Here is a 58,086-nt window from a genome sequence, read left to right as displayed (position 1 = left end):
CGCCATCTTGCGACGGGACAGGGCGGGGCGGGACCGCGCTAAAAGCCGGCCCGTCACGGGTCTGTGGGTGGGTCGTGTTTTTATTAACTTCTTATTGTTGTTTTCCTTCCGGGTGGTTCTGCGTTCTGGCCGGGTTGTTCGCCTCCTCGCCCCGTGGGGCGAGGGGAAGGTGTTGTGGCGGGCCCGTACACGTCCCCCTGCAGTCATCTGCTCCTGCCTCCCTAGGTACAAACCTCCTGACACATCTGCGCTTACGACAGCGTTATGATGAAACGCCTGTGTAATTATTGTTTTTCTACAGTACTTTAGGAATCACGTTGCAGAAGGGAGCGGGAACACAGACGGCCCAGGCACAGCCAGGGAGGGGCCGCTCCAGGCCGGGCGGGAGCGGAGCGCAGAGGAAACTGCCCGCGGCCTCCGGGCGTCGGCGGCGCCTTTTAATCGTCGGAACCGTCACACCAACATCTTCTAACACTTTTTGTTTGTTGGGTTTTTTTTTTTTAGAACAGCATCCCTAAACACGGTGTTTTATAATTATTATGTGCAGGGGCTTTCCAAAGGAAGAGAAAACCAGTGGAGGTGGGGGAAAGGATAAAGATTTGACAGCCTGCGCGTAGTTCTTCATCCCTTTGGCTTGTGTAGTTACCCTAATACGTAGGCAACAGCCCTGACAGACAATACTCTCCCCAGTCAAACATTTGGGAAAGTGTTGAGCTGTGAATGGGCATCTTTTACTGAGGAAGGAGCTCCTATCTGCTTCCTTTACCAACAAAATGGAGAACAACATTGAGGTGCTGGAGCGGATCCAAAGAAGAGCAACGAAGCTGGTGAAGGGCCTAGAGAACAAGTCTCCTGAGGAGTGGCTGAGAGACCTGGGGCAGTTTAGTCTGAAGAAGAGGAGGCTGAGGGGAGATCTTATCTGCAGCTGCCTGAAAGGACATTGTAGAGACGTAGGTGCGGGTCTCTTCTCACAAGTAACTAGTGGTAAAACAAGAAGGAATGGCCTTAAACTGCACCAGGGAAGATTTAGACTGGAGATTAGGAAGAACGTTTTCACTGAAAGGGTTGTCAGGCATTGGAACAGGCTGCCTAGGGAGGGGGTTCAGTCACCGTCCCTGGGTGTGTTTAAAAGCCATGTAGATGTGGTGCTTGGGGGTATGGCTTAGAGGTGGCCTTGGCAGAGGAGAGTTAATGGTTGGACTCAATGATCTTGAAGGTCTTTTCCAACCAAAGTGATTCTATGAAAACCCGGAGATACAAACTGACTAGCAAGTAGATGTTACCAGTTGTCATTGTGGTGGGGATTTGGTCAAGATGATAGACAATCCAAATTAATGGGATTTTATATACTTTTGTCACTCCCCACCTGGTGCTGGGGAACCTTCAAATGTTATCTTACAGAGTCATAAGATGGCACAAAAGTTGTAAGCAAAAAGCGAGTTTTGAGCTTTGCTATCTGTTGAGAAATGCGACAAAACCTGAAAAGCAAGACTATAATGGCTCAAAACACAAAGCAGATTGGCCCAGGAGATATTTTTCAAAATCTTGTAATTTCAAAACCAATAATTTACTGGGAGGTGAATTGTACATAATCTGTTGAGAGAATAGTCGTGGATTGGTTGTTTCTGTATATTGATCCATAGTGTAAACCTGTTGTAATGTGTTTTTAACAGATAAAAAATCTTTTTGGGTCAGTCGCGCTTTCAGCTCTGGTGTTCTACACCCTAGGCCAGAAGATGGCACTGCAGGAATAGTATTCCGTAGGTGGGCCTGCCTGGAAGGAGCCTTGCCTCTGGAAGAGTTTATGTGTTTCCAGTGTGACATACAGTGCAGAGGGCTGTTAGTCTGTACTTACAGACAGAAGTGCCTTCGTTACAGAATCGGTTGCAGCCTGAAAACTTGTACTGTGTTTTCGTTTGGGAGTATGATCTCGTATTTTACCAGAGTAGGCAGGAGAGAACCATGCAGGGGCACTTGAGAGGGAAGAAGTAGAACAGAATTGGGTGGGAATTACTGCATCTGAGTGCTCAGAGGTAAGATTTGGGCATGCCTATGAGGTAACATCAGGTAGAGCCTCCTAGGGAGTGCCTTCCTTGGACTCTTGTGGGCTCCAGGGTGAGCCCGGCAGCTTGTCCTCTGGTCTGTTAGCAGGCAGGAGCCTGACTGGGAGATTGGCATTCCCGGGGATGCCCTGATCACCCCACATACAGCCTTGGCAGCTTTGTTGCAGCAAGAAGACTTGGCACAATGTGTCCCATCACCCACGCACAGGGTAAAGTGATAAGGGAGCTGAGAGATGACAGATCCTGCCCTAAGCCACAGAAAAGCAAACTTTGTCCAGGTTTCAAGTATCAGTTCCTGGGACCAGGAAATGCCTTAAATAGACAGCAGCAAGCAGGTTGATGTGTTTCATACCAGCTTTTTTTTGGGGGGAAGAAGTGTGGCTGCAAAAAATTGGACGTAAAGAGCAATGATGATTTTTTTTTTGCATGTGCTTGCAGAAAACGGACTTGAAATAGATACAGCAGTAGGGCAGAGAGTGCAGATGTTCTTTCCAGTTTGGGATTGTGTTTTTCTTAGAGCAGCCTGTTGGGACTCTGCAGAGACAGAGCATAGCCAGGATTAAGTGACAGTGGTGTACCCCTCCTACCTGTACAGTGTGTGACTCCTCTGACTTGAGGAGTCTGTGACATTTGAGCTTTCTTACAAATTGGTTTGGTTGAACGGTTTCTTGAGTCACTTGGGTTCTTTTTTTTATGATTTCCAGCATTAATAGGTCATTGCTACAGCTGGAAAGGAGCAGTGTTCTGTTCATGACCTGCTCTTTTTTTGGAAATGTCTGATCTGTTTACTACAGTGAATATAATTTGAAGCATTATCTTGCTGAAAAACAACGCATGTGATCTTGCAAGATACTAAGTTAGCAGATAAGGGACTTGTAGATTACGTGGAGAAAGTGTTCAAGCAAAGTCCTGTGGGCAAGACATGTTGAAATGAAATTTGAGTTGGTTTTAGTCAAACTTAATGTTCCTGTTGTTCATCTGAGGAGCGCTTGTTCTCCAGACGTGAAGACTGTACACGTATATTGAGGTCAGAACAGCCACATGAAAGGAATTAGCTTTTTTTGGAAGAGGTATTCTTTGCTGTCTTTCATTCCCACTGCAAGTAAAAGACATTTAAAGGAAATGAGCAAACAAATCTGATTGAATGCATTTTTTTCTGTCAGGTAAATCATGTACAACTTTCCATGCATATTCCTGAGCTGGGACATCCTTAGCTCTATATACATCTGCATCAGGATCTGTTGCTGTCAGAGTGTTCTTCTCCAGGGCTGGGTGTGTTAGATTTGATTTTGATGGCAGACAACTTAATGCAGAAAACTACCAGTTAATCCAGCCCTTGGATGCAAATGTAATTTTTCTCAGAGCTTTTCCTGTGCCATTGGTATGTATTTGGTTTTTAAATAATTTTTGATATCCAAGGTACAAATCTGAAGTGGAAGAACTGCCTATAGGCATATTCTTCTTGGCTGATCAGTAATTCAAAAGAGATCCTCTGGTGGCTGGTAAACACCATGTACAAGCCCTGAAGGTGATTTCTGCCAGATGGTTGTCTATGTATTTGGGTGACAGAAACTCTGTGAGAAGAGCTATGGTTACTTGTGTTCCTCTCTCTTGCTACATGTGACAGTGGTACAGATTTTGCTGTAAAGCCAAGCAGCAGGATTTGACCAGAAGTTTTGAAAACACAGCAAAGGACAGCACTGACCCTTCTCACAAAACACTTTATCCCTTTTTTAGACTTTCAGTCTGTGTTGCAAAGAGCGTGTCCAGCAATTCCTATCTGATATGAATAGCCTAGAGGTTTGGTTTCTTAGTAGGTTATTTAAAGCCTGTGTGCTGTCTTCTTTCAAGAAGAACCCAGGTGCCAGTTTAGCACGTCTGCCCATCAGGCGACCTGCATGTTCTTCATCCAAATTTTCTATGTTGGCATTATAGCACAGGGTAAGCTGGAATAAGATGCAGAGCTCTCAGCTTACTTCTGCCTTGATATGTGACTCTCCTTAGTGTACCTTTGCACGGGGTCACACGGTGTTAGTCCTGTGGGTGCAAGATGGTGTGACAGAGAGAGATGGGCTGCAGCTGATGTGCATGCCTTCAAGTGGGCCTCCTTGGGGCACGGGCCCCTGGGAACCAGCTCACATTCCCCCATCCTGGCAGAGCACCACAGTCGTGCTCTCGCTCTCTGCCCACGCGTGGCATATAGGCACACCACTGCCAGGAGAGCCAGCTCCTTCAGTGTGTGCCTTGGAGCACCAGGGGGATGCCACAGCCCTCCAAGGCCTGTGTGTGAGGTCCAGCAATAGCTGAGCATCAGCATGGAGAGGGACATGGGAGTCAAGTGTGAGTCTCATGAGCAGAGAACGTGACTTGGCAGGCCTAAAAGTGATGGTGACAGGTCATCTCTCACCACAGGGCAAGATTTTGGTTTCTCCAGGTCTTTGAACTTCAAACTGTCCTGTTAATAAAGGGTTGCCAATCTACGGTGCTGGCCTGAAGTCAGCGCTGGCTCATCTTTGTTAGCTGGCTAGCCCTCAGCAATTTTCAGCATGCAGCAGCACTGATTTGGAGGGAGAATGTACAAATGGCTTATAAAATTATTTCAAAATCACTTCTACCAAAGCTCAAGAAGAGCAGCTGTTTCTGTGGACACTCCCAGTGAAGATGGAAGTTACAGGCTGAAGTCCTGGTTTCCTCTGCAGGGAGAATTTGTTAATGCATTCACTTTAGCATGTGTCGCAGGATGAAAGTTCTCAAAGATGGCTATGAAGAATTCATAATTTCAGCAAAGTTTGTCTCCTGATCAGAGCTGTTGTCCTATGAAAATCCACTGCAGACCATTAAAAGTGCACTCAGTTCTCTAGTAACACAGATCAGAGCAGCAGGACATGAATATAAAAGGCATGTAAAGGCATTTGCTAAACACAACAGACATTAATATACTTAACATGTTGCTGAAGGTTGAAAGTATCTTGTGTAACCAGTCTTGTAGTTGTATAAGGATGAAAATATACTTCTGCACTTTTTTATTATATCAGAACCAGAATGAGTGGCATCCTATTTACTGGCAATGAGCACAGCACATCCAGTAGTATTTTAAAGTGTTTCTGTTCAGGCAGTGCTGATGCTTAGAGTTTCAGACGTCATGTTTGCTATTTTTTTGGTATTTGGGAGAAGGCAACTCCATTTGGCTGGTTTAATAGAGCTCAAATGGTAAAGATAACACTGAGACCAGCCTTCATGATCTACTTTTTCTTTATAAGTGCCAAGTAACTTTCAAGCTGGGTTTTCTGATCCTAAATTCTGTAGCTTTTCTACTCTTGTCATAGGGTTGGTTGGTTGTTTTATGTGCACAATATGTATGTATCATTTAAATTAACAGTCATTAACAGGATTTGGAGGTAGTAACTCTAATGAGCTACTCAGTATTTCCTCCACTGGTCTTCAGCTGAAGTCCAGCCTAACTCATCCATTAACCAAAAACATTCTCAGCTATTCAGAGTTGTTGTGAAAAGAGCTTGAGAGGTCTGGGTTTCATCTGGTGGTATGAACTCATTCCTGTGCTTTGGGGTAATTTCATTCGACACAGAGACCAGGAGCTGCTGATCAGCCATGGCAGTAGCTATTAGTCTGGGAAAGTCTTCTTGTCACCATTTTAGCAAGGGGCTGGGAGAGAATTGGGGTGTGTGGAAGAGACCAGCACAAAACCCAGCAGAAATGGTGTCATGGAAGCTACTACTGAAATAGGCAAATTAAAGTAATGGCTTTAGTCTGTGCTGAGGAAAAAGGGATTACTTTAACAGATGCTCTGCTGTCTTTGAGAACCTGCATTAGCTGAGCACTACCCTTGCATAGGTGTGAGCGTTGCTGGGATCGTTGTGTTACCACTGTGGTGATTAGCAAGGCTGCCTTATGATTGTAAGGCTGTAGTTGGAGCTTGTGTAGATCCTGGCCTGTCCCTCCTGCGTGGCTTATTTCACAACCTTGGCAAACTTGTCGAGAAGGTAGATAAGTCCTGCCCGTCTGAAAATGTGTTCTTGCTTTGTGTGGTGTGGCCCTTGCAGAGTTCACCTAATTGCTGTTTTTCATTCTATCAGGGATGTGCAAGAGCTCCAGTAATGACATCAACCCTTGCTCAGAAGATCAGATATGTTCCTGGATGACTAAGGAGCACACCAGAGGAGACATCATAAGTTAAACCAAGGCAGAGGTGTTTTATTTGTTATGTTCTAAAAACAAACTTAGCTTTTCTGATATACAGAAATGTTACAGATGAGAAACTCTGAATTGAAACCACTTTTTAAAGTAATGAGGCAGCTAATAAACACTGTCATTTGTATGGAGAACAACTTGGAAAATGGCAGTGTTCAGTATAGCATGGAGGAAAAAATGGATCCATTTTTGTTTCACAAAGAGCCAAAGATGATGCCCTCCTGAGCAAACAGTCTGGAGAGCTGGTACTTGGAAAGTTAAAAGAGAAAACTTATTTTGTTTTAGTGTCTCTGGACTGGTAGAGCTAAGGAGTGCAATAGCCTAAGGAGTAAGCATTAAATGCTCCCCCCCAGTTTCCCCCAGGGTACCAGGTATAGGTACACAGTGTTTGTGCTGTTTCCAGTCGAAGATATGAATGTATGATGCCCAGTTTAAGATGTGTGTGTGTTCTGTCACACGAGTGTAGGAAGCAGTTAATCCCTTTTACCTGGAAGGAGGTGTAGCTTGCTTTTTTTTTTTTTTTTCTGGGGGCTTTTGGGAATCAGGAGAGAATGGAGAAGAATTTAGTTAATGGGGGCTGAGAACTTGAAAAAGGAGCTTCACCTGAGGGAAAAGAGGCCTTTTATGAGTCCTGACTACCAGGAACTCTAGAAAGCAGTCTAGAAATTTTGTTTGCTTACTTTGGAAAGCGGATCAGTACACTATTCTGTACTCTAATGATGAAATGGGTGGACATTTCTTTTTTAGTAACTATTTTAAGGCCTTTTTCTGCCATAATTTCTTGTAAGGCTTTAAAACTGACCCACAGATGCTCCGTAGCCTCTCTCCAGGCACTCAATACTGCGTGGTGTCACCAGGCTGGCTAAGCTTACTGCAGGGTGGGTGAGGGTTGTGTTGTCATGACTAGCTAATGAGTTAGGTTGTAGGAAACTGAATATCACCATCCTCACTGGAGCTGTGGGCAGAGACCATCACTGCCATGCTTCTTTGAAGTGTTTGCAGAGGATGTGAGATGGAGGAGACATCTTATAGGCGCTTTTGTGATCATGGAGTTTAACTTTTGAGGTCGTGAGCTCTGTGGTATACTGACCTTCTTACAAACTGTACCTGACTGTGGAGTTTCTTCTGTGTTTTCTTTCTTTACATCCTGCTGTGAAAAGTTAAGCATAGCTGTGCTGTAGAGATTTTTCTACTACTGCAACTGTGCTTGTTGCAGAAGGGGCTCTGAATTAAGTAATACTTTTATTCTGAAAATAACCTTTCTGGTTTTTAATTTGTTTTATCATGAAGTTCCTTCCCTGCATTGTAAGCATGCTGTGCCTCACAATGTCAAATCTACATGAAATGTGAATAATTTTTCAAGTCCAAAAGCACCCAAATGCAATTGGCTTAAAGACACAAGACTTGTTTTTTCCCAGATGTAACAAATTATAGGTGCTTTGTTCACCTTTTCACTTCTAAGCCTGCTTCATGAGTTTCATGGCAACTATGAGAGAGAGATTTACTCTTCTCATTCCATGCAGTGCCCAGGGTTAACTCATGATCTCCTGGACCTTGCAGCACAGCCCTGGAAAAATAATCTCAAGTGTGGCTAGACTTGGTGTAGTAGAAGCAGTACTTTGCATTCCTCCTCACTTCTGATTCTCTTGAGGATCTGCCTTTATGGACAATGGATGTGACCTGTACTACATAGCACTGTCCTGCTAGGTATGCTCGGAAGAGGTTGGAGATGGTTCAAGCCCACATGCTCTGGTGCAGACCAGAGGCACAGCAGTCCCTCCCTTTTGCTGCCTGGCGTACAACAGGGAGGTGAGGAAGGGTCAGCACAGAGAACAGTGCACCAAGGAGAATGCTCCAGAGGGCTGTAAAGAACGTAACTGAGGAGCCACTGTGAGGTGCTACTTTTGTCATTGGCTTTCTCAAGACTTTGTGCTGTCCACTTGTTCTGGTCCCTCTCTTAATGTGCCCCTCATTGCCCGGTGTTGCTCATGAGACCGTGAAGAGGCCGCATGAGCTTCAGCGGATCTTTGTGAGGATGGGCAGGAGCTGAATTCCCTTGGAGACACGCCACTGGTTGCAGTTTGCCCTGTGACATTTCTCCATGCCTAGATGCCTTCCAGCCAGCAGAAGACTGTACTACCCTAAGGAAATAAACAATGTATGTAAACTGTGGAAAGGCAGTAAAAATCAGTAAAAATTAGTCAGTTTAAAAGTACAATAATTTATAACAAGTATAAATTAATAATAATGATCGTTGCCGTTTCTTTTAGGTGTTGTGAACAATCCTGAAATACTTTTCATGCTGCTGAGGAAATATGCACATGCATTTTTATTGCTTTAGCAATAAAATGCTTTTTTTTTTTGCGTTCATTTCTTAGTGCGAGGCCTTTCCAAAGGATTGGCAATGGCCTTTCTTCTGCAACAGTTTGATTTAGGAGTGCTGCTACCCATCATTGCTACATTGGTGGAGAAATGAAATGTTTATGCACTAATCTATACCATCCTCCCAAACCATAGATTTTGGTAATGGAAAATTCAGTTTAATGCTCTAATAAACTGTGGCTTGATACGTACTGTGCCAATTAATCTAGAAGGTAGATGTAAGAGTGAAATTTTATATTTTCAGCAACATTTCAAATTTCATTCTGAAGTAAATGTAAGTGCCTGGATAAATGAGAAAGTATTGCATTTTTCATTATAAAATAAATGAGAAATAGGTTACTAAGGAAGCATCTTTTCTCCATTACACATTTGAGCACTTCCCAGTATCCCTATAAAAGTCAGCCTCCTCAGCATGAGGCTGTAGATTTAAAGCTGCAGTAGGACTGCATGGACAGTAAGAGAGTACTTAGAAGAAGACTGTTTGAATGTGTTGTGTTTAAAGCCCGAGATTTGTTTGCAGACCTGCTGAGGTAGAACAATTGTTCTTGCAGTAGTGGTATGAAATGCCGTAAGAGGGGAGCTATGTGAAAAAGGGAAGTATTCCTATGTGGAAGGGAGTTTACATCACTGGGAGAGTTACATTTGTGGAATTTGTTCAGACAGGAGTGTTTTACATCCCGTGGCTCATTGATACCTCAGTAGTAACGTAGGGAAGATGGATGTGGAGGCTGAGAGGGCTCAGTGACATGAATAGCAGATTTTAACTGCCAGAAAGAGATTATCTTTGCCAAATGTTCTCTTGAGTTTGTCATCGTGGCATGAGGGTTGGGGCTAGCAGATCTGTGTGAAGGAAGGATTGTGAAGATGATGTTATATAAAGGTGTCAGGCACCTCAGTAATAGAAAATAATCAGATACATTGTTCTAGTATAGAAGTGTTGGAGGTGTCTCCAAACAGGTGACAAATCTTCAGAGCCTTGGGCTGATGCTGTGAGGTGATGGCGAGTACATACTATGGGCTCCAGCAGTGGTAGAAACAGACCTGTCTTTGCTCATATGCGTGGTGGTAGCAGCTCACTCAAAGGACACAGCCTGTGTCAAGAGCAGGATTATATTCCTGGGCTCCATAACCCCCTCTCCTCAATCGTTCTGGTCTTTCCAGTGTGGTTTTGTAAGGTGCCTGCTCCACGGGGCTGGCCACTGTGGCTAGTGTTGCAGGCCAAGGGCCAGTGTTGTGCGGTTTGACCTTCCTCTGGGGGTGTAGCCCCGCTCCCAGGGACTTAAGCTGTATTGCATTGAGTAATGGAAAGTATCTTCATTAACAATGTTCTATTTAAAATACAAAGCAAATACAAAGATGGCAAGAGGTGTCAGATGACAGGGCCTGCGAATTCCTTTTTCCATTTGGAGCCTGAGCAGATGCAGGGTGGCTTTCCCCAGCTGCTGGGGTCTTCAGGATTTCTGCGGATAAAAGAGGAGCTTGGTCATGGGGTGTCATGTGCTGCACAAAGAGTGTGGTGGTACCTCTTGTGGAGAGAATTGTCCTTAGCTGAACAAAAAAAAAAATAAGAGGAAGCGGCCTTTTTGGGGGAAGATTCCCCAGAATCAGAACTTTGAGCAATACTTACGTTACTAGTGTGAAGACAGTAGGCTGAAACAAGTTCAAGCTTTAATTGGTTTTGAGGCAAAGTAGAAGGTTTCCTTGACTGATGGAATTAAATCTGAGGGAGAGATCTGGGGTTGGTGTGTTTCTCAGTTAAAGTCATGTAATTAGAATTCCAAAACTACTTCTTTCCATATTTTCAAAATAAGTTTTTAAAAAAATTATATAGTTTATGTTGTAGCTATCACTAGCTAGCAAAGTCTAGTATTTAAGGAGCTTGCTATTTTTTATAGATTACTGAATTAAGTTCACCTCAAGTTGTTTTTGTCTTAAAGAGCGTGGATGTTTTTTCAGATATTTGTCTCTGTCAAAATTTGTGGTGGTGAATTTTTTTTTTTAAATTACTAAAATCTTTGGACAGAATAAAAATCCATTCCCTGTCCAGCTCTGTGAAATACTTTGAGACTCAGTCCTAATTTAACAGGAAAGGAGCGTTCTCTATTTTCATCTGGCTTGGTTGAAAAATTTCTGCTTTAATTTTTGAGGCGTGAAAGCAGTGTAGGTAACATTGCCTTAATTCCTTGCAATTAGAGTTCAGAGAAATACTGTCAGGCTGATTATGTCTCAGTCTGGCATTTTGTTCTAAAGAAAATAGGAATGTCAGCTTTCAAAAACGGTTGGCTTAAAAATCTGTTTACTCATGCACTGATGAGAAGTCATCTAATTTTGTTAGTCAGCTGGGCTTGGGCCCCAGATATTTTAGAAATTAATAAAAGTTGCAATTTCAGGAAAACATGATGGAAATTTCAGCCTTTCCTTTAAGGTTGTGTCCAATCTTGGGCTAGTCTGTGTCTGTGACTACATGACCATGCAGTGTGACAGGGCAGTGTAAAAAGGAGGCTGAGCACATAGATGGTGAAACGTTGGCTTGGTTTTTGTTCGTTTGCTTGCCCAGCAACTAGGATGCAGTTTCCTGGAAAGTGGAAAAACAACGTGGAGCGTGTATGTGCAGGCACTGTGTTGAGGAACAGTAGGGTGTCTGTCAGTCCCTTGAGAAGAACCCTCCAGGCTGAGTCCCTGCAACTAACTTGATTTAATGTATCTCATACTTTTTTTTTTTTTTTTATTGCTTCTTTAGGAAGCAATGAAAACATTAAGTAACAGCTTTTTTTTTTTCCTGCCTTCCTTCTATCATGTGTTTTTCCCATTGTGCATGTAGCAACTACAACCCCTGTAAGCTACCTGCTGGCATAAGTCTCTAGGCAGGGTATAACTCAGAGAGTCATTTGGCCCTGTCTACCAGCATAGTGAGAATATAAATGGGATTTTCTTTCTTTCTTTTTTTTTTTTTTGGAAGCCTCAGAAGAGGCAGCTGCTCATTCAAGGGCTGTGGTTTATTCTGGTGCCAGCTGCCCCTGCTGTGCCCTGCTGCACCTGTTGGCACTTGAATTATGGGCATTTCATGCATAGTAACTTAATAAGGTGAAGTCAGATTTTGGTAGAACAAGCTGATGCTCCAGTGGGGATTAAGGCAGTTCTGTGACCGTTAAGGAAAGGAGAGGGGCAGTGTTTAAGGGCAGGGCTGTGCAGGTGACAGTACATCCCCACGAGCTGGCTGTCCCCACTGCCACTGCAGAAGTGGCAATCGGACTCTGCTTGCCATGGCCCAGGGGGGGACGGTCCCAGGGCTGGTTCCCCACACAGCCTCTCACACTGGCTGATATTTCTGGCTGCTTTTCCTGGTTGTCCCTAAAGCTATAAATATAGGCATAGCTACAATCCCTTCCTAATAGTGCTGTGGACCTGCTACTGCAGCATTACAGAGGAGATTTGACTGGGAAGAGTGGCTCTGCATGACCCCTTACAGCAGGGCCCCCCTGGCTGGTTTTGAGTCTTGCCTGGTGTCTCAGGGCAGGTGCCACCTTGGGTGCTATTCAGACACCAGCTACCAGGTCTCCTTCTCCTGAAAACGTTCTAAGTGCTGATGTAGGTGGTAGTTCCCTTATTACTTCTTCTCCCAGTCCCCAAAGAAAACCCTTTTCATTCAGATTAAGTAGAGTGACCTCCTGGAGATGTCTATACTTTTTTTTTTTTTTTTTTTTCCCCATGAAACTTTATTTTGTGAAATACAATATACAGAGAAAATAAATTATATGCTGAGTCCTTTTAGTGGTTTGGAACAGCTTTAGGCAAAAAAAAAAAAAAAAGACTTTATAGCCACAAAGTGACCACAAGGATTTATTGATGCTTATTTTTCCAAGAGATTACATTGTTTCAATGCAAACAACATGGAAAGAGATGCTTGGGATGGATGGATCCTGGGTGGTAGCAGTTTGTTCCATCTAGCTTGCCTTGCTGAATGTTCAGGGATTTTTTTAAGAGAAAGTGTAGTGACCAAGAGGTGATGCCTATGGATCCACTGGTACAAAGTGATGGTGTTTAAGGCACATCATCCACTTCTATGCAGTTTCCATGTTGATGGTGACAGACTGAGCAAGAATTTCAGGCAAATCTTGAGTGCCATCTGTTGTTTCTGAATTTGACTTGTTCTGGGAAAGAATGGGAGAGTTGGATGTAAAGTCAACACTGGCTGAAAAAGTCACTTTCAAAATGACAAACTGAGACCTTGATTTCTTTTTTGCGTTGTTTCACACAAGAGCTGGGAGAGTGTCCTTCCTGGGATAGAATCACTAATAGCTCAAATAAGCCCACAGACCAATGACATCTTATGTTTGCATTTTAAAGACAGATGCTGGGTTTTTCTTTAGACAAACTAGCAGTATATCAAGGTTGTGGGGGTTTTTGTTGTTGGTTTTTTTTTTCCCTACTTGTAGTACAACTGTGAAATGATTAGGTACTTTTGAAGCTCTCTTTTTGCTATTGATCACAACTGCTAGAATACTCTTTTTCAGAATATTATTTTGTTTGAAGAGTTGTTCTCAGTAATTTACAGAAGTATTCAGGCTACTCAGTCTTTACAGAAATCTACAAGTTATCAGAAGGTTGATTTGCTTTTTTTTTTTTTTAACAACCTCAACATGCTTATAGGATGAATGTCTCAGGCTGTCAGTTTGCATAGCTTATACTCTTAGTTTTGTATGACAACAGGTCTAGGATGACAGTTAAGCTTAAACATTTCCATGCTCATGAATAAACAGAGCATTTATTTTCACAGTTTGGTTATGTTTGGAAAATCCACTGAACAGTTTCCACCAGTTATAGAGCTGTGAACAAGACCCAGGAATCTGCACCCCTGTCTGCTTTGCTCTTGGACAACGGTCTCATTTTGTTCTATTTCTGTCACTGGGAAAATGGTGTCATGTTGGTTTTGTAAGCTATATCTGGCCATGGGCATGCAGAAGCCCTTAAGCACAGCCCACAGACAAGATGAAGTGTGGAAATGAGAAGAACGTACCGTTTAGTGTCTGGGGAAGTCCACTTAGACAGACAAGATGTGCTTTACAAACGCTGTGGAAAAATACACAGGTGCTGGTTAGAAGGAGCAGCAAATGTTACTTTGGGAAATACCTTTAGAAATGCCATCAGCTCCTGAACAGCTGTCATTAAAACCAGATCCTGATCAGAATTGACCCAACAAATGTGATGGAAAGTTCTAGGTGTCTAATGTACAAACAAAATTGTCTTCCTGCTTAAGTGTGATAAGACTAAATATATGACAAATAGAGCGCTTTGTCTAAGCATTAGCTATAGGATTGGTTCTGATCACTGCTACTTCCCTACGGGAAGCCAGAGAGTCTAGAGGTGACCCAAGCAGCCTTCTCTGCTGTGGCTCAGTTTAGTCTTTAGTGGTGTGACTGTAGGCTGAGCATATTGCAACAGTTGTTTTCCCGCATGAGCCTTTCAGCCTAACTCAGCGATGGCTTTGTCCACCTGATTTGCCTGAGAGTCTTAAGAGCCAACTGCAATGAAACTCTGCATGAGAAAGAAGAAATGTAGGTTGAGAAGTGTTGAATTCTTGCACCTACCCTCGTAATTGATGCAGCCATTGGAGTCTTCCTGACCTTTCATGAGTTCGTCTACTTCCTCTTCTGTCATCTTCTCACCTGAAGAGTGGAGAGATCTCCATTAGTTCTTCCACAGACACACAGCTGACATTGAACTCTACAGCTTTTCCAAAGACTGGCCGTATTTTCTGACTTAGTAACAAAGACCTGTACATGAACTGAGCTGTATTTTAACTTCAGAAGTTCTGCATGTGCACAGAGCCACAGGGATTCTAGTTATTCCTACAGAGTAAAGAAACTGCACAGCAAATCCTCTGCCTGTGTCTGTGTGTGTTATGTTGCTGAGGTGTACAGCCTTTTCTCTCCCTTCCTCAAATAACAGACACTCTTAGGACCTAGTCCAAATTTAGAGGTAATAAACTAAACCTTTTCCTTTAGGCCTTCTACTGAGTTTTGTTTGCTTTCCTTGTGGATTCCTAGTTAGGAGACCCAGACTCTTATCCAGCTTTCTAGCCACCTCCCTCTCCAAACTGCTTAGAATATCTTTCCTCCCTCTCTCATGCCTTCAAAGAGCGTTTTGAAGTGCTCCCAGAGGGGATGATCCCTTACCCAGCGTAGCCAGCACGTGGCGGAGCTCAGCCCCCATGACCGTCCCGTTGCCTTCCTTGTCAAAGACACGCAGACCTTCAACGAAGTCTTCGTAGGTGCCCTGTTCCTTGTTGTTAGCAGCTGCTTGCAACATGGGCAGGAACTCTTCAAAAGTAATTTTCTTGGCATTCATCTCTGGAAAGAAAGCACCAGTTGCTGTGTGCTAGACACACAGTTCGCTCCTTTGGGATATGTGCCCTGAAATGTGGGAAAGCCTCCCACCTGACTTGCACACCTCTTTCTATCCTGTACTGTAGTTATTGCCTTGGGGTTTGATAGTTCCTTTGCAGAATCTGGATTCTCTCTTATCGTGGGAGTCAGTTTTTACATCCATCTGAATTTTCACATCCTTACTCTAGCACTTTATTTCACTTAATTTTATATGCTTATATGTATGTTGTATTTTTCTTTCAGAAATTAAACTTGCTGTACAAGTTGATCTTTGAAAGGATTTTGGGAGTAGGGGAACTGCAGAATACAGTAAAACAGAAATCTTGAGCCCCAGCAATGGGAAAAGGTGTCCAGAGTGGGATTTTGCAACTTAGACAAGTCCCAGAGGTTGCTGATATGCTACTGACCTCTTCTGGATCTCGTGGATGTGATAACAGAGGCTATTAGCAAAAGAATAAACTAATATAAACTGGTTTTAATAGGAATGTGCAGTGGGAGTGGTGTCCATATTTACTATTGGTGTATTCAGTGCAGAGGTTTACACTCGGAAGCTTAGTGTGTCTAACCCCTATGTTCTCCTGAGCCAGAAGTTGTAGTCCTCATTGAGGCCTTCTCCAAATGCACAGAAATTCTCTTACAACCCAGCTATATCAAAATCACTGCCAGTTATTGCTGTGGTTGGTTAAAGCACTGTCATGGTCTCCCCTCTGTGCGAGTCCTCTGCTTAGTGCTTCCTGCTGGTGCTAATGCTTAACCTGGGTCTTCTGAATCATTCCTTAGAGCTGCCTTTACCACGCCTGAGGGTTTGGATGTAATTTAGCCCATCTTAACATGCTTCTGCATGACTGAAATTGGGAATCACCTGCACCTAGGGCCTTGTTAGAAGGAGGTGACTCCAGTATTTACCATTTCTTTTTATTTTAGAGGGGAGAAAAGGAAATAGATAATTGCCAGCATATGCCTCAGCACGCTCAGGAGCTTTGAGCAGACCACCCCAGTCAGCAGAAGTATATGGGTGAATTTCCAGTCTCAGGGCATGTCTTGGCTTACGCAGAAGACACTGGAAGGACCTGAAGAGCTGAGTATCAGCCATTAGAAAAGGACTAATAGCTTCTCAGCAAGGGCTGGGACACAAATGGAGTGTGAACAGCATGAGTGTATATCACAGCTACACCAACTTGACACCAAAATGGTCCCTGCGGAGATTTCATAGCCTAAGGAGGTGGTTTTCCTCTTTGAACACTGTGTTCCACATTGCCATCATCCTCTTCAAGAGGAATTGGAGAAATTCCATTGTAGCTGCAGAGTCCCTCATGTTCCCCATCAGAACAAAAGCTCCTCTCCTTCCTGCTGTGACTAATGTTACCTAATTACAGTTCCCCAGACTCAAGAATAACCCATGAGAGACTTACCCTCTTTGCTGGGGTTGCCCAGAATCTTGTTGATCTCAGCATTTGTTGGGTTCTGCCCCAGTGCCCGGATGATATCGCCAACCTGGCTCAGGGTGATCTTGGCATCACCAGTCCTGTCAAAGAGGAGGAAGGCCTCCTTGAAGTCTGCAAAGGAAGAGCAACAGTTAAATTGAGCCAGGCAGCTCCCTATTGACAAACACATGAACCTGTTGTCTCCTGGCACTGTTCCACCAACTCTGGGGAAGATAGCCAGGGGAATATTTGGCCTACAATCCCAGGATCTCCTCCCCTTTGACATTTTGCTTTCACTATTTTTAACCTTTTATATCTACCTTTCATAGCTTTCCTGGCTCTAATAACCATCGATAGCTTTGTGTTTGACCCTGTAGTTATTTCAAGAACAGAGGAAGATAAGCTTTCTACAAACGTTGCCATTCAAGAACAGATTTCTGTGCGTGACAGCAGCAGAAGGTAAAAATGTTATTGTCCACTCCACCTTATCACTCCAGAGGATTTGGAGTCTTCTGTCAAAGCACCTAGCAGTGCATAACATCTGCCTGCTTCGATGAGTCCTGCTTGCAATTCCCGCATCTCAACTACATGGTGCTAATGGGAAGCTTGAAGGTGCATTTCAAATGGTGCTACTTTTTTTTTTTTCCCCTTAAAGTTGCCTTACAATGACACTTCTACCCATATTTGTTCCCTCTCTTCTCTGCCCTTTGTGGTCTGTACCCGCTTCTTACAGATGCGTGAATACCCGGCTGTTCCAGTGGTAGTATTTGTGTGGTGCCTTAGTCCAGTGATTTCCAGTGTGTACACTTTAAGACTTTGCTTCTTCCAGTGCTGCCACGTGATCAGCATTCACTTATTCTCCTCTTGCTGCTGACCAAGGACTTGAGGTACAGACATTTCTTCTACAAAATTCAGCACAGATGGTTGCCTTCATTGCATTGCCAGTCTGCATCTTCTGCTGCAAAGTTCCATGTTAATCTTACTATATTTTTTCAGGTTTTCTAGAGTACTTGTTGCAATGAATAAAGAAATGCTTTTTTAAAAAACAGAGGGGGGAGCAAAAGTCAAAGGTTTAGCTAAAAGAACATCTTCAAACCTTGTATGTCAAGAGCATCTTGGACGGCGTTGTTGATCTTCTCTGCGCCGCAGTGTCTCTGCTACCACGTCTTAGCTCCAAGTAAGCCAAGTGGAATATCTTTATATCTTTCCCTTGGCCGTGATGTGCTTCCAGCAGCTACACGGGCTTTGTGTTTCACGGCTTGTGTAGGTGGAATGTTCTTTGTGCCTTGGGGCAGATTTAGGAGTAATAAACCGTATTTCAGGCCATGTCTTCCTTCATCTTGCACTGGGGACATGTGACACAGAGGTATTTCAGTTCTTGTTTAGCCATCCATATACTGCCTTAGAGGAGGAGTTGCTGGCACCCAGAAAAACTGCTGATACAGGTTGTCAGCCTGGTGGGCTGTAATCAAATACATCTGAAACTAATCCTCATACTGTCTGATGTGAAAGACCTATAACCCTTTACTGCTAACCCTCTCCCCTTACAGCTTTTATTGCTGTGTATGAAATCAAGGCCTTTTGGATCTGTGTAGATCTTCCCCTTAAAATATACCAACTCGATATCAGCTCCTGCTCTAGCAGCTGAGGTCGATAGTGCCGTAGTGATTTATCCCATAAGATCCCATCTTTCATCTGGTGCCTTAATGACAGTTGGCCCGAGTGAGGTATAAAGCAATGCCCTTTTGCCATTAGCAAAGCCATCAGGGGAGTTTTGTAAATCCTACCAAATTTTATGTTCACTGGGCTCTGAACACAGCTCCCCAGCTTGGAGGAAAGACCTGATTTTATTTTTCTCTCAGGCATGTATTTCACTACAATATATCTTTACTTGTGGGATTTTTCCTTTTTTTTTTTTTTTAAATAAATATATATATATAAAGCCAGCCCTAGTTTGTACCCTGCTGGAATAAGCATATCTAAAATCCCCCTGTGAGCAGGGTACTACCCAGCTGCTGGTGCATCAGCCTGTGTGGATGGGAATAGTCACTGAGAGTGGGACATCTCTGTTCCTGGGAAATTCTCTCCCTCTCAAGTTTTAATTGCTCTACTGCTTGGTTCACTCATCGCAGCACTACAGCAGCCGGATGATCTGAGATATGTAAGGAAGCTGAAAGAAACACTTTGCTTTGTTATACATGCCAGAGGCTTTGAATTGATGACATTTTTCCATAAACCCTCCCAATCCTTTTGTAAAAGTTTTAGAATTAAAATGTGAGGAAGAGTCCAGATGGTTTTTGTGTGTGTGACCAGGAGTGTTTGGACTGCAGGAAGTGTTTGCAGTCTCACTCACTGTGCTGTACGTCTCCTTATTGCTTCGGTGTAAGCCAGAGCAGGCTGGTGCTAAAGGAAGATTAGAGCTGTCTCTTAAGGCTTGCTTCTAGCTATTCCTATCCCTCTGGATTTCTGGTAAATCCTTGTATCTTCCATATTGAATACTTTGTTCACAGTGAGAAGTCTACTATATTTGCTACTGATTTTTTGTCATTTTTTGAAACCTACATTATTTACTATGGCTCAAATGCATCTCTTAAGATATTTAAAACACGCCAGCTTAGATTTCCAGAACTTCAATGGGGATATTTGTTCATGTCAAAATTCTTAACTGGATATTTCTAGCAGATTGAAAAAAATATTTGGAAAAAAAAAATCTGGAACTTGCTGGTGGCTTGTGAAGCAGAGAATAGAACAAGACGCTCAAGAATTGCAGCATATCCCAACTATTGTGTTAACAAGCAACACTTTACACGTTACTTATTTGCTAACTATTGCCATGCTTCATTAATGTATTTACAGTTAACCAGCCTTTGTTCCTCCCCTGCCCCAACACCTCTTGCCAAAAGTGACATGTAGGCCTCTTGCATCTTCTGCTTCTGTAAAAGTGTAACATACTGCAGCTACTTGCCTGTTGCCTATTGCCTATTGCCTTATGACTTCATCTGCCCGTTTCGCCTGTGACTTTCAAATGCAAGAGGTTTTCAGCATCCTTGTTGAACAACCAGTACAGAAGCACAACTGAAAAATGTTCAATTGGTAAAGCTGGTAACGCCAGTGTTTCCTCTTCATCCCATGGCATAAACTCCTCAGCGTTGGCAGCTTGTAAGCACCCGGTTAATTACATGTAAATCTACAGTCATATTCTTGTTCAGCATAAGTCAGCACTGCTCCTCTGAAGTCAAGAGTGTGGTGATTTATACCAGCTGAAGGCCAAGCTCATCTTTTCATAAAGGTTACTGAACATGAAGCTCTCTGAACCCACGTACATGAAAAACACATTGTCTCTCTTGTAACTTACCATCCTGTTGCTCCTTGGAGAACTCGATCTGTTGGAAGGAAATCAATCACAAAAAATAGCTTAGGAAGGGGGGGTTGGGGGGCAACCTATTTTCTAAAGCATCCAGCTCAATCCATGAGTCATCTTCCAAAACAGCAAAAATGTGGCCTGTCAGATGCACAGAAGTAACGCAGATAGCCAAGGAGCTGTTAAGACTAGTGAATATTTTGCATTCATTAGCTGTTATGTCCCGCCCTTCTGCCCCCTGTTAAAAGTTTGACTTTTGTTTCACTTACCATTAATTTCGTCAGGAGTGAAGGACTGCAGTTGGGAAGAAAGAGAGAGAAAAAAGAACTAGTATTGCTGAAAATGCACTGAGAGAAAGCAAATAGCACAAAGTAGCTAAGTGCTCCCACATCTGTCTTGCCTAATATAATCAGGCCATAGTAACCTAAACTACCAACTTCTCTTGTAAAAATACATTTCCAGGTCTATTCTTAAAGGTTTCATTAAAATCTGCATCCCAGGGAAAGCCAGGATTGTGGCTAGAAGCAATAAAAAAACATCTAAAGTCTCTTAGCTAACAAATAACTTTAATGCACCATCAGTCATTTACTGTTTAGTATAGACTTGTTTTATTGAGACCATTTGAGGTAATATTGCTTAACAAGCAGCATTTTTACATTAACATAGGCACTACACCAGTCTCTTAAAGTATGTGTTTCAAATTATTTTTTGACAGTACACTGTTTCATAAAGTACTAAACTATGATATTCTTCTGTAAAAATATTACGTTTTTCCTTTGCTACTTTAGCAGATTGCATCTAATTGAAAAGAAAGTGCTGAGCAGACAGCACTAACAACCTGTAACCCTTCTGTCTGAGGCTACCTACAGGAGCTGCATGTCCACCGCTGCCGGGTGCAGAACTTGAAGCTAACTGGAAAACCTTTCATAGTCCTTTAGGTTTAAGGAGGAAAGCCAAGCAAATCTAAGCTGTATTCTGGACTGTCCTTCCCACCCCCCTAGAGATAGAGCAAACTTGATCGCAAAGCCCAGTTTACTTATGGCTTGCTGTAAATACTAGCTTTCCTGTGGACCCACCATGGTTGAGAGTTGGAAAAGCAGAGCAGCAGACGGACAGGAGGGATTAGCTGAGAGGTCTCGAGAGTGGTCCTGCTTTCCTGGCCTTTCTTCCCCTTATTTATGTGGCGGTGCTGACGGCGTTGCCTGGATTAGGTGTCAGAAGGAAAAGGTCCCTCCCCTTGGCGAGTTCTTTAGCTTTCTTAGGGCAAAGTGACAGGAGGCTCCATGTCTTGATCGACGTCTTGTGATGGCTATTTTTAGGAGGCTGCAGGGGCAGGGAGTGGCAAGCAGTAAGTTCGATTCATGTCAGCACTTTCTGGGTTTGTACCGTCAAGAGGAGATATTCCTTGTCCAGACCTACCAAGACTTCCTTGTAGGGAAGGATTCTGTTTCTCCAATAAGCCATGAAGTCAGCGAGCAAGGAGTGTTGAGGGTGAGAGGTGCCATGTTTGTCCAGCTGGCTGGTTTTACACGTGACTTGCAGTTGTGTTAGATGCAGCTGGATGGTCCTTCTGCCTTCACTGGGCTTTGCCCAACCCCTTATGTGGATAATATAGTGCTCAGCATTAGGTGAGTGGTACTACTCCTTGTCTGCTCAGCATGATCCAGTGGTTGGCACTGAGCAGAAGACTAACCTGTTGATGGAACTGGCATCTGTGAAGCCCTTCCTCTGCACTGGTCACATTTTCCAAATTTTGAATGTTTTTAAGGGGAAAAAAATATTGGTGTGTTTTGGACCAAACTGTCTTGCTAGGTTAGCATCTGGTGTGTAGATGTAGCCTGCAGGGCAGTGGAAAATTTGTATTCACAGTAGCCTGTGCTCTCTAGGACACTTTTCCTCTAGGGCTGGGGTTAGGCAGGACACCAGCATGCCAGCTTCTGAGCTCACTGAGAGGAGATGCTGCTGAGGTTTGTGTTATGTGGAGGCAAGGGAGAAGCTGTGATAGAAGCTAAGACCCCTCCAAAGGCCTTGTGATCTGGAAGGATAACTGTTCATGGTGGGAAAAGGGGTACTTGCATTTTGGGTCACAGAGTGCCATGGTGGGACTACAAGTGGGGGGTTTCTATGTAGGCTGGAGGAGGTAGAAGCTTCAGCTTCTTCAGTAGTAAAGATCTATTCCCACCATGTAGCATCCTCCAAGCCCAGGTCAAATCTCTGAAATGATGCTGTGAGGTGTTATAAAAGGATTAAAAAAACTTTCCTCCAAATATGATCAAAAGCGTCTTGGAGCCGGGGTGGGAATTGTTGTTTAACAACAGTAGACTTCCTATTGCAAACTCAAATTGTCTTTCTAATTCGATTTCCTTTGAGAATTCGCTGTTCTTGGTTTTCTAGTGGCAAAATGTGATCAGTGAGGGGAAACTTTTTCCTGTAGCTCACTTAGCTACCCTGAAGGTAAGCATAACCTTTGTGGATGTACACTGAGGGCTCTGAAAGAAAGAATGAAATCCAAGCAGACCTAACTTCACTGTTTTGTTGGTGTTTTTTGAGCTGAACAATTAAAGGAGGTCATAATATTTGGTTAGATTTGAGAGATTAACTTCCTACCTCCTATTTTAAAAAATAAAGAAACAACTGCAAAGAGTTTTCTAAGCTCACCATTTTAGCTGGAAAACATTCTATGAAACAGACTGTTCACATTTTTGGAGAAATATCTGGAAAATATGCAGACTATGAAAAAGGCTTTACTGCCAATGCTTAATTTATTTTTTTTTCTTGCATTTTGTAATCTATTAGCCAGTGGAAACAGATGTATTCAGGATAAAGTGTAGCAGTGACCGGGCATGGCTGCATAGAAAAGGGGGTTGATGCTTTTGTGTGTGTGAGCTAACGAAGGTTTATCCCAGTGCAGACTCCCTGATTAGTACTGGCTGGGGCTGGAACCCAGGCAGTGGGAAAGCTAATATAGACCTTGGCCATCAGTCCCAATGGATTAGTAGAGGAGCTTTCTGAAGACTTTGGCAGAGCTGAAATGTTGCCTGGGTCAATGCAGTGTGTTGCCTTTTGTGGAATTTTCCTTCTGCCCTCAACCTCTTACTGTCCAGTGCTGACAACGGGGAAATGTTCCTCTGAAAACAGAATTCCAAAAAAAAATCTTTTTTTTTTTAAGGAAAAATTAGATTACTTTTCTCAAATGTTTTTTCTTACTTCTAGATAAGCTTTATGGTTGACTACAACAAAACTCATCCCCAAAGACTTCAGACACTAAGCAGAAAAATAATTGGGGTGTATTTGTCTTGGGGTGGAAAACTGATAACTGGATAAGCCATCTGGCTTGAATGGGCTGTCAGATATGTTTAAACTGAGAGCAGTCTATATATAAGCTGATAGATCTCTTGACCATGTAAAAGTTTGGCTCAGAATTTAGTAGAAGAAGTACTAGGGCACCACATCAACCCTTAATTTTATTACTGGTTCTGGCATAAAAGCTGACTAGACGGAATTATGCTCGGGATAAATATTCTAGCAAGGGTAGTTTACATTCGCTTGAATTAAGTATCACCCTCCTTTGAGCCAGTAAGGTCCCTGGGGGCTTAAAACGCTCCTTGCTTTGAGTAAGGGCACCTACAAATGGCCTCAGTATAGAAAATATTTCAAATACTCCTTAAAAGAAGTCAAAGGTAAGATTTCTGATTCTGTAAGGAGCTTTCATAAACTTCAAAAGGTAGAAAGGAGTATTTTGCAGTGATCTGATCTTTATTCTGATTCTGACAGTGTTCCCTGCTTTGTCAGGGGACGTGATGAGTCTCAGGTCTTTAGGGAAGATGTTGTAATTTCAGGGAGTTTGGTTTAAATAAAGGAATGCCCTGCTTCCAGCAGAAATAGTGAAAGGTTGAAGGAACTGCAACACGTGGAAAGACCAGAGGGACATGGATTGCTCTAGCTTGTCTTAGTCCTTGTTTATGGATAAAAGTATTATCCGGAAGATATCTCTACCAAAGAAAAAGGTTGGTCGTTTGGTATTTTTTTTTGTTGTTTTGAAGTTTTAGACATTTCCCTGTGTAGTTTGTGACCACCTTCTAGCCATCTTGTTGCTAAACAGAGGAATATTGACTAGGTCCCAGTTACATAGGGTGAGGTGGATAGGGTTGTATGCAACTCTCTATGCCAAACTAAGTAGATGACCCAGTTCCCACGAATCCTTATTTTCAAATTATTACAGAAGTTCCCAATTTCCCTACCAGTCACTGGTTCCTGGGCCTTAGGGCCACAACCTGTGCAGCATGGTGCTCACTGATTTAGGGTGGTGGGCGCTGGGGCTGAGTGCAGCTGTGCTGGGTGACAGTCACTTTGTGCTCATTGTAAGCATGTAAATATCTGGGCAGGGTGAAAAGCCCTGGTAAAAGATGCTGCTGGGAGTTAAAGCATTCAGCTGCTCCATCTGCTTGTTACCCTTTAGGTGAATTACAGAGTAGGGAATCACCTTAGGATTTTATTAGAGAGTCAACAGATATTTCAAGGTACTGCCTCTGTAGAAGAGACAGGACATGCCAGATGTCTTGGAAAATCAGAGAGGAGAGGGCTGGAGAGTCCCCTAGGATACTCGTTATATATTTAGCCTTCTATTCTGGACTAGAGATATATTTTTATTTTTGGGTAGAGATAAGCTAGGATTGTGCCTACAGCAGTTCATATGAGATCTGCTCCCCATTAATGTCTGCTCCTTGAGTAATACGGCCGCACATATTTTCTAGTGGACGTCACTGACTATGAGGGTACACAACTCTCAGACTCCTCTGAGAAGGGGGCTCTCACTCTCCCACCTCTCACCCCAGTTTGATAGCCTGGGGATTGGTGCCACAGGCTTTGGAGAGGCTGCTTTTCATTTAAGTGAGAATCAACAGCCTGTAGATTTAGCCTCTTGTCTTTTATGAGGTGGAGAAATATTAGGAGCAGAGGAGCTCTTGCGAAAGAGAGCTTTGTTTTGAGAACAGAGCTGCATGGAAATAAAGAGAAAATGGTGTGTGGGAGATACTATGCAGTTTGGAAGAATAGTGCAAAATCTAACTTTAATGGACTTCACTGCAGATGATTTAATTTTTTTTTCTAAGAATTTTGTTTAATTTTCCAGTTTGTTTACTTTTGAAGCTTGTAAGTTCTCTGCTGCTTAACAGTTCTGCAAAAACTTTAGGATGAGCCTTGCCAATTCCTGTGCCTTTCTAAAATGTCTGGAAGGGAAATGTGCTCAAGCTGCACTGTTGTTCATACCATTTTGAACAGATTTTGTTAGCTTCATGGGGAAAAGTGCATTCAGTTGTGCTCATTAGTTAGAGCATCCCTTTTCTAACCACATTTAGTTCTGTGTGGATACGTACAATGGAGGTGATGTGCAAGGCAAGGTGAGGCTCTGGAGCCCTGCTCTGGGAGGCATTTGTTGCTTTGACGTGCCTCCCAGTGGCGGTGTCACAGTATTAACATCATTTAAACTATTGCTACTTGACATTTCAGTACTATGCAGTGAACGAGCCAGTTGAAAATGTTTTTTTGGCAGCGGGTGTAAGATGTAATAAAGCCTTAGTGAAGTGAGGGCAAAGTTCCAGCTTGGTCGTTTCATATCCCCTTACAGACAACTTCTTTCTTTCCCTGTCATTGGCTAAATTAGTCACCTTCTTGCCTTATGTAAGATACACTGAGATATCTTGTTACTATCTGTTACAATCTCTGGGTGCTCTAAGGCAGCTTAAAACAGTATTTTAGAAATATCGTGGGATTGTATTGGTGTATTACTTAATGGGAGAAGGGCTCTGCCACACAACCACTGTTAACAGCTGAAATTACTCTGTGAGCTCTTGAAATGTTACTCTCTGTGTAATTTGCTTGAAATTACAGTCTTTTACCAAAGTTTGCCACCTCCCAGACCCTCCAAAGGCTATAAGTACCTTTTTCTAAATGTTCCTAAAGCTGTTAATTACTAAGAATGGGTCTTGTAAAAAATCATTATTTTCCAAATAACTTTTCAGGTTAGGAGACAGAATAAGTGTGTACTGGTATCTATGGACGGTCCCTACTTTTGATAGACCTGTTGCTTAGCAGCACTTTAGGAAGAAAAGGAGTCAAAGTTCTTCTGAAAACTGTAAAGAAAACTAATTGGTGGTTTTTCTGTTTGCTTTTCCTCCCGTTTTTCAGCAGTGTCCCAAAGGGATGTCTTGGGGTGTAGCTGATGTCCAGGTTACCTGTCCTGGGACATCTTTATGCCATGCCTTGCCCTTGCAGTGATCTCGGAACTGCCACCAGCGTGGGTATGACATCAGTGGTGGGATTTGCAGGGGCAAGGGCTTTGGCTGGGGCTGCTCTGCTCTGGGGTGGATCCCAAACGATGCCATATCTCAGTGGTCCAAGTGGTAGCTGGAAGCTGGTCTGGATGCCATCAGATAGACACCATTACATCTCGTAAGCCTAAGTCATGTTTGTGCTTGTCCCCTTCCTACCTGAAAGGGCACTTGGGAATGGGGACCTTGTTCAACAGCTAGATCAGTCCCAGGGAATCTTTCTGGAGCCATCACTGGAGCTGGATCAGGTATAATCTGAAGGCCTGTGCCAAAAGTTTCGGGCAAAGCCCTGGCAGTTGCTGAGAAAGCCCTGGGCGTGGTGAGCGCAGCTGCCGTGCCCGTCCCTGTTCCCCGCCCCCTGCGCCCTCTCCTGGGCTCCCCGTGGGGCTCCTCTGCGGCGCAGGAGCTCGGGAGCGCTCCGGCTGGCACTCGCAGCCCTGCCACCCTCCCAGCCCACAAACTTTCTGTCAGTGCATTTCAGTGAGTTTCTCTCTCTGGTTGTATCCAACGCAATGTCTGTTCAGAGATGACCTTCTTGAGTAGTGAAGGTAATAAGAATTAAGGACACTTGGAGAAGCAATTTTTACTGCTTTAAGAGCTCTGTATTCAAAAGCAAATGATCACACAGGTTTGCTTCCATGCAGCAGGCTTTGGCATACATCACAGGGTTACACAAGGCCTTAGCAAGTCTTTACTAGTTGATAGCTTTTAAGCATTTTTTCCCCTAAAACTATAGGTAGCTTATCTGCAGTTGGGTGTGGCATGAGTGATGTCCTGGAATTTGAAAACACCAGCATGGGAAGCCTTTTGTACCAGACAAACATCACTTACAGCATAGATACTTGGAAGAACCTGATCTCGGTCTGCTTGAGTGAGAATACTCAGGTGTATCCTCGAAGTAAAGGGCCTGGTGTGGCACCAGATCATGGTACTCCACATTCAGAACATCATCTGCAGAGCAAAAGCCTATGAAGCATGTCACTCAGCATCTCCAGCACTCAGATCCCAAAACATTGTTGTTAATGCTACGGGCTTGGGCTCCGTCCAAGGGCCGGTTGTGTGTGCTGGGAAACAGCCCTTGGATTTCCAGTAAAAACAACACACTTTTCCTGTTGGTGGTAGGGACAGAGTTAAACAGATTTGGGCAATATGAATTTTATGTTTCCTACTGCCTGAGTTGCAAAACCAAGAATGAAGACAACATCATCATTAATGTCTCGTCTCAGTTATTGCAGATATAGACCCACAGTGGTGCTGTTTGCCAACTCAGTATTTTTTCTCACTCAGGCTTGTGTGGGAGAAGAAAGTTGGCCAAACGGATAAACTATCTTTTGAGGAGTGTCCTTTACCACAGTTTTAACTGCAGAAGTTTTGGGGGTCTCTTAAGGAAATTACTGGTATGGCCATTCTGCTTTTAATCATAGTTGGTACCTGGTGGTGACTCACAGATGCATCTATCACCTTGTTATTCTCTTCTCAGTGATCATCTAGTCTTTAATCTTTGTACCTGTTGTTCACTTCCAGGCCATGCTAGTAATAAGGGAAGCTGGAAATATAAATTTGGTCTGGAAAGGTTTGTGCAAAGCATATTGAGTTTCATGTTGTTTCCTGAGTACGGGGAAAAGCATATTTATATTTCCATTTAAAAACAAGTATTTCCTCCCTGCCTTGACCCTTCCTGTAGTTTGTTGGACTGTAACCCAAGGTGAGCTGAGAAAGGGCAGAGTTTAGATATTTGAGTCTTTAGCTGTTAGGTATGCCTGTTACTCAGTTCTATAGTCAGTAGATGGTGCTCAAAAATAGAAAATGCCCTACCAGCTGCTATTAGCACTAGCAAATTGCCAAATAGTTCCTTTAGATGTGTTAAAGTGGGGGAAAAAGAACAGAAGAGGGTGAAATGCCTGTCTCAACTTCTGGTGCTGACAGGCAATTTTGGAGTGCCTGAATTTGCAAGGACCCAGCTGGAGACTTCTTGAGAGGGAAAACACAAAAAAAAAACCCCAAACCAACCCCAAGCAAAACTAACTTTCAAAGCATGCACCCCAAAAGGCTCAGAAACCCTGATTCCTTGAAGATGGGGCAAGTAGTAGAGCTGCTGGGAGGAGAGGTACCACCAACAGATCACTACCCGTGTTTGTAAACCACCTTCTTGTTGGTTTTGAAGAGTATTATGATCTCTGATGCCAACTTGAAACAAAGTGCACTGCCAAATGTGGCTTATTTGGCTGCTGTAAACCCTTATTGGGCAGCTCTTCCCTTACCCACTCCAGCTGTAGCAGTTAGAAAGGGCTTGGATGTCCCTATAAAAGCTACCCAAAGCCTTTCTGTGTGTTTGCCTGCCGTGTGGCTCCCCAGATCATCATGGCACTGCAGCCAGCCATTCCATCACTTCTCATTAGTAGCAAGCTCTGGCGTGGCTGCCAGTTCCCCCTGAGGAGGGGAGGGGAGCCCACTTGGTGCCCTTGCTCAAAGTGCAGGAGGCTTTGACTCCATGCCTGGTAAAGTGGCACCAGGAGCTCCAGGACAAGATCACTCACTGAGTCCCACTCAATAGTTTTAAGTAGTCCCTGGCTGCAGAGTTTTTCTGGAAATAGTCTGTCCTTTTTCCTCTGCTGAGACTTTGGTGGTTGAATGAAAGGATTCAGGATTAATAAATGCTAATTAAGGGACTGGGCTAAGACTCAGAAAATTTTGATCCCTGATTCTGCCACATCTCCCAGTCAAATCACTTATAAGAAGACATTGTTTTCCTTCACTGCCTGAGCTCTCAAAGGGTAAAAAAGAAGAAGCTGGGATGGCTGGTTGGGACCTTGGGAGGTTGTCTGGCTCCTGTCCCTGCTCCAAGGCAGGATGATTGGCACCATGGCTGTTCCTGGTGTCTTCCTGAAGAATCCAGCCCTGGGGGTGCCACAGTCTGCCTGGGCAGCCCTTCACCAATGTGAGGTCTTGGATGAAAGGGGAAGATCAAGGTTAGAGGGGCCATGTGTCACCCTCATGAGCAGCAGCCATGGCTGTGAGGTTGGGTAGACTCCCCCACTATGGTGGGCTCCATCCACCCTTGCAGCACCTATGAAGCACCCTGCACCTTGCCTGGTAAGGGCATGATGAAGAGTGGAGGAGGTACTTGTAGCAAGATAAATGCCAGTGTTACACGTGCAGGGCAGGGGGCTGTGCCCCCACTGTGTTGCAGGGCAGCCCTGTGACCTCTGTCACGCTGCTCAAATCTTCACTTATTTGCAAAAAGCGATAGTAATGCTTACGTGCTGCCAGTAGTGTTAAAAGAATAGTTTCGTCTTGCTAGCCCAGCCTTTTCTCCCTCTTCAAAGAGGAAAATATTTTGTCTGATACTACCTTTCAGAAGGAAGAGGGTTTAGGAAGACTATCTTCTTTTATCAGTCTGAACATGACAAAACCTGGACTGTTCTCTGTGCTACCAGTATATATTTTCTGGCATTATAGAGAGCTGTCTGGGTAACAGAGTGAACTTCAGAGATGCCTCAGACTGCAGCTTGCCATTTTTTAGCTGGTAATACAGTATTAAGTCTATTTATGTAAAGATAGATTTAGGTAGGTTCACTGGATTTGAAAATTCTATTTTCTCCTAATGAACTGGACATAGAAAGCTATCAAATCATATTAAATTTTTTAGTAGGAAATCTAGCTTTTGTTCCCCTTCATCTCTGGAGATGAGTGAAATGTGAGGTGTAAGCTGATCTCAGACACTATTCTCAAAACCAGTAGGCTTTTCATGTAGCATTTACTATGATCATTCAAAGTATTTCAATGTCTGTTTTTTTTTTTTTCCTTGCACTTTATTTTGCTTTGCCAGTAGGTTTGGCTTCAGTCTGATGAGAAGCTATATACTGTTTCAGAAATACTGACTACCGATTGTGAAAAGTCAAGTAAACTTTAAGAAATTTCACTAAATGGGTCATGATCTTGGGACTATATGCATTAAGATACCCAAAACAGAATTCATCATGAGATGAAAATGAGTAGGTCCTATTAGGAGTCTTTGTACTCCTTCTTTTCTCCATAATAGGCATGATTCCTTATGTAGAATTTAGCAAATCAGTCCTAGGACCAGTCAGCTTGTCAGGTAGGTGGAGAATAACTATTTATAGTCCTACCCAGAGAAACTGGTCTGTCTCTTCATCCCTCTAACTGCTTAACCTCCCTCTTCTCTTTCCTAATTAAAGAATTTCCCAACATGGAGGAGATTTCTTTGAAGGCTCAAGGCAACAATGAGTGGTGTTGGTTGGCACTAAAAGTCTAAAGACACTACGATACTGAATGGAAGTCAGCCAGAGGCAGACCCTTGAAAGACTCTTCTTTGTAGCTTTCAATTTGCAGCAAATTGCAAATTCAGAGCAAATATGTAAAGGTGAGAGGAAATCACTTGAATTGCTTCCATCTGTGCCTTTCCAGCTCATGGTCTCTATCCATGTTTGTTGTACAATATAAATGAAAATAGATGAAAGTGCCAAATCCCTCTTCTTTTAAATCTGCTTTTTGTTTCTGCTTTTGAAGATAAGCCATGCTGATCTCAAAACACATGACCAAAGGGTCATCAGGTGGTTGCAAAAATTTGGGAAGGAATTTGAGGGGAAACTGCAAACTAAGGTTTGGGTTTAGTACAGTGCTATGGGAAAATGCTGCCTTTCAAGTGTCAGTAACCCTTTCCTGTCTCCTGGACCTGCTTTAGGAATTTTTTTTGGTTGCTGTTTTCTTTTAAATTTAGCTTTACCAAATAGGTCAGACTGATACTGAAGTGGTAAAAGGTTCTGAGGGCCACACTCCAAAAAAACCTTTTGAAGTCACAGGCTTCACTCTTGTGTTAAATCATGCGCCATGCTTTTACACCCCTCCAGCTACTCAAACAACCAAAAGCTCAGGCAGGTCAACAACTCCATGGACTGAGGTTACTCATTCATTTCACTGCAGTCCCCAGACCGGAACCAAACACACACAACGTTTCACTGCAGGTCTCAGCCAGCTTCCCCCTTTGGGAGCACTTTGGGTCCACGATCAGCACACGTTCATCCATTTACCTTGATGCTCTTGAGATCGATTGCGGGTTCTTTGGGTTTGGCTGGTGCGGGTGCTGGTGCTGGCGCGGGTGCTGGAGCTGGTGCTGCGGCTGCTGGTTTCTTTACATCCTTCTTTGGTGCCATTTTGTGTCGCTTAAACTTGAAAGGAAAGGTGCCCCCTCAAAAAAAAATTTTAATCCCCCCAAAAAAACCCTTAAAAGTGATTCCTGGGAGAGGAGCAGTGGTCAGAGTGAGCTACAGCCTGTGCCCTGGAGGTGGACCCGATGTGCTAAACTATAAGGGCATATATATATTTCACTTAGTGCTTCGTACAGTCCTGACACATGCAGCTGGATTGGACAGCTTGCTAATCAAGGGGGATGTCATTCCAACTCGAGCTATAAATGGAATATAAGAGTTCAGGGCTTCAGAAGATCAGGGGAGTTCGGTGGCTTTTCCCCCCCTCTTTAAAAACCCCAACCACCTCCCCTGTATTTTTCTTTAACGTATACAAAGGAGAGGGAAATACGACAAACCCAGTTGCGGGTCTGCCATTGACATTCAGGCATGGATTGAACAGTCCCCTTTTTTTTCTCATCAGGATTTCAGTTCTGCTTAAGTAATAAATCTCTTTCCTTCCCTCCCCTTTTCCCGCATGCCAGTGTCGCGCTCCAGGAGGATTTGATTTCAGGTAGGAATTTTGACTTTCATGGCTGCGAACATCATCAATTTCCAACCTCATTTGCCTCTCCCCGCAGCCCCTCACTCCTCTGCTTCCTTCTTTTACAAGGAAGTGTTGATCAAGCAAAGGCTCTGGGTGTTTAAAAATAAAGCATACAAATATGGAAAACACTGCAGTACCTTCAGCCAAGGCAACTCTCCCAGACCCCGAGTGTCTTTCAGCTGTTCTTACTCTCCCTTTCTATCATGTTAAGACTGTGTTTAAAATTGAAAATTGCTTCCTTTAATCTTTTCCTTTGATCTTCTTTTTCCTCCCCTAGGGATAAGCTGTGCCCCGATAGAATGGAGATCAGCTGGACAATGTTTTTCCACACAAAAGGTTTCCTTTTTTTGTAATGTATTTATGATTGGAAACTAGCCATCAGGTGAAGGAGGCACTCCTGTTTTCACCTTGTTTGCCTGCCCATCCCATGTCTCATGTTTATCTTTCCACCTCCCAGCCTCCTGAGGGATTTCCCTACTCTCCAGGAGACACAACTTGCAGGAGAAGATGGCTTTTCTCTTTTCAGCAGACTTCTTCCAGCACAGCAAAACAGCTTCTACTCTTTCAAACCTGATGGTTCTCCCCTGAGTCCATTCGATTGAGATTTTCTGCAGAAAAATCCAGGACTCCTGATTGTTCCGCCCTTGGCCAGCAATCCCTCTCCCATTTATTCTCCAGACTCCTGAAGATCTGTGCTAGTGAGTGCAAGGCTTTTAATGGGGCCCTTATTTCTGTCTCATGAACTATATTGTGCAGTGTTTAGTAATTAGAAATTTAGAGCCTGAAGGCTTGGACAGACACTTGGCATCCAAAGTCTGGTGGGCTATCCAAGCACCTGCATTTTAATGTGTTCTAAGGGAGGCAAATTTACAAACATGCACACCAAAAAAAGGGATGGAGAGTGGCTAAAGACGTATTTTCATTTAAGGAAAATCTTTGCTCAGAGCTCTTCTTTGCTACAGCTCATGACCTTGAGAAAGAGGCTTTTTGGAAGTTGAGTTGCCTCTTTTGAATCAATAGGCCTGTACTGATGCCTACTATTTGAAGCCTTGGCTCAGTCTCTGCTTTAGAGAACACAGACTGGGAAGGATGTTATTTTTTTCTTCTACCTTAGTTTTGTGAATGTATTGAGACACAGAGCCTGTGATCTAGGAGCCCTGTTGTCTGCCTTCAAGGTGCTTGATGAAGGGATCCCTGCTCTGCTGTTCTGCCTGGGAAGGTGATGGCTTGGCCTCTCCTGCACGAACTTAGTGCTGGCTCTGCACAGTGTGGCCTATCTGGAAATGTAGATGCACCTGAACGTGCTTAATGCTGCCAGAAAAGAAGGTTTTGTGAGGAGCTGTCACAGAATAATTGTGTATTGATCAGGTGAGAGGATAAGCAGGTGCAGAGGAGGAGGAGGATGGCAGGTCTGTATTTCAGTTGCTGAGTTAAGGGTTTGGATGCAGTCAGTTTTCTGGGCTTGGGACAGGACACCACAGGTTTAGCTGCCTGGCAAGCTTGGATGTGTCCCACGGCATCTCTGTGAGCATGTCAGATCTGTCCCTAGGGAGCAAAGTCACCCCAAGTGATGCAGAGGAGATGTGTCCCTGCATCCTTGCACAGGAGCTGCCATTCCCAGGCCTGGTGGTGTTGTACCATCTCACCCCGGGCTCTAGAGCTGTTTCCAGGGGCTGCAGCAGGAAGGTTCCTCTTCCATTTTGAGCAGCAGCACTCGAGCAAACCTGAGTCATGGCTGGCATCTGCCTCGCTGGGTGCAGAGCTCCTGGGGAGCACACAGGTGCCTCTCCTGCAGGAGAAGCCTTGTCCAGGGGGGGCACAACGAACCGTGACAGAGCTTCACGTGTCTCAAGGCCCCAGCAAATCCAGTAGTGAGAAGGTTGCTGGTTGGAAAGCATGCCCTGCTAGTCCTGCTGCTCACTGAAGGGGGTGCCAGCTTGCCTGGGGCTTGCCTGGGTTTTGCAAACCATTTAACTGATGAGGATGCGGTTCTGGCCAACACAAAACCTGTATGCATTTGGACTGCATTAAGTTGCATTTATATAAGAGAACTGTGTTTTCCATCCAGAGCATTGGCCTGATTCATTCTGACACTTCTGAAGTGGAATACGTTCCTTTTTTCAGGCTAAAGTCTCACTGAGGTGGCATTGATTGCAGCACCAGATTGGAAGTGGGAGTTCCTGGGCTGGGCAGCACTCCCTGTGGAACTACACTGAAGTTTCTGCCTTTCTGGTCCAGTTTTACCAGGATGGGTCTGTCTCAGGGTTTCTTATAGCCCAGGCAGTCAGGCCCTCCTCCAGGAGGAGGGAGGCAGTGATTTAAATCCAGGCAGTGAGCAGGAGACTGGATGTCCCATGTTTTAGGGAACCATGCAAGCCATGGAGCTGTTGGGTGAAAGGGTGAGTGCTGCTGCTTCTACTGTTTCACAATGAACTCCCATTGAGACTTTTGCCTTTTGCTGTCTAAAATACCTCAAAATGCAATTAACATCCCATTTTGCCAGTAACTTAAAACCAAAGTACTTGTTTTTTCATTAGTCACATGTGAACTTTATTTCCCTTTGACACTTCTGATGTGTCTGCTAAGCCACACATGCTGAAATGTCTGTCCAGGGGATACTTCTGGTAGCCACGGTACATCTGTGGTGTTTGCAGGGCTCAGAAGGGAAAGCGTGGTTCTTCCAGGGTAAGTTTTCTCAGAAGAGCTTAGGCCAGTGTTGTCCTTCTGGGTGCTTTAGTCTGCTCAGGATAGGCAGGGCTGCAAGAGGGCTGGTTTAGGAGGCTACAGAGGAGAAGATCCTTTTTGGGCAAGATTGTGCTGATTTATGTTACTACTGTGTGACCAGTAGGGCAGCTGTGAGTTTAGTGTGTCTGAGTGTTGATTCAAATACTTTTCCTTGCCTTGTGAAATTGTTGGCAAGTTCATCACAGAGTGCCAGATCAAGCACTAGAGGAAGCGGTGTTGGTCACTGAAGGCTCTGGTGGTAGTCTGCTTTCAGGCAAGGTGTTACACTGAGACTACAGACAGTGTTTACAAATAACTAAGGACAGTCAACTTATTCCAGTGCCATCTTGGACTCTTTCTCCCATCCCATGCACTTCTATCTTCTACCACTCCACCTGCCTGCCGTGTTCTCTTTCCTGTGATCAGCTTCTTTCTATCACCTGTTGCTGGTAAGTATTTGCTGTATTCCTCTTCTGAAGGTTGGGTTGCTGCGATGTCAGCAGGAAAAATTGCAAGTGTTCTATTTGGCAAGCAGTGAGCTTTGAGAAAGATTGCAGTGGCTTGGAGCTGTGCCCTGGAACAATCACCTACTTTATTCAGCCCTTAAGTGGGAAATGATCCCATTACCCAAAGTCACAGAAGTACATGGAAGTTCATGGAGAAGCTTTTTGAACACAAAACAAGGGAGGTTCAGTAGAATTTGAAACTAATATGTGGGAATGCTGTTTTTTCCAGAACTAGATAGTGAAACTTGTTGGTGGGGGACTCTTTGAGACCAACAACCTAATAAGGTCCAGGAAGGACCTGGACATTTAGGCAGTTACCAAGAATATCAGTTACTATAATTTGTAACAAATTTGGAAGGAACATGTAATCCTCTTCCCTGTGCTTAATCACTTCTTGCACTGATAGAGGCTGGGTGCATTTTTCCGTACCAAGATGCTGCAGAGATCCTTGTGCTCGCTCTCAAACATGTGGGTTTGGCCATAAAAGAGAGACTACTGTCTTGGCTGGGTTGCCTCTCTAGTTTGATTCTCTTGCATTTCACCACAAGCTTAAAGTAACAAGCCAGGGATCCTCTGCCAGCAAATTCTCTCAAGATCTGAGTTAGGCTGCAATGCTGACCGTGTACAACACGGTGCCTAATTAATCTGCTGATGATTTTGCTTCGTCAGTGCTCGCAATGCGCAAGGCATTTTTGACACAGAAAATTTGCTGTCCAAGATGCTTGACACTGCACGACACCCTGATAAGCTGTGGAAGCTTGTGCAGAAGAGTCAAGCCCAATAAATGGCTAGGTCAGCATGTTTTGGGGGTCTTGGTCCAGCTGTCCTCAGGAAGGCAGTCTGGGAGCAGGGCACAGCACGGGAGGCACTCTGGAGGTGACTGCACAGGAATGTCACCAGCAGACAGCCAGGGCTGGCACCATGGGATTTGCAGGTGATGGGAAATAGGGCAGTGATGGATGAACTCTGGAGACAGCATTATATAAGGGCACAAAGGTTGGCTTACGTGCACAAATGAAGTGCTCCATTGGCTCAGGGAAGGTGATGTTTTGGAGGGAGGATTCACCTCTTGGCTCCTTGAAGTGCTGCGTAAGGCGTTGGAAGCCTGAATGCAGCCTGGGGCATGCAGCAGTCACAGGGCAGCATAGGCTGAAGTCAAACCATGCTGAAAGAGTGGGCAAAGGAATAAGTATCTGCAGAAGGCGAAAGAAGGCACCAACTGCTGCTCCACATATAGCCTACGGCTGACTTAGCACTTGTGCCACGTTGCCCTCTGGCTCAAGGTTTTCTAATTCTGTCCCAGGCGATGTCGGTGTCCCTCAGCAACTGGCAGTGAGACGTACAAGGCATTCCTCGGAGAGCCTGCAACATCTCACTCCCTCCCCTTGCCCCAGGAGGGCCAGCAAAGGGGGAAGCAGCTTCCTGAGGGTGTGTCTGCTTCTCAGCTCTTGCTGGATCACTCGGGGGCTGCCTGCAGCTCACATTCAAGCAGCTCACTTTCCTAATGCCATTGTTCCCTGAGGAAAAACCCATGTCACTCAAATGCTCTTTGCAGTTTGCTTTCCACTGGCCTGCAAAGCTTTCAGTCTTTTTTTTTTGGTGCCTCAGTTTCCTCTGCATGAGCATCAGTTTGTAAATCACTGACCAACCAGGCTCTGAAATGCAAGTTCTTGGCTGAACGTAACCAAAATATTCAGGAGCAGGGCTGCACTTTGCTCCGGTTATCCAGCTCCTCTGGCAAGGGCTGTGGTTGAGGCAGAATGTGTGTGTCCAGTCCCACTGGGCAGAACTCTTGACTAAGGAAAGCACTAGATGATGGGTCTGAAGGGGTGCTGTGTAGTCTTAAATGTGAAGATGAGGTTCTGCATAAAATGTTAATCTTGGCACATGCTCTCACACTATATAGGATAAAATCCCCTTGATGTTGCTTTGGGCAATTGGGATTCCTGTGGCTTTAGGGCCCCACAGCCTGTGCATGAGCTGCAGAGATTCACTGCCTTTCCCTTCCTCTCTTTTCCCTGGAACATGCAGCAGAAGAGTTAAATTACTACCCATTTGAAATGAACTGTATCTTTCTCGGGTCCCATTTTAATCTGCTAGGAGATGGAGTGACTTCAGGTTTGGAAAGGCCATCAAAGGATAAATAAGTACATGGCTCAGAGTCACCATATACGTGAGTTGCCTGGAAGGGTCCATTGTGACTTATGGGACATCAACCTCTTTTTCCTCCCTCTCATTTTTTGACATAAAGTGCTCCAGAAGGTCTTGAGTCAGCCCAAGAGCTAAAAGCCAAACTGGCTAGTGGGATAAATCACCAGGCTTATCATCATGTGGGTTAAGTTATGCTGATTTCTACTGGGGATGGTCTGGGCTTGAAACCTCTCAAAACTCAAGGATCACATCTGTTTTAAGGAAACCTGTCACAATCTAGACCTCTTCATGTCTTCAGCCATCAATAAGACTTCTTCTCAATGACCAGAGGTGTGGATAGCTTTCAAGGCCCAAAGCTTGGAGATGTGACCATCGTTCTCTGTGATCATACATTCTCTGTCCTGGTTATTGAAGTCCTTTATCTGCCAAATACGCCATCTGCATTTGCTTAATTATTGCTAACTGCCCAGGCACTCCCAAATGTGTTCAATGCACCAGAACACTTTTTTTTTTTTTTTTTCCTAATTGGATTCAAGTCTTGCTCTATATGTTAGAATTTAAGTGGCACATAGCTCAGTCATATGTAAACCTTGAGACAGCCCAGCAAGAATGAAGCTGTAGGAACTAAATTTTAAAAATCTATTTCCACATCTAGCAGTAAGTACTTTGTATTTATGGAACCTACATAGGTTTCAAATAATACTTGTGCATTCTGAATCATATCTGTGAGGATGATATTCCTTGGGGACAGAAGACTATAACTGCACTATCGTATGATCAGTTGTATTGTACGTGTCTCAGAACTGGTTTAAGAATCTCAGTGGCCTTGCCCAGGCTTATTAACCTGTGAGAGAGATCCACACATCTAGAATATAACCTGTACTGCCTTTGGTCCAGCCTCCCAGACATCATGGTGCTCAGCTCGATGTTGTTTATGGACTTGTGTTCTTCCATAGCGTTACAAGGTGCTTTCTGAGGGCACAAACTTCTCTGGGATTTTCATTCCCACTGCATGGTCCATGACTGGAGAGATGTCCTCTAACCAGCAGGCAGAGGAGGCTGCAGGCAGGACATGGCACCTGGCAGGGTTTCCTCAGCTTCTCTAGCCAGTCAGAAGTAAAGAGCTTCCTTTTAGAAAAGTCATGAGAAGATGATGTGGGTCCCTTAATGTTTTTAGCAAAGCAGGGGAGACTCAGCAACCAGTTGTGCTGCAGTTTGAGGAGACAGAGCACACAGTGAGCTGCCAGGTGCTGCTTACAGGAGGCAGGAAGGTCTCCTTGCTGCCAGTGATACACTGGATAAGCCTGGTCAAGCTGTTTAAAACCAGCTGTGATGGAGTTTGGTCTTTTTTGTCTGTCTTCTGTGTGTGAAAATGAAGCTGCGTAAAGCACTGTGAAATCCTCCCATTGAAAGCGCTCTTGGGTGCAAGCCTGTTTTGGGGGGCCCAGTGATGTGTACACATGCAATGTCTCTCCTCCAGGATCTGTCAAGTAGCTATGCTGGCTTTCTTTAAATAGGCTGCTGTTGCTGCACCCCTTATTTAGCTGTAGGGAGGCAAGTGACACGGTGATGCTCAAGAATGTCGTTTTGCTTCTTGTGTGACCTATGAGATCAGAGATTGTTAGTAGGAGATAGACAGTGACTCTTGCAGAAGGTGCTGTTGGATCCAGGACTTGGAAATCCTGTGAAGCTGGGTGGCATGTCGGAACACGGGGGCTGAAAGACCCCCCCGGGGGGGTGTCTCTGGCCATGGAAAGTGACAGAGCACCTTAAACACCCTATGAACGCTGCGGGGGCCTGGTGTGTGCAGCCAGCACCAGCTGCCTCTGCTGCACCTGCAGCTCCCTCAGCTATTGGGTATAATGTCTGAAGTTGCTGTTTCGTATAAAATGCATGTGGCTGGGACTTTGGAGGTCCACTTAGAGAGTGCAGTATGAGCAAGGCTCCCATTTCAGCCACTTCGGCTTCAATAGCCAGCCCTGAGGGGTTTTCGCCTGCTTGTTAAACTTCTGTCGAAGTCAGTTGCTTTGTAACACGAGATGCCTTCAGAGCTGCCAGCCAGAGCCTGATGACATACTTCATGAAGACTGTTACCCTTGAAGGTAGTTCAGAAATGCCTGTTATTTTTATTAAATGCTTTTGTCCCAAACTCATCTCTCCCAAGAAGCTCTGTTGAGCTGATGGAACTGCAACAGTCGGCTGTGGGCTGCTGTGTGTGTACGTGTAGGTGTGGCTTTTAACACTTTCTGCTTATAAGGTTATTGCTCTCTTTCTCCTTGAGAAATATCAGATCATGGAGTGGGAACAGCAAGTCCAGCTGGATCCTAAGTGCCAAAGCTGATTTGGATGAGCGTTTGTAGCAAGGAGAGTTTAAATGACAGTGATAAGTACAGTGGAAGAAATCTTCATTTCTGTAGGTTTTGGAACTCTGAAATAGGTGGGAGATCAGATCCTGTAAGGTGATGCTGCCATGCAAGAGTCACCTGACACAAATTCCAACTTCATGACTTCTTTAAATTAGCTGTGCCTCCCTTTTTGTTCAGCAGTGGTCACACTGATTTTGTTTACCCATTCCTTTTGGCAAATGAATTTTACCTTTTTGGGTGAGTTAAAGATGGGTAAACGAAACTATTCACAACTTAAAATCTGGATGGTCTTGATTAGCAAGTAGACCATGTAGTATTTTTATTTCTTGACTGGCTTGCCTAACTCTCAGAACGTGATGCTAGCAGAAAACTTTAGCAATGACAAGTACATCATTAGTTTTAAGTAAATATTTTGAAAAACTTTTGTAAAGTAAATAGATTTAGTAAAGAGTTTTGCCAAAGAATATAAGACATTTCCACAAAAGGGAAATTACTTAGAAATTCAGGTATTTGTAGTATTTTTCCCCCATAATCATTAAACAGCATTAGCCATGAAGATGTTTTTTATTTTTTACAAAATTAAGACATGCTTTTAATCTCTCATGTAGAAATGCAACACTTGTTTCTAATATTTAGCTGCTATTACAGCAGCAGTCTGTGGTACTCCTGCTGTCCCAAGAGAGCAGAACTCCAGAAGTGTTTTGCAACTGGTGTGATAAAATGAATTAAAGTTGGCCTCATCACAAAGGAGCTTCTCCCACCCTTCTGATCTCACATGCCTTGTCGCAGCTCCTCGGGAGTGCACCAGGACAACCCCTGTCAGGCACCATGCTGTGGACGTGGGATCCACGTAGCCACATCATCTCCATGGGAATGTTGCATATTGATAATGGTTGATGAAGATGGTTTATTAAGTCTTCTCTTAAGTGAATTGCCAGGGACAAAGGAAATTGTTTAGAATTAAATTATGAACTTTTGGGAACTTACCACTTGTATAGCAGCTGGTAAAACAACCAACCAACCAACCAACCAACCAACACAACAAAAAACAACCAATCAAACTTAGTCTCCTAGTTTCGTCATTGTTCCCTGCAGTGAGTGTGCAGGTTTCTTATTATGATAAAATCATATTGCAATAATTCAGGGATCTGAGAATCAAGACATTTGGAAATCTGTCTGTGGCTGTGGGTGGAACCTTCACCTTATTGGATGCATCTCCCAAGAGGTGTAAAGTGGTGTAATGTTAGCAGCCTCCTGCCAGTGCTTCCCTTCTCCCTCTTCCCAAGTTTAATGTCTGTTTAGGATAGCTTGGAGAGGGGGACTGCTGTACATTTAGTAATGATGCAGTTAACAGCCTGTGAGGTTTGAGGCTGCAATGTCATTTTTGTGCCTACTGCTTTTGGAGTTGGGCATATGTCCCTCCCATTTATGCCTTTTATGATCTGAAATCAATTGAGACTCTCAGTCTCTTTTAATATTACATGGGTCTTATGCTTTTTTAGAGCATCACTGTAGAGATATCCCCAGGGAAGCTTCCAGTGTGGATGCAGTCTCTGCCATCTTCTTTTTGCATCACTTTCTTTTTCCCTTTTTTCACTACTTACAGTTATCTTTGGTTGCCCTTATGGAGACAAAGATTTTTATTTCTGCTCCTGAACAGTTCAATTTCCACAAGGATTTCATATAGCATTTTTATCATTTTAACAGTATCTAATGAAGAGCTGTAATCAAGTCTCTGTTTGCTGTGGGCTTTAACATTTAATACAAGCATGCTGCTAATCCTGAGCAGTGAATGCTGAAGAGCACCTTGCCCCCACTCCCAGCATATCTAATTTAGCAGGTCTGCTTTATTCACAGTAGAGTTCAAAGCTGACATACTCCAATTCCTAATTAATTTGACAAGTGTGTTTTGTCCCACTGTCCTGTCCCTTCAAAGGGAGGAGAAACCCAAAGCTGCAGCAGGGCTGGGAACACTCACTCTTGTGGCGTTTGTGCTCGCTGGGCAGAGAGGAGCTGTGTGTTTGCTGCAGCTCAGGATTAGACAGCTGAAGGGAACAGTCCAACAGAAAGTGGCAGCGGCAGCTCTGGGGATAAGATGGCATCTGCCAGGAGGAAGGTGGTGTTGGCAGCTTCAGCAGCTGAGGGCTGCTCTTCCCCTCTGTGCGCTCTGGTGCAGGCCCGCTTTCCCTGTCATCCTTTGCTCAGTAATGAGGATGATAATTGTTATTTATTGGTGAAGGGTTTCGGTAGTCACTAGTGATTTTTCAGAGACTAGTTTTGGGGTTTCAGAGAGTGATGAATACTCTTCTCTTTAAAAAAAAAGAGAACACAAACCAAAAACTCTATGGCCTCCTTTCATGGATTTTTAAGCTGAACATCCTCCAAATCAAGGTGTCTCAACTCACTTTGCTTTGCAAATCAGTTACCACAGATGGGTTTTTAAGGAGCAAGCAATAGCTAACTCTGTTTCTAATGATGTCTCTGGGGCCACAAAAATTTGTAGGATGCTGTACATTGTATGTTGCATGATTAGGGTTCAAATTAAGGAGAAAAGGAACCTAATGGGAAACATTGGTATGAGTAGGATAAAAGCAAAGACATAAATACAGCCAGGCAGTCTGGTAAGTGGGTTCAAGACATAGGCAGAGCTAGGAAACTATGTACAAACAATTTCAGTACCCAGCACATTGAAGTGGTATCACCTGCAAATGCTTGGATGTGGAGTTGATAGGAACAGTTTAACAGGGCTCTGGCACACCTTTCCTTGCTGAGCTCTGTGGGCAAGGTAGGTCTGCACAGTGGCTACGTCATGGGGCCTGAACTCCCACCCCAGTGCTCTCATGAGACAAAATGTTCAACCCTTCTGGAAAGCAAAGATGGGGGGAATTTTATTATGTCCAGTTCATTTTAAGATGTTCACAATTCCGCATGGTTTCCAGCTCCCTGTTTCAAGGTCAGACAAGACTCCTAGCGTGTCTTGTTGGAGTTTTTTTGTGCATTTGTTCCCACCTTCTGTGTGTTCGTGAAGGATGAAGCTTTTCAACTTCCAATGGCCACTGCAAACTGCCAGTTGGATTTTTCTCTCTGCATTGTCTTTCCCCAAGCCCTAAATTTGTGCCCAAGAAGGCTCCTAGCCCTGTGTCATATCTAAAGGTTATGTCCAGTTATTTAGCTGGAGCAGAGGAAAATGTGCCCAGCAGCTAGTGGGGCTCTTGGGGTGCCTGGCCTGTTGTAGAATAGATGGCCAACATATCCCTGCTGTTTTTAATAGCTCTCTGACAGTCTTGGCCAGTGAACGTGGTATACTTCATTATAATTAGTTTCCATGCAGGCAAATGACCTTTCCAGTGGTTAAGTAAAGCACCTCAGATTTTCCTGATCCTTTTAAAGAGCTAGTGACCGTTTCCTTGCTGGTGGGCTGTGTACTCCTCGAGGTTCAAACAGAGTGGGCGTGCGTGTAGGCGAAGGACAGAGCTGTGACCCACGTCGTAACGAATAACAGTCCAGCCCAGCCTAGTTCCCGGTGCCTTCCCTTCCCAGAGCACGTCTCCTGCAGGCTGCCGGGGCTGGGCCGTGCTGGCTGGGCGCAGTGGGGGTGTCTCCCCAGCCCTCCCCCTCCAGCTGAGCTCCAGGCCTGGACAGAGGCAGGGAGAGGGGTGGTTTGCAGTAGCAGTAGCAAAAGGGCTGGCAGCTGTCTGTGAGGTGTGGGATGTTGCCTTCTTCCTGATGTCTACAAACCCAGCCAAGGGTCATCTCACTGCTCTGGTAGTGCCTCTTGACTGCACAGGGAATAATCAGTGCAGAGTGTGATGAGAACAGGTTAATTGGAGGAGAAATGATTCAGATGTTTCTTCATCTGGGGAAGAAGGACTTTTGTAAAGACTTTCCCTCCATAGATACTCTCACAAGATTTGGAAGGCACAATGTTGGAGACATAGTATTAATTTTGCATTGCTTTCAGTTCTGTATTTGTACATTTGGTTTTTTAGGTACTGATGTCTTCTTCAGCAGCCTCTGAGCATTTTGAAAGTGCTGTAAAAATGTTACTGTTTGCAGTACAGCAAATGCAAAAGAAGCATCTTCACATATCAGGCTCTGCCTGGGGTCCTTGTGTGATATGCCACACCAAGAAGTGGTGAGAAACCTTGCCTTAGAGATGCTGGAAAATGAGCAAAAGAAAACTGGAGAAAACTAAAGCAAAGAGCAGCCGACTGGCTTGTTGGAGGAGCTCCAGCTTGGCAGTTGCAGACAGAGGAAGGAGATTTGACTGCCGAGTCCCAGCTCAAGGCAAGACACATCCATGGGAATGAGCTGCCTCACCTGAGTCTCTTTCAAACATCAGCTCCAGCCCCTGTTCTCGTTTCTTTCCTTTTGATAAAATTGTGATATTTAGAAAATTGTAGCGCTGTCACGTAGAGACTTTGTAGGCTTGAATCCAACTCTTTGGTGATCCCAAGTGGATGGAGGCTTTCTCCCAGTTTCTAGTGGAGCTCCCCAAACTGCCTTTAAAAAGTGATGTGGAGGCACTGTCCTGAGCTGATTGAACAGAGGAGACAGTTGTTGGAGCAAACCTGAAAACTGATCTGTCTGGTGTAGATGCTGTGTGTCACTCAGATCAGAAGTGGTGGCAGGATGGGAGGTGAAACTTCCATCATCTGAAATTTAAATTAAAGGGCTCAGCTCTGTCTGCATGGGCACAGTGTGAACCTTTTACAGTAGAAATGCGTTGAGGCTAGTAACGCAGCGGGGTTTTTTCTTCTGAATACTGGAATTCACTGGGGAATTTATCCCTCATTTTATCCAAGGAAGATCCAAGCTACACACAGATCATTAATCTTCTCAGATAAGTCTAATCCATTTGCTAATTGAGTAATTTGGCTGCAATTTCCATAGTCCAAGTAATATAATTCACTCTTTTTGCCCTGGTTTCTGAAGAAGGTGAGGCTTAAGGATTTACCTTTCTTGTCCATATTTCTGTATTCTCTTGGTGATATATCTGACTCTTTTGGACTGTTTCAGAAATTACAAAGGAGGATGGAAGTGTAGGAAGGTGATCACCTTCCTATTGGTTTTGTGAAAATTGCAGCAGGGAAGAGTCCCAAATCAGACCCTTTTTTTCGTAAAGCACATATCATATTTAAATCTTGAAGTGAGAAAAGGAAGGGAAGGACATTGGGCCATTTTCCTCATTATGGAGAATGTCTCTTTATTTCTCCCTTGTTGGTATTGCCTGTCACAGATCAGGGCTGTGGGAATTAAGTGCTAATATCATTGTTCCTCGGTTTTACAAGGCAGTAATTCAACCCTTGAATGCATAGACTGTTCAGTGGAAGGCTAAGTTATTGGAGTGAATAAATGAGATTATGGCTGATGAAAACCAGGGAATTGGAACTATTGGTATTGTGAAGTTAAAAGAGAGGGGGAAAGGTAACAGAGGAGGATTGTCCTGTTTTAAGAAGAGTCTGTGTGCTCCCAAAACCTGGACACACTTGTACTCATTTGGGATCCCTACATCAGGCTCTGTCCTCTATGTATGCTTGTAAAGCACAGGCTCAGCCCTACCAGAATGGGATATTTCCCAGCTTTGGGTGGTATAGACACCTTGGAGTTTATGCTCTGTGCTGATGAGCTACCAGCGGGTTCCCAAATGCTTCCACTGGCAACTTCCCACTTCTGGTCCAGAGCCCAGCTTCTTGCAGATGAATTTGTCAGGCTTGTAAATACGAAGCGCTGTGGGGTGCTGAGCCCTATTCTGGGAAATACTGGGCTGCCTTGGTGTGGCTTCCACCTAACTGCGACCTGTCGTAGCTGACAAATCCCAGGTGGGGTTTGTCCTCTGTCCCACGGTGACAAATGAGCTACAGATTCCTAACAAGTGTATCCCTGGATGTAGGATATGCTCTCATCCAAAATTGGTGTTTTATGGTGACACCTTTGCAATCTCATAGACTTTGTCTTCTGAGGTGTGTCTCATATTTTTTCAGCCCCTTGCAAAAGTCTGGTCAGTCCCTTCCTGTCCACTCTGGGGGGTGTCGGTATGGAGGAGGAGCACCCCAGTGACAGAGCAAAGTGCTCCAAAAAGCTTCTGGGAAGAGGGGAAGCCTCTGCAAGTAAGGAGTGCCCTGCAAGGAAGCTGCCTGGCACTACTGAGGTCTACCCTTCACCAGTGAGTGGTATCCTTAGGGAGGAGTAGCTATAATAAAACTCGGCCAAATGGTGGGATTGCGATCGGCCTCTCCCTCCCTGGGATCAGCGCCGGCCGCTGCCGCGGGGACATTTGCTCCTGCGGGCGCAGCTGCCTCCCACACCAGAGCTATTTATGGGCACGGCTCCAGTGGGATTAATGGAGGGCCAAGTGCTAGCCGTGGATTCCATTACTGCCTGAGATCACTGCAAGGGCTGCAGCAAACTGCAATGGCTGCAAAACAAGCTTTTCACAAGGGTTGCCTGACACATGTCCTGCCAGCAAGAAATTCCCCCGCCATGAGGAGATGGAGCTAAATGGTTCCTCACAGCCACACTCTTTTTTCCCTTCTTAAGGCGTTCAGATTGTTTTTAGTGCTAGCTCTGCATCTTCTCCATTGCTGGCTGTCCTCCTTGCTGCAGAGGAAGCAGAGCAGTGTGCTGTCATCCACAGGCTGCAAGGGTGGCCGTTCATTACAGGATCTATCGTACTTTTTGGCCAGATTTGCTCTTTCACCCTTTGAGGGATGCAGAGGGGGATGCATGGCATCTGAGGGTGAAAGGTGGTTTCAGGGTGTCTGGTCTAGCACAGAGAGTGGCAAAACCAAAAGGCTTTTGAGCGTCTGGAGTTGAGGGCTACATGAAAAAGAACTTAATCCTCTTCTCCCCTTTCTGCTGGCAACTCTAAGTGCCTACATTTCCCAAATGTTGGAGATGAGGTTTTCTTTGGATGGTCCTGGTCTGTGCTCAAAGACTTCTTCCCCATAAGCAGCAGGGAGGCTGCAGGTTTCCACATACTAAGTTGCATTTGCCTTCTGCATTGCCTTCTGCCTTCCCCTTGCTGTGATGCTGTAAACTGGATTTGTGAAATGTTCCAGTGTAAAAGCCACCACCATTCTTCCTCAAAAGCGGCAGCATGGAGACAGGAAGAATTGGGCGAAAGTGAGATAGGGAGAGAGGTGAAGCAGAAGTGTCTTCAGGCAGCTGTGCTGCAGGAGGTGACAGCAGGGACCACCATGCTGAGGGTGAAAAGTGGCTCAAGCAACACTTGGGAATACAAAGCTTTGTGGGTGAGGCAGCATCAGGCTCTGCCTTGAATTAGCGGCTGCATTGAAAGCTGTTTTGTTTTGCTTTTTCTCAACAGCTTTCAAGGGAGTGGTTTTGATCCTGAAATGGCAAAACCTCCTGCAGGATGCAAAGGTGTGATGGTCCTCCTCGTGTCTCGGGGCAGCTGTGCGTTGCACCCCCCAAGGCAGGCAGAGCTCTTCAATCTCATCCTCTGGTTTTGAAGGTCCATTGTGCCAGTGGGTGGTACCAGGGTGGTGGGCAGTGCTTGTCCCCAGACACCACACAGTTCACGGTAGTGCCAGCACAGCCGTCGGCACAGCAAGCCCCTCATCTCCTCTCTGGGCTTGCAAAGCATCACCCAGGCCAAGCAGTGTTGCTTTAGTGGTAGCAGCTTCCCTGATCCTTGCTCCAGACCTGGGGAGCTCTCTGAAGCCCAGTGTGTACCAAGTGATATTCTGTAATCTTTGGCAAAGATAGAGGAGGTACAGGAGGAATGTAAACATGTTTGTGCTGAAGGGAAAGCAGTGGTGTATCTGTTTCCAGCTCATGGTAAGGGGGTGTTTGATGAGGGGTGTCCTGAATGATGGAAGACGTTGCTTGTTCTTCCTAAAAGGAAAAAATGCAACAAAACAAAACAAAACCAAACCACAAACAACAACAACAAAAAAACACCCAAACAAACAAAACCCAACAAAACCCTACCTGTTGGATTTTGCTGGGATACTTTCGATTAATATACCAAGACTTGCTGTTAAGGTCAGGCATGAACAGGTTTATTAGCTATGCCTGAAATTTGATCAAGTGTTCAAAGTTAAACTCTTGGTGACTCCTACACTCAGCTGTTGCAGAAGAGCTGGGTCCTAAACTGCTCTAAATCAGCTTAACTCCATGGTCTTTACAGAGCTTTAGCCCACATCAATTTTTCCAGAAAATTACTGCCACTGAGAAAAGCAAAGGTAAGGAGGAAAAACAAAGCCAGAAAGGCAAGCAGAAAGTATAAGCTGTGTTGATTTTTTGGGGGAAAACAGTCAATGTAGCAGCCCTCTCACTTTCAGCTATAATTAGGAAATCTATGCTTACCTCTTTGCCCAGGGTTAACGAGCTGTGCTTGGGAAGTTGAAAGGCCCAGTTCTGAAGATGCTGCAGTGTCCACCCACACCAGCTATGATACTGACTTTGAGGTCTGAGTCTGTGTTGGCCTGAGCTTTCTTAGCTGCTTCCTGCTGCACTGAGAGTGAGTTTGGATGCTGATGTTGCACACCACTGTGCACAAGGATCCCCCTGAAAAACCTACTGCCCTGAACCCCCCACTCTATGGGGCCCAGTTCCCTGCCTGGTGGTCCTCTGTCTCCATGCATGGCTGAAACAAGGGGTTGCCTGAAAACTCCTAAAACTGCCTCTCAGCAGGGTTAGGGAGACCCAAGGCTGCTCTCGTCCTGTTGGCTTCAGTCTGTGTCTCAAGGGACAGCACTTGAAGTCCATCTGCAGGAGCCATTTCAGCCTTAGCTAGGCTTGGTTCTTCCCTTGACATCAAAGTATCTCAGTGAGCCTTGGCATCCTTATGCATGTGCCCAGCTGGGTTTTCAGGATACTCTTGCCTTTTTGGGATGTCCCCAGATCCGATGTGGGAAGGCATGTTCAATGCAGGAGACTTCACAGAGCCTGTGAGGGTGGGGGCTGTTGGCTCTTTAGTTCTTGGAAGTTGTGAGCAATTGGTGGTAGAACCCGTGCAATGTCTATAGTACTGTAGAAGGGGAGGCATTGAGCATTTTCACCCAATGTGTGGAGCATATCCCTGAAAACTTCCCCATGTGGCTGAAGAGCAGAATGAGTTGTCCTCCCATGTGGGGGCTTGTGGAGGAGTTTGGGCAGCTGCAGGCAGGACTGGAAAAGATGTGCTCTTTTGTTTGGTTGTTTTGGTTTTTTTTTTTTGAGGTTGTATATGACTTGGAGGCTGTGCAACTCCAAAGGGTTTCCACGTTTCTCACATCTGTCATCCCACACAGTATACAACCTCATCTGTGGAGGCTTTTTGGATTGAGTGACAGTCCCAGGGCTACCCAGGAGCTGACTCCCAGCTCCCTCGAGGTACAGTTTAGCAGCCAGGGTGTGGGCATGTGCTTGGCAGCCGCAGGTTGACTGCTGCTCTCAGGCTGCATTGCCACCTGCTGGGGCACACGGCCCCTTCCTGAGGCCACCTCCACCCACACTTCAGCAAGGGTTGTCCCCAAGCCAGCTCCCCTTCCAGTGGCAAGCCTAGCTGGACTCTAGCATGTTTCCTCAGGTGCTTATTTTGAGCAGATCTACTGCCTCCTGCTCTGTTGGATTTTGTCTTCAGGCACTTCATAATATTGAGAGCTGTAACTTTTGGGGTTTAGATTTCCTGGTCTGGGTACTGGCCTTCAGTTCAGGTTTCTTTCCTCGTTGTAGGTAAAGGGACATGGGGGACACTTTGGCCAATCTTCTGGGCAGGAAGATCTGTGTTGTTCTTCGCAGTGTAAAAAAAAAAACAAAACAAAAAAATTAGAAAGACAGAAAAAAGGTCTTGCAGCAAATCAGCTGTATGTGATGGGATCTTGCTGGCCCGGAGCAAGACTTGTGGTCTCACTGGGACCAGTCACATTCCCTTCATGTTACCATCTGAATACCCTACTCAGATTTGGTGAAGGTATTACATGTAGTGGAAAAACATGAAGAAAATAAGAGGGGAAAGGTGAGATAGTAGTGCAGAGGGACAAAGTCAGATGAAATACTGGAGAGAAATGAAGTCTGGCTGGGTAACTCATGTAAATGAAGCCCCTCATCAGCAGCTTGGTGCCCTGCATGGCTGCTTCACCCCCAGCCACTTTTGTGGTACGACACGTGGGACGCGCAACCTTAGTCCTCCTCCTCGCCCACTCCATGCCCGTCAGACAGGAGCAGGGTCCCTGCTGGGGCAGGAGGCCAAGCTGGGGCTTGTGGAGGCCACATTGCTCTCCTGCTGTGCTTTTTCCCTAACAAGACGAGGCGGGTCTCTGTCACGCTGCAGCCAGCAGCCTGCTCTGAAGTGGCTTCAGGGTAAAAGCAGTGTGCATTAAACAACTGCCCTGGGACGTAGCCCCCTCTGTCAGCTGAGCTCATGAGGGCGACTGGCTTGGCAGCGCCGCGTTAGCCACGGCTTCAGCATCAGGGCTGACCACAGCTTGTGGGTGTCTGAGAAGTTAGTGTGGGAATGAGAAATGAAGTAAGTTGGGCAGAGGCAGCACTAAGGTACCTGTCCCCTTGCGCTGTCCTTATGTCACCTCTTGCATAGCTGAGGCTGCTGTCAGCTCTTGAGAGCTGAAACCACAGCAGGCTCTTGGGGGAGATCCACATCTACAGGTGCCTTCACTACCTGAGGGGAGGCTGTAGTGAGGTGGGTGTTGGTCTCTTTTCCCAAGTAACCAGCGATAGGATGAGAGGAAATGGGGTTAAGTTGCAGTAGGAGAGGTTTAGGTTTGATATGAGGAAGAATTTCCTTCCTCCTAAGAGTGGTGAGGCATTGGACCAGGCTGAACAGGGAGCTGGTGGGGTTCAAAAAATGTGTGGATGTGGCACTTCAGGACATGGTTTAGTGGTCATGGTAGTGTTGGGTTGACAGTTGGGCCTGGGGGTCTGTTCCAACCTTTGATTCTATGATGTTTGTGGTTACCAGTACTGGGGAAGCTTTTAATCTTGCTAATCACACTGGTATACACAGGAGGTGAACACACACAGAGCCCGATGGCAACGTATTCAAAAAGTGGCTTTTACGTCTTGGGAGTATAAGGCAGTTGATTTTTTTACAAACAGACCACCACCATGGACAAACATAATCACCACCAAGAACTAAGTGTTAAATGTCTACAATTTTGATAGTCCCTCTCAGGTAGCTTGTTGAAGCAGCAGCCTGGTGTTTTAAGGCTTGGTGTTCCTGCTCCCTCTGCTTGGCGTGAAGGTGGGTGGAAGTGGGCAGCACCACACCCCTTTGTGAGAAAGGGCAGGCACCCAGAGAAACTGCTCTATGCTGCTTCCCCATCCTGTCTGCTCAAACCTCTTCCTGGAGAGCTTTACCACAAACCTTAGCAGAAATAGAAAACTGTAGAAAAACAGGTTTCACAGGACCTGTGCTGGAGGGCAGGATCACCTTTACCCATACCATTCCCAACAGTCTGGTCTTGAAGACTCTGGTGCTGGACAGTGACAGCCTCCTGAGGCAGCACCCTCTCCCTCCTTCCATGGGGCAGGGGGGTACCTTTTTTGAGGATCTGCATCCTCTTTCTGGTGGTCAGTGCTGCATGCAGGTGTATTTTGGTGCAATCAAAACTAACTTGCAGGACTGCAGTCTCCAGTGGAAGCCACAGCAGGCTTTGATGAATTAGAGATAGGAAAAATGTGAAATATTCCTAACACTCAGGGTGGGTGGGAGGCCAATAAGCCTCCAGGAGCCAAAGGGGGGGGGGGGAGCCACCAAGAGTGGCTGTTGTGGCAGATCTTTATCTCTTCAGATGTGAATCCTGGTCACAAAGCAGGGGGTAAAAATAACCAAAAGCTTGTTTGTTTCACTGTTTTTATTAAAGAGTCCTCCACTCAGCAGCTGGACACTAGGCCCTGATGATCCCCTGACAGTGTATGAACCCTGGGACACGGTCCTGCTGTGACACCAGGCTGCATGAACCATCTCCTTTACAGAAGCAGTGCCAAGGAGAAACCCAGGCTCAGAGCAGTGTCCCCATGCTGCCACCACATCAGCCAAGCTGTGAGGTAACTTAGAGCAGGCCTCATGGCCTACAGGATCCCACCTCCAGCCTGTTTGATTAGCCAAATCCTGCTTTCAAGGCTGTGCTTCCTCTTTTCCAGTCACCTTCCTGTGGTGTTTAGGCCTTGTGAATGATAGGAGACCACTGCTGAGTCTGCATGAGCTTGAGGCTTCTGATAGGGATGCCCAGTCCAAGGCAGATGAGCTTCTCTGCACTTGAGGCCGTCCTGATGAACTTCCAGAAATGTGATGGCAGCAGGAGGTTGGGCTCTGAGCAAACAGGAAGCCTTCCAGGAATGGTTTCTACTCTGCCAGAGCAGCCCACCCAGGAAGTTCCTGAGAGTGTGGCAATGCTGCTGTGGCTTGGCTGCCTTGTGTTCTGTGTGGCCAGGCACATGTGAGCCAGCTGTGTTAGTGTGCCCCATTTGGTCCTCCTGCCTCACCACTGCTACTGCAGGACCATGCTGCCACTAGCACTTGGGGGTTGCCCACACTGCCTTGCAGCTGCTTGTGCACTCTTAGGTGGCCTTGAGGCACTCAGCAACTGGGCCCTTAAAAGATCAAAAGCCATGTCAATGGTCAAAGCTATTTAACCTGGGATGGATTTTCCAGCTGGGTAACTGTGTGGTTGTATATCAAACTATAACAACCAGTAACAAGTAACTCAAATTATCCAGGTAAGCTTATAAAACAAAGCATGTAAACAACATCTCTACAGCTAATAGGTTAAACACTGTCAGAACTAGGAGAAATACATTTCTTTTCCCATGCTGCTGCTGGTAGGCCTGGCACCACCTAACACCTTTAATATTCAGACACAATTTTAAATAAAGACTGCAAAATAAACTTTCAAAGCTGACCCAAAGAGACCACACCAGCAAGCATGCTTAGCTCACTTTTAGACCGCAGTTTTCCATTAGATAATCAATGGACTTTAGAAAGTTTTAGCAAAACAAGCACAAAACCTAGTGGACTATTTGTCACTACTGAAAAAAACACACCAAAGAGCTATACATGGCCTTGCCTTTAAAGCAGACACGAGCAAATTCAGGACAAGGCTTTTGGCATCTCAGTTCCAGCTGTGCCACTTGCAATTTGACATTAAAAAACCCACACATAAAGAATCCACAGCTCATCACATTTGCTTCGTGTGGAGCAGCCCAGCTACTGAGCTGCCTAGTCTTTGGGTGCTCAGAAAAAAAGTAATTTGCAGGGCAAGTTTTAGTTTCTCATCTTTTGTGTTCCAGAGGCAACTAAATTCCTGCAACCAGCACAAAAATTTAACAATTAAATGGCCAAAGTTACATTCATTAGAAAACTCTCCCAGGAGATGGGATACAGAAAATAGAAACTCTACAGGCAACAAAATACTGTACATTTTCTCCCTGCTCCTACCTGCAGCCCTGAATTTGAGATACCAGCAAAATCTGCATTCTGTCTTTTAAACTGAAACAATGCAATGAGATGCCTAGAAACATTAGAGGACTCAGCATGCCCTTGGGAGGATGGGTTTACGTTCAGTTATGTGAACAACGACGAGTCTGGAGGAAGGAGAAAGCGGCACTGAACTGCTTTTCCAAGTGCAGAGGATTCGGGCAGGAAACTGCCCAGCTCAGACTTAGAGTTCAAACGCAGGGAACTTGGCCTTGGGTGGCACCAGCAGGTCAGCGAGGAAGTAAATTGTCCCAGCCATTCCTGAGGACAGGAGAACACAGTGTGCTTCAGACACATTCCCTCTGGGCACCTGTTTTATCAGTTATCCAAGGGGTGAATGAGTCACAGAAAGGAATATGTTTTCAGAGGGACATACTTAATTTCCAAGGTCTGAACCTACGCTTCCCAAACAACTTAGGCACTTCAGTGGGGAATGCATTTTAAAGTTAACCGTGTGTTAAAAAGCACCTAGAAAAACACGATGGGTCTTTCCAGCTCCCTCTCTTCAGCTTTACCTGTCCACAGGTCTAACAACCTGGATATCTTTGCAAGACTTTGGACCCTGTCACATTGCTGCCTCAGGTCCTCATTGATGTCACTGCCTTTGTTTCTTGGCCTGCAGCAAAACTGGGGAGATTTATGCTAGCTGAGGAACTGGCTCTTTCACCAATACCTGCTGATGGCAGATTTTGGTGGAGCTGTTAGTAGGAGCCACAAAGTGCCACAGGAGCCAACGAGGCCTACAAAAGCAGCCCCATTTGTTCCTCACTAGCCTTTGTAATGGAACCGGAAAGCCCATGAAGGACTTTAATCCTTGAAAATGCACAGAAAGGAGACTGCCTGAGAAGCCAGGCTACATGTTTCCATAAGGTAGGCATTGGCCTGTACCCATGAAAGAATTCCCCTTGAGACCTCTGTGCAGAATCTGTGTGGGAAGCCCAAGAGGTCAAGATACTCCAGCTAAGACCATCATCCTGGGCTAAAGAAGACTGCTTATGAGAACAGTGAATACAATTTCCTTCCCATCCTCTATGCTGAGCTTTGAGAAGACTTCAGTTTTCCTTGGTGCTGGACTGCCTCAGACCCAGGAGCAAAACACAAGCCTAGAGACAGAGGTTACCTTCAAAGAGAGAGAACGGCGTGTCTGGAGTCCGGCACCCGTGCTGGCCATAGCTTAAGCACCACTCTGCAAACTGAAAAAAGAGGAACAAAAAGCATTCAAATTTTGTTAAAGACAGATGAAAAAAAAGAGAAACCAACACCCTCATCCCCTGCAGAGCAAGACTTCTGCAGGATCTTCCTTCGGTACAGGCTGTCAGACAGTGACTGTACTGCTGAAGGACCGTTCTGGTGGAGCTGGTCAGACCTAGCTGCGTCTCTGCCACACGAGGAACTGGTTTGCAAAGGCAGTGGCAGAAGAGGCAGAGGTGAATAATCCCCTCTCTGTTCCTCACCCGGGCTCTTACCTTGCAGGCCCTGTACAGGTATTTCATGTCCTGCGTGAGGTTGTACAGCGCTAGGAAGCCGTAGGCATTGCCGGCTGCCCCGTGGCACAGCCCGTAGCCTTTCCTCAGTAACCCATGCTGCCAGATCACCTCTGCACACTGCAGGGCATCATTTAGGTACTGCTGTTCCCCAAAGACCTGTAGAGACAAGAAATAACCCCCTTGCTGAGGCTGCTTCCTCCACACAAAGGGCATCCATGTGAAAGTGGGGCACTTGGGTTCATTCACTTCTCTCGTACTGACGTCTCGATGCTGTGACTTTGCTGTCTGGTTTAAAGGAGGATGATTTTCATATGATGAATGGGGCTGTATGGTCATTACTTTGCACACAACTACTTGTCACCATCAGTCATCTGCAACAGGACACTCCCCACATCTGACAGGTATTTGTAAAAGGACTTTTTTCAGAAAAAAACTAATTTTCATATCGGTCAGTGGTCCCTGTGGGATGACTTTGTTGTAAATAACCATCCTACTCTCAGGAGGTGGGATCTTCTCCATGACAAAATTCCACATTTAGGGATCTCCAAAGGGTCTCTGCAAGATTTCTGGTACCTTGTAGGCCTGGAGGAGCATGTAGATAACACCTGGTGCCCCATGGCACCAGTGGACGAGCAGGTCTCTGTCATCATTGATGCACGGAGGGTAATTGCCAGATGGGAATTTGAGCTGGCAGACATAGTCCACGCTGGGTTTGACTGTGCTGTGCAGTTTTACCTGGCTCACTCCAAGGCTAGGCTAAGAGAGAAAAAGCATTCAGTTAAGGGGAATTACCATTTTGTCTGTCCCTAAGGGGCCCAAGATCTGCCTGAAAGGTGGAAACAAAGTCAACTGTGGTCATGTTCCCTGTAGATGAAGTAACTTCTCTGGCCCAGACTTTCACACATCACAAATATCCACTTGGCCCTAGGCTGCTCTGCCCCTTGGCAGGGACTTATTTCCTGTCACACCCATGTATCTCCAGAAACAGACTGTCCCTAGCATGTCAGCCAGCCCACTAAGCAAAAGGGCTTGCCCCTTCTTTTCCTGAACCCAAGTAGGAATAGGTTGAGGTAGCCAGAGCTGGAGTAAAGAGATAAACTGTCTGAAATGAGTATTAATGATGAATACCAGGCACGATTCCTAGCACCCAGAGCATCTCAGCTCTGAGCTGCTGGGCCAGCCCAGCTGGTGGGTTGTGATAGCTGCATTTTCACAGATGGTTCTGGGTAATTGCAAGGGGGGACTTCACCGCTGACCTCAGATGGCAGCAAGGGAGTGGCTTCAGGGTCCTCTTCCAGCAACACTGCCCCACGTGAAACCTGTGCCACTCTAATTTCCCACAGCAGACTGCAATGAGCGCTGTCATCTAAGCATCACACTGTTCCCAGGTTGATAAATTGAAAATTAAAAATCAATACTTGTGCTGTAAAACTATTAGAGATAAAAGTCCAGTGTTCTTCTCTCCGTATTTCCCTTGTTCGCTTCCCCCAAGGCTTTTTGTGCATCACACTTGGCTGATCCAGGCTCCTTGTACTTCAAATGGCAGAAAAGCATCAAACCCATGTAGTATTTTATGGGAAGCTTACACTTAAAATTATTCAAAACATCAGCTTGGGATCAAGCTCAGGGAGTCAGTGCACACTGCTGTCTCCCCTGCTCCCAACTAGCCGTTCTGTACTCCTGGGCAACAATCACCTCGCATCCTCCTATTGCCAAATCTTCTTCTGCTTAACAAACAGCAGCCACCCCCCCTTCCTCTCTAAGCTTTATATACCCAGGAACTCTGCTTATTCTGTATATGGCCTTGAACTTTGAGGGTCCTGAAGGAAAACCTCAAATACTTAAAACCTGGTAGCTTTTTTCCACCTGCTGTGAGAGCTGGGTCTAATAAAAGACATCACCTATTTCTATGAACATCGTGATGTTAAAATAATTTGCATTGCTCAGTGGATGCCCTTAATGCTTTGCAAATTCAATGTTATTTATTGCTGTTATATTCCAAGAGCTTAAGCACTCTAAATTTATGCATGAAGTGACCCACCTAGGGGAATTATCACCCTCGTTTCGGAGCCAGGAAAGGGAATATTCTGAGTTCCAGTGAGTTGTGCAAAATAGTGAGAAAGACAGCATCAAAGCAAAGGGACATTGCAGCTCCCAACCTCTTGTCTCACCCTGCCTACTGCAGGCATTACAGAACTCAGCTGCTTTATCCAAGTATGAAGTCCCACCTTCTTTTAATATAGGCCCTGATTTGGAAACAAAGGCATCTCCTACTATGAACGCAATCTCTTTCATCATACTTTTCTTTACAGAGGTTCCCACTCTGTAATAATCTGATATTGTGCCAAGTAACCACCTCAAAAAATGCAGGAAGCCTGTAGAGATCAACAAATGGGAATATTTTATAAGCAATTAACACAGAAAGGGGAAGCTCATACTCTGCTGACCTACAGTACTCCACAATGTGAAACTGCTGGAATAATGCAGGTCACATTTCTCCACAGATCTCCATAGGGGTGGAAAATACAACCTCACAGACTTGGAGAAAACCTCAAAAGTCCTGATGCATGGTCAAACACAGGTGTAAGTCCATCAGACAAGGGATCTTGCCTAGGCTGACATCACCAAGAGCCAACTGAAATGCTCCCCCCTGTTCAAAGAAACACACAAAAGCTGTTAAAATCTTCTTACCTGCATGAGATAATAGTAAATCCCAGCCAAACCATGGGCTGCCCCTACATAGTACTCCTGGTACCACTCATACATCAGTGGGGTCTTTGCTGTGAAGTTCCTCCTTTTGGCCAAGCTCTCTCCTGAGGCTATAACTGCTTCACAGACCTATGGATGGGAACAGATGCGGGTGAGGAAAATGCTGCTTTCTTGGACACAGCACAGCAAGCATCCTGACCCAGAACAAAAGAGTTGTTTTACTGCCCAAGCTGAGGGAAGAGTGTGGACAAGGGAATGAGCTGGATGCCAGTTCAGTACTGCCTGTGGATTTATACAGATGGCAGGTGTGGTGCTTTGTCCCTCTGGAAGCAGAGCAGCAGGGGTATACCATGATGTGGTTTCTCTCTTGTTGCAAGATTTCTCTGCATCTAGCATTGAGTTTACAGACCCAAAGATGAGCTGCATGGGAAAAGACAGTGAACGAATCAGTAGAAGCCACAGTACCTGCTGAATGTGGCTTTGAGGGATCTTTTCCTGTCCAAAGTGCTTGTTCACAAACATCAGAGCATAGAGATAGCCCATGCGCCCGTACAGCAGCTCATCCGGCACTCGTGAGCTGGGCTTGTACAGATGGAGCAAGCTACAAAGAAAAATTCACACGGGGAGATGAGAGGATGCTCAACGCCATGTCACCAAGCACTCACAGGAGCTCAAGGTCATGGGTTGTTCCTTCGTGCTGCCCATGCCCTGGGAGATATCAGACAACTCCACCTTCCAGATACAAGAGGTGTGAAATCCTCCCTCCTTCCTCTCTGCTTTTTTTTATTATTATT

The 58,086-nt window shown here is 45.1% G+C and overlaps 2 protein-coding genes across 3 annotated transcripts; both read right to left on the bottom strand.

Annotated features, from left to right (window-relative positions):
• Positions 1-12,481: 12,481 nt before the first annotated feature.
• On the bottom strand, positions 12,482-31,479 carry MYL1 (myosin, light chain 1, alkali; skeletal, fast). Of its 2 annotated transcripts, XM_008948954.1 has the most exons (7): positions 31,206-31,479; positions 19,820-19,847; positions 16,453-16,596; positions 14,831-15,004; positions 14,243-14,320; positions 13,672-13,724; positions 12,482-12,805 (listed from the first exon to the last, which is right to left on the bottom strand). In XM_008948954.1, the coding sequence occupies exons 1-6, from the start codon at positions 31,326-31,328 to the stop codon at positions 13,696-13,698; spliced, it is 576 nt and encodes a 191-aa protein (XP_008947202.1). In that variant the 5' UTR covers positions 31,329-31,479; the 3' UTR covers positions 12,482-12,805; positions 13,672-13,695. The 2 variants fall into 2 exon arrangements, with proteins under 2 accessions (XP_008947202.1, XP_008947211.1); XM_008948963.1 differs by lacking the exons at positions 12,482-12,805; positions 19,820-19,847; positions 31,206-31,479 and adding exons at positions 20,095-20,119; positions 20,902-20,953.
• Positions 31,480-52,967: 21,488 nt separating this feature from the next.
• LANCL1 (LanC lantibiotic synthetase component C-like 1 (bacterial)) lies at positions 52,968-57,893 on the bottom strand (the record flags this gene model as incomplete). The annotated part of the gene is made up of 6 exons (XM_008948973.1): positions 52,968-53,357; positions 54,217-54,289; positions 54,563-54,739; positions 55,157-55,339; positions 57,275-57,421; positions 57,758-57,893. Coding segments are annotated over 6 exons (793 nt in total), but the record flags the coding sequence as incomplete, so codon positions are not given.
• Positions 57,894-58,086: the final 193 nt, after the last annotated feature.

This window comes from Merops nubicus, unplaced genomic scaffold (assembly GCF_000691845.1).
Source record: "Merops nubicus isolate BGI_N331 unplaced genomic scaffold, ASM69184v1 scaffold22610, whole genome shotgun sequence".
In the NCBI taxonomy this organism is placed as follows: Eukaryota; Metazoa; Chordata; class Aves; order Coraciiformes; family Meropidae; genus Merops; species Merops nubicus.
The sequence above is the reverse complement of the archived record's forward strand: the minus strand, read 5'-3'. Positions and strand labels throughout refer to the sequence as shown.

Bases quoted from the DNA above. Each gene is read 5' to 3' on its own strand.
- MYL1 (XM_008948954.1), bottom strand. From the start codon at position 31,328: ATGGCACCAAAGAAGGATGTAAAGAAACCAGCAGCCGCAGCACCAGCT. The intron at 19,848-31,205 runs GTAAATGGATGA...TCCTTCCAACAG, and splicing joins TCGATCTCAAGAGCATCAAG to ATCGAGTTCTCCAAGGAGCA. The intron at 15,005-16,452 runs GTAAGTCTCTCA...CTTTCTTTCCAG, and splicing joins GGGCAACCCCAGCAAAGAGG to AGATGAATGCCAAGAAAATT.